At 34.5% G+C, this 72,089-nt stretch overlaps 3 pseudogenes; 1 reads left to right on the top strand and 2 right to left on the bottom strand.

The window, feature by feature from the left end:
* The first annotated feature begins 38,962 nt into the window (after positions 1-38,962).
* LOC122122178 lies at positions 38,963-39,681 on the top strand (annotated as a pseudogene).
* Positions 39,682-40,373: 692 nt separating this feature from the next.
* Positions 40,374-40,470, bottom strand: LOC122122184 (annotated as a pseudogene).
* Positions 40,471-54,331: 13,861 nt separating this feature from the next.
* LOC122122179 lies at positions 54,332-55,498 on the bottom strand (annotated as a pseudogene).
* Positions 55,499-72,089: the final 16,591 nt, after the last annotated feature.

Raw genomic sequence — 72,089 nt, 5'->3', positions numbered from 1 at the left:
TATGTATATACATACATACATATATATATATATATATATATATATATATACATAATGGAATTTTCTTCATCCATCAGAAAGAATAATATTGCACCATTCTTTTTTTTATTGTGAATATAATATACAGAGAGTTTAAAATTACATGGGGAAGATAATGAGTACATTTCTTATAAAGCATAGTAGTTTACTCCTTTGTTTCCCATTCACATCCCTTCCCATCCCCCCCCACTCCATCCTCCCCGGCTTCCCCCACCAAAGTTGTAAAGTTCATGTTCGACATAACGACTTGTGTTTCTCATTGTTGCAATGTGGCCACCTGTACCCCAATTTAAATGACTTTTTTTTAACCTTTCCCCTCCACATATTATACCGACATCAAATACAGTGAAAGCAGGGGTTATATTGTGGGGGAGGGACATACAAAGCAACAAAGAATTAATCATATAAATGCGTTAGAAAAAATCACATAAAAGAAAAAAAAACATTTGAATATATATCTTAGGGATCATTTCCCTAACATCACCTTATCTGACCTTCTCTGCTTAACTCAGACATATACTAGATATTGCAAATAAGGGAAACCGTGGGACCTATGTTTCTTTGGGCTTGGCTTACTTCACTTGATATAATTTTTTCCAAGCCTTTCCATTTCCTAACAAATGGGGCAATATCATTCTTTCTGATGGAGGCACAGAATTCCATTGTGTCTATATACCACATTTTCTTGATCCATTCATCTACTCAGAGGCATCTGGGTTGGTTGCACATCTTAGCTATAGTAAATAATCCTGGAATAAACACAGTTGTGCTGGTAGCTTTAGTGTGGTCTTGTTTGTAAGCATTTGGATAAATGCCCAAAAGTGGGATTGCTGGGTCATAGGGGAGCTGTATGTGGAGTCTTTTGAGGAACCTCTATACTACTTTCCAAAGTGGTTGTACAAGTTTACACTCCCACCAACAATGAAGTAAGGTTCCCTTCTGTCCACATCCCCACTAACATCTGTTGTTATTAGAGTACTTGCTATTTGCCATTCTAAGTGGGGTAGGATGGTATCTTAATGTTGTTTTGATTTGCATTTCTTTTATGGCTAGGGAGATTGAGCATTTCTTCATTTGTCTATTGGCCATCCTTCTTTCCTCTTCAGAGAAGTTTCTCTTTAAGTCTTTAGCCCACTTATTTATTAGCCAGTTGTTTCTTTGAGGATTTGTTGTTGGCGGATTTAATTTTTTGAGTTCCAAGTATATTTTAAATATGAGACCCTTGTCTGTTGTATGGCTAGTGAAGATCTTCTCCCAATCTGTGGGCTCTCTATTGATCTTTCTAGGTATGTCCTTTGCCATGCAGAAGCTCTGCAACTTCATGCAATCCCATTTATCCAACCTGTATTTGATTTATTGTGTTTCTGGGTCTCTATTAAGAAAATTTCGGCCTGAGCCAAGGAGAACTAGGGTTTCTCCTATTCCATTCTGTAGTGTTTTCAGAGTGTCTGTTTTGACTCAAAGGTCTTTGATCCATTTGGAGTTGTTTCTGGTGCAGGGTGATATATAAGGATCTAGCTTTAGTTTTCTACAAGTAGTTAACCAATTTTGCCAGCACCATTTGCTGAAGAGGCATTCTTTCTTCCATTTTATTTTTTTAGCTCCCTTATTGAGGATTACGTGGCTATAGGTCCGTAGGTTCATTTGTGGGTTTTCAATTCTATTCCATTGGTCCTGAGGTCAGTCCTTATGCCAATACCTAGCTGATTTGATTACTATGGCTTTATAGTAGAGTTTGAAATTTGGTATTGATATTCCTCCCGAATTGATTTTTCTGTTGAGGAGCGTTTTTGCTATTCGGGGTCTTTTATTGTTTCATATGAATTTTTGGATTGCCTCTTCTATTTCCTTGAAGAATGACGTTGGAATTTTGAGCGGTATCGCATTCAATTTGGAGATAGCCTTGGGAAGTATTTACATTTTCACGACGTTGATCTTTCCAATCCAGGAGCATGGGATTTTTTTTTGCCACTTTCTAAGTTCTGTTTTGATTTCCTTTGTCAAGTTTTAAAGTTTTCAACATAGAGGTCCTTCACTTCTTTCATTAATTTAATTCCTAGGCATTTTATTTATTGTGGGGCTATTACGAATGCAGTTGCTTTCCTAATTTCAGCCACTTTTCTCATTGTTGGCATACAGAAAAGCCATTGATTTGGGGAGGGTTAATTTTATACCCTGCTACTTTGCCAAAGTTTTGAATCAGCTTGAGGATTTTGGGACTGCAATCTATGGGATTCTTTAAATACAACATCATGTCATCTGCAAAGGGAGAGTTTTACTTCTTCTTTCCATATTTGCATCCCCTTTATGTTTGGATCTTGTCTTATTGCTGTAGCTAGGCATTCTAATACTAGATTGAAGAGAAGTGGAGAGAGTGGACATCCTTGTCTTGTTCCTGAGTTAAGAGGAAATGGTTTAATTTTTCACCATTAAGTATATGGCTGGCTGTAGGTTTGTCATATACAGCCTTTATTGTATTGAGGAATGTTCCATGGATTCCTAATTTTTCCAAAACCTTCATCATAACGGGGTGTTGGATCTTGTCAAATCCTTTTTCTGCATGTATTGAGATAACCATGTGGTTCTTATTCTTGCTCCTGTTGATGTGAAGTATTATATTAATTGATTTGAGTATATTGAATTAGCTTTGCATCCCTGAAATAAATCCTGCTTGATCATGGTGTATGAGTTTTTGGATGAATTTTTGAAGTCAATTGGTCAAAATTTGTTGAGATATTTTGCATCAATTTTCATCAAAGAAAGGGGTCTATACTTCTCTTTCTTTGATGAGTCCCTGCCTGGTTTTGTGTGCACATTTTTGTTGAATATAATGAATATTTGAATTTCCTTTCTAGTCTGTTCCATGACCCACTCGTGATTCAGCAGTGTGTTATTTAGCCTCCATGTGTTCCTGGACTTTCTTTTTTGGCTTTTGCTGTTCAGTTCTAATTTTAGTCCTTTGTGGTCTGAGAGAATGCAAGGTATAACTTCAATGTTTATGAATTTGGACAAGTTTGCTTTGTGGCCTAAAATGTGGTCTATTTTAAAAAATGTTCCATGTGCTGCTGAGAAAAACGGGTATTCTGATGCTGCTGGGTAAAATATTCGGTATGTGTCTGTTAAATCTAGTTGATCTACGCAGTTGTTTAGATCTGCGGTTTCTCTGTTGAGTTTTTGCCGAGTTGATCTAACTAGTGGGGAGAGTGGTGTGTTAAAAATCCCCAACAATTAATGTCTTTGGATCGATGTGGGATTTGAGGGAAAGTATTGTTTCTTGTATAAATTTGGGTGCTCCGTTTTTTAGTGAATTGATATTTAGAATTATAATACCCTCCTGAAAGAAAGATTCCTTAATTAGTATGTAGCGACCTTCTTTTTCTCTTCACACGAATTTTAATTTGAAGTCTATTTTATCTGATATTAGGATTGCAACTCTCACCTGTTTATGGGGGCCGTTTGCTTGGTAGATTTTGTTCCAGCCTTCAACATTGAAAATGCGTTTGTTTTTATGGGCAAGATATGACTTCTGAAGGCAGCAGATAGAAAGATCTTGTTTTATAATCCAAGTAGACAGTCTATGTCGCTTAATTGGAGAGTTAGTGTCCGTTAATGTTGAGAGATAGGACTTAGAGGTATTTGGGAGTTCCTGCTATATAATCCACCTTCTTGCGGCCTGCAGCTCCTGCGTTCCTCCTGTGGTTGTTGGATTCTCAGTTTGGGTGAGGTTTCTTGGCCTTTATTGTGCTCTTGTTGGTTTTCTATGTGAAGGACATCTTTAAGAGTCTTTTGTAAGGCTGGTTTGGTGGAGATATACTGTTTCAATTTCTCTTTGCTATGGACGATTTTTATTTGGCCTTCAGTTTTGAATGAGAGTTTAGCTGGGTACAGTAGTCTTGGTTGATAGTTGTTTGTCTTTAGGGCATGGCATACATCATTCCAGGCTCTTCTTGCTTTGATTGTCTCTGCTGAGAAATCTGAGGAGATTCTAATTGGTTGCCCTTTATAGGTGATTAATCTTTTCTCTTTGACAACTGTAAGAATCTTTTCCTTGGTCTGAATTGATCCTGTCTGGATTATAATGTGACAGTGGGATGTCCTATTCTGGTCTGGTCTATTTGGGGTTCTAAAAGCTTCATGTATCTGAATAGGCCTATCTTTTTGCATGTTTGGGAAGTTCTCTGCTAGGATCCTGTTAAATAAATTTCCTAGACCATTAACTTCTATTTCTAGGTGCTCCTGTACACCCATTATCATCAGATTAGGCCTTCTGATGGTGTCTTCCAAGTGTTGGATAGATCTATCATATTTCTTGGACTTGTCAAGATGGTTGTATGTTCTTTCTCTATAATATCTAGGCTGTCTTCAATCCCTGAGATCCGATCTTCTGCATGGTTTAACTTGCTGTCACGACTTTCCACTTTGTTTTTTTATTTCTTTTCCTTCTAATTGTTCAGCCTTGATGGTTTCAAATTCTTTGTTGAAGCTTTGTTTTAGATCTTGTATGAACGTTTTTACTTCCTTAATTTGGTGTTCAGTGTTTATTTTCAAATCACTTAGTTGATTGTTTATGCTTTCCTTGCACTCCCATTCCTTCTGTTGGGTTTCATTCAGCATTCCCTTTGTGGTTTCCCTGACTTTCTTCAGCTCTTTGTTAGTGGATTCCATGAATGCCTTTAGTGTTCTTTGTGTACTCTTATCCTGTTCTCTCAATTCCTGTATTACTCTTTTCTTATCTTCCTCACGTTCACGCCACTCCTGCAGTTCTTTTTGAGCGTTCTCAGCCTGCTCATGCCATTCCTTCCTTTCTCTTTGAGTGTTCTCAAGCTGCTCACGTAAATCTTGTATCAGTTTTTGAATAACTTCCTCACACTCATGATATTCTAGTATAAACCTTTGGATTGCCTCCTCTCTCTCCCTATCACGCTCATAAAAGTCCTTTGTAGGTTTTCAATATTTTCATTTTTCATGTTTGCCAGCAGTGTTTGTTTAGCTACTTGGAAACTCTCCTCTGGATTATTCATTATCTGTTCTGTCCCCTGATTATCATTAGTGGGAGTTGAGATACCCACTCTTGCCATTTTTCTTGTGTTTTTTCCGGCTTTCTAGCCATTTGCAATGAAAATATCACCAGTTTTGTGCTAGAACACTATATTAAGGCAAGCATCAACCAAAGTCTGTATTTGCACAGTCAATTGTTTGCAGATACAATCTAGTTCAACAGATACATCTATTCAACATCAAACAACTATATCTTAATGGCCTACGAACCACAAGGAAGAATTTGGCAAACCAGAAATTATTAGGTTTAGACAGAGATGTGGGTAAAATTAGGAATAGAGAAATGTGGGAAGGCACCGGGATAGTTCACTTAACTAAGTCCTAATCTCAAAGCAGGAAATAGGTTGGATAGTATGAAAGTATAGAGAGAGTAAAAAAGAAGAAAGAGAAAGGGAAAAAAAGAGACCAGAAAAAAAAGTAGAGTAAAAATTAAAAATTAAACTTAAAAATTAAAAAGAAAATATTCAGAGAAGAGCATGCATATAATGAGAAAAGGGGAGGGATATAAAGAAGATGTGAAAAACTTAAAAATAAAAATATTTAAAATATAATATAGGTATAATGAGGTAGTACTGCTATAAAGGAATTTCAGTCTAAGAGGTTTTAAATTGAGTAATAAATTAATGGATTAAGTGTGTACAAAAGAGGGATAAGTCTATATATCGAATATGGGTATATCTGAGGATGTGCAGAACAGTGATTAAGTCATATAAAGAAGAGCAAAAGAGAAGAAAAGGTGAAAAGAATGAGAAAGAAAGAAAAAAAGATCAGAAGTTCAATAGAGCTAAACAAAAAACAAAAATAATAAAAAAATTTAAAAAAAAAAGAAAAAGAAAGAAAAACGCACACACACATATACCACTAAATGAAAAAGTATAAGAGGAAGAATAAAAAGTTAGTAGAAAATATTTTTTTTCAAAAAAGGTAAAAATTAAAACTTAAAAAATGTTTTAGAAAAATTTTTTTAAAAAGGTACAGAAAAGAAAAAAAAAAGAATAAAATTTATTTGATTTTGAGGGTGGGGGGATGGGTGGGAAAATCCTGTATCTCCCTTGTGTCTGTAACCAGCCTCTTGTTGGAGCCTCTGGTCTGCTTGTGGTGTTTGATTTTCCTGTGGCTTGTTTGGTTTCTTAAGTCAGTTTGTTTGAACAGGCAGAAAAATGCTCTGCTTTACCCAGGATTTTGTGATCTTCCTCCCAGGTTAGTTCATTGGGAGGGAGATCTGCTTTGATTATCACAAAAGAAGGAGATGGCTATTTCCACAAGTTTGGAGATGCTGTGATGAGGCTAGGTTCTGGGTAGAGTTGAGGCCTTTCAGCAAACAGTAGCTTTTCACGGAGGGCTAGCTTGTGGGAAACTCACAGAGCCCAGCCTGCAGCCACTCTCAGGGTTTCTGTTTACTGAATTTCAATTGATTGTTGACATTGCTAAAGGGAGGGGCAGACTCTGGCTCTGTTTGCCCAGTGAAGAAAGCCACTCCTGGGGCTGACACCTGAGCTTGGTGACTTTTCCCAGGGTGGATCTGAGTCTGGCAGGTCAGTTTGGTTCTTGTGACCTGCTAAATGACTCCAGTTTTCTTCCAAGACCTGAGTGGGAGCTAGCTCAGCCATGTTTTGACAGTATCAAAGATGGAGGTCTCTGGTAGTGGGGGAGGGGAAGGGAGCCCTACCTTCCTCTGGTCCCTGAGAAGGAGTGAGGATGTTAGGCTTCTACTCATGCCGAGTCTTGGTTCCTGGGTTTTCTATGGTCTGCGAACTGCAGGATGAAGTTGTCTGCTTCTTGTCGGTTCTTGTTGGTGTTGAGTAGAATCTGCTGTCCTGCCTTGTCTGGCTCCTTCATCCCAGACTCTCTGTGTTGCAGGTATGGCTGCTATGGCCGCCGCCACTGCTTCCACTGCAGCGGCGGCTGCTGGCAAGTGCTCAGATCTGTCTCCTTGCCTGAATTTTCCTTCTCTGGCCTAACTCTCTGTACTGTGATGGCACACTTGGTGTGATTCTCTGGCTTAGGACTGTTCACTGGAACTCTAAAACTGCTTTCTATGCAAGAGCTTGTTTAGCCTGCAGCTTCTCCTCCACCATCTTCCTGGAACTTACTGCATCATTCTTAAGGAAAATGAAAGACTTAGAAATAATCATGTTAAGTGAAATAAACCAGACCCAGAGAAAGAGGTTGCATGATTTTCCTCACTTGTGGTAGATAGAAGGTGCCTACAAATGTAAAAGTAAACACACTGGATGGTATGCAAGGAGATATAAATGAATTATCTTAAGTGTCAGAGTCTATGGAGAGTGAAGATACATAACTCTCTTAAAAACTTAGCCAAAGTGCAACAAAATAAAAGCTAGTATACTGCAATGGAGGACAGTGAGGGGCAATGTGAGAGGCGTAGGAAATTGAAGGTGAAAAGGATAGATTCTAGGCAAGAATCCATTGTATACTTCCTAAAATTGAAATATAAAAAGGAACGGGTAGCGTGAAATGGGGGTGAAGATGTTGAATAGGTAAGACAATTCCAGGTTCATTGTACACATATACTACTTACTTCAATAGGAAGTAATTCCATACATAACATAATATTGAGATACATAAGGACTGGCGTTGATTGGGAGGGGTGGATGAGAATGTTGAAAGGGGTGACAATGATCAAGATGCAATGTATCATAAACTGTTTTGGTGAATGGCAACTCCTTTGTACAACTACATAAAGATAATAAAAATATTTAAAAATTATTTATGATAGTTGAATTCTCAGTTAAAAATATTTTTAACCTGGAGGTTTAGAGAATAAAATTCAAATAATAAAACATTATGAACTTTTTTTATCAGAATTTTTGGAATTTAAATCAAAACTACTTTGCTTTTTGTCACCCATTGGGCTGTTTTAGGAGATTACTTCAAAATAAGTGGCTTAAAAACATCAGGAATTTATACTCTAGAAACATGAACAGTGACTATAAAAATGGTTATGCAAAGCAATTCCTTGTCTCACGGGGGTCCCCTTTTTGGTTCATTATAATCTATTTGCTGGACGTTCATATGGCAGAATAGTTATATTGGGCTTCTTTTATCAGGGTCATTATTTCAGAGTCATCTCTGAAAGGGTGATTCTAATATCCCCAGAAGGGGAGTAGAATTTCAACTTGTCTATCTGGAAGGATTTACATCATCCAATACCCTGGGAACTTTTGTGTAGTGTATCATTTGGATATTATTTCACAGAAGATAACTTAAGGACAAGTTTATATCATGTAAATTATCTGAATGATTCTTTTTGCAATGGGAATAATTATAGTGATGGTAAAGTGAAATGCGATTGTTTAGTGGCTCGTGAATCACGTCACAGGTAACCATATAAACATGGTACAGCATTCCTAAGGCCATTGTGATGTATAAGAACAATCTGTGATGAGTATATGAATAATATGTTATGCTTTCAGAAATATACGTTTGTGCCAACAAATACAGATCTCCTTTGATTTTAATTTTGGTCTGCTATTAGGACTTCCACAGAAGTCCTAATCAGACAGAAGTCCAAAATCAGAGGATACTAGTTTCTCTGATAAAATACATAATAAAATTGTTATAATTAATATTACATGAAGACTGTAATATTAATAACTCTATAAATACTAGTATTCACATTACATAATATATTGACATTCTTTGGTTACATCAATATTTAGAATATTTATAATTAAATGTAAATTGTTTGCAAATAGTTATTTGATGATATATAGAAAATGAGAAAAAGATTTATGTACATATTTACTATAAATGCAAAAAGATTCAAGTGTTATTTTTGATCCTTCATTTGTTGGTTTCATTCATGCATGAAGAACAAGCAGAGAAGTGACAATTGCAACCTTGCATTTACTAAAGCACTAATTACATGAATTTATGCTTGGCTAAATAGTAGATTTTAGAAATTAAATAGTTTTTTTTCTTCCTTCCTTCCTTTGTCCTTCTTTCCTTTCTTCCTTTCCTCTTTTTTCTCCTTCTTTCTCTCCATCCCTATCTCCCTCTCTCTTTCTTCCATCCTTCCTTTCTTTCTACCCTTCTTTCTTTCTTTCTTCCTTTCTGTCTTTTTTCATTCTTCCTTTCTTTTCTTTTGCTCAGAATATTTCTTATGTGTATAGAAAAAATATCAGCTGTTTTACTCCAAGTTGTGATAAGTAATTTTAAATATTCACTGGATTAATATTAATTTTAATAACCTATGTTATATCTTAAGACAAATTGTACTAAAACAACGACACAAAAGTTGCAAGATATGTAACAAATATTACTTTTATGAATTGTTTATTTCTTCAAACAAAAATAAGAATTCAGACATACTATTTTTTGTCTGTGTTGTTCTTGTTATTTGAACTCAAGACCCTATCCCTTAGTTTTTTCACTCAAGGATATTGCTCTAACATTTGAGCCACAACTGTTCTTCTGGCTGTGTATGTGTGTGTGTGTGTGTGTGTTGTGATGTGTGTGTGTGTGTGTGATTAATTGAGATGCAGCTCACAAACATTTTAGCCAAGGCTGACTTTGAACTCAGCTTCCAGAGTAACAAGGATTAAAAGCTTGAGACACCCATATTCAGCACAGATATAATATATCTAAAACTAAAATAAATTTTATATTATTTGAAGTGTAGAGGCTCAAATTAAAAAATTAACATTTAGATAGTTATTTCGTTATTACCCCTGAACCTGCACTGTGAAAAATATTTTTCATTTTTATGAAAAAAATTACACTCAAAGGTTTAAATGACAAAATCTTTGGGATTGAAATACACTATTATTCAAAAGTGAAAAAGAGTTCGTTAATCAAATTTCTCATGTAAGCTAAGAGCAAAGGGCTCTGTCAGGCTGAATGAAGCAATTCTTCATTAAATTAAATATTATCTCCTGCGGTCACATGATTTTCTCTCCTTTTTAACCTAAAACTTTTTGACATAAAAATGTAGATTCATATATTTTTTGAGTATTTAAAAATCGTAGTTACAGGCCATTTATTTCTGAGGTTTGATTACCAATCATTTGAGAATCATTGAATTTCATGTATTTTATGTCAACATTGATTTTTATAAATGGAATGAATCTCAATATGAGAGAACTGAAGCAAGATATTCCATCACTTATCCAATTATTCATATAGACTTGAATATAACTTATTTTTGGATGGCAGGAAATGCATATTACACTTACTCTCTATTAAATAATTAAGAAATAAATGATTGTGATAGTATTTATTTTTCCTTTAACTAGAAAGAAAGAACTTCACTATAGATGACAAAATATTTAATGGAAATGCCTTAAAATTATGAAAAATTTGTCATTATGAGTTTGATGAAATAGTTATTTTTGAGGGTCACAAAATGAAATCTCTTGAAACTCCCTTAAGTGTTAAATAAAATGTACTTGCATTCAAAATATTTCATGCATCCCTCCAGCAATGTTATAACCAAACCACCCCCATGCGTAATAGCTTCTCTTACTAATAATTCAAGTAAATATTTAGAAACAAAAGTTATAGCAATTGTATGGAAATATCTATCCAGCACTCTAGAAATTAATCTGAATTCATAAAGGAAAGTTTTCACTATTGTGCCATAAAGAGGTGGTGAACCTTTTCAAGTGTGCAAAATTGTAGAGATTTGGTCACTGAGAACTTGTGATCAAAGAGGATGGTAAGATCAAATTTCTTTCCTCCTTTTCCTTCTTTTTCTTCTCTGTCTCCTCCTTTTCCTTCTCCTCTTTCTCCCTCTACCACTATTTCTCCTCTTCTTTACTTCCTGGCTTTTATAAATACACATACTTTATCAAATGTTCCTGACATAGGGTACTGTGCCACCACCAACCCAAGCAGTAAGGATAAAATCATGAAGTGAAATGTATAAAATCAGGAGCCAAGATTAATCTTTCCTCCTTTTAAGTTAATCTTATAAAGCATTTTCTCATATTAATAAGAGACTGACACAGCATGCTCTTTTTATTATAAGGGATAAGATTTATTGCAAATAAAAATGTGACCAACATTGCCCTAATGAAATGATTGATTAAATTAATATTATAGTTGGACAAATCTACTTTAAAATATCTAATGTTCTTCAATAAGAGGAAAAAAATACACCTTTATGGTTTGCTATGAAAAGACAGCAGAATTCATTCTATTCCTCAAGGAAATTGACCTATAATTGGGAGTATTATCAAGTTCATAAAAGATGTAAGAAGACTGAAGAACAAATTTCAACTCAAACTTCATGATATAAAATTTACTTTGTCCCTGATACTACCCTTTTATTCTAGCTATATCTGGTTCCCAAAATGATTCACATTTTATTCTAATTATATTTTTAGTTAACTTTAAGTAGTTTTATGGAAATTGCTGTTTGAAAAAGCAATTTATGAACAGTGTTCAGTGAGTACTTTTTTTCTTTTTTCTCTCCAGAGGCTTGAACTCGGTCTGGGCACTGTCCCTGAGCTCCTTTGGGTGAACACTAAAACTCTGTCACTTGAGGCACAACAGCACTTCCAGATTTTTCTGAGATTTAATTGGAAATAAGAATATCACAGACTTTCCTGCCTGGGCTGGCTTCAAACCTCAATTCTCAGCCTCCTGATTATCTAGGATTACAGATATGAGACGCTAATGCCCGGCTTAATAGAACACATCTTTTTTTTTTTTTTTTTGGCAGTCCTGTGACTTGAACGTAGGACCTTGGCAATGTCTTTGAGATTCTTTTCCTCATGCTAGTCCTCTAAAGCCTGTGTCATAGTTCCAATTCCATATTTCTTTATGTAATACTGAAGAATCAAACCCAGGGCTGCACACATGCAAGGCAAGCAGTCTACCACTAAGCCACATTCCATTGCCAATCCAATGCATCTTGATGATCATTATCCCTCATCCTTCTCAATCCTATGTCATCCGTCAAATTACATAACTTTGTAGAATGTTCACTGACTTGCAATGGCATGTATAGTCAATCAGAAGATATATTATAGGTCGTATTTTTTGATAGTCTTATTCATTAGCATACTAAAGTTATATGCATTACAGAATTCTGTGATTTTAAATTCTGAATTATCACTCAGATTCACCCACTACTATTCTAAAATTATTCCTAAGGTTAATGTAAATGCAATCGGTAATTCTTCAATAAAGTACAATGATTCTTTTTTTAGAAACAAGGAAAGGTGGTTTTTAATCAATACACTGTTAAATTTCTTGAATGTACAGAGAATTTAACATAATGTCACTCTTAATAAATGCCAATACCCTTCTTAATCATCCCTCTTTTAACAATTCCATCCACATAGCTTGAGTCTAAACTGAGACCACACATTTAGTTTTTTATTTAAGAGTTGGAGTATAAACATCACCTTCATTTCTAGGACACCCCTACCTTCTCAAAATACTCCAATATTTATTACTAGTCACTTCTTGTCATCATTTCAACCTACCCTCCCCTTACGTAACTATTATTTCATATTCTACCTCTAAAAATGTGCCAATTTTAAAAAGTTCATATAATTAGAAAATGTAGTCTATTGGATCCATATCTGCCATATAATATTAGTGTTTCCAAAGTAAGTCCATGCAATTTTTTCTCATGAATAGAGCATATTGTTTTGTATGCATGTGTATAATTGTATAACGTCCTCAATAGGCATTTCAATATTTCATTATATGTTATTGTAAAAGGTTTTGCTATATGCAGTGCTGCATATATTTAATTGGATCTGGCTTTTTTCAGTTACTATCTTTTTTTCCCAGTCTTTCCATTTCCTCAGGAATGTGGTAATGCCATTGTTTCCAATGGAAGCACAGAATTCCATCAATACAACAGAATTGAAGACCCAGAAATTAAGCCACTCCTATAGGCATATAATCTTTGATAAGGGACCCAGAAACGCAGGATAGAAGAAAGACAGCTTCCACAAAAAATTAGGCTGATAGAATTGGCTGTACAAAGAGAAATGAAACGAGATCCTTATACATCCCCGCTGTACAAGAATCAACTCCAAATGGATGGAAGACCTCAATGTGAGTCCAGATACATTGAGAATGTTACAGGAAGAGTTATTGAGGGGAAACACAAGGGCTCAAAAGCCATGAAGAAAAAAAAGATATTATAGAGCAGATTGATTAGGGAGCAAACATACAGATGAGAGCCTCAGTCAATGCTAAACCCTTACTCCCTTTTCTAACTAGGTTATTTATAGTGGGTTTACATGAATATAAGACTTTTCTGGTGGGGATTAGAAAGAAAACGACTAACGCTAATACATAGATAGTGCGTGAAATGAGTTGTAGCTGGAGAAAGGGAGGGGTTAAGGCATGGGAGTCTAGTTCAAAGCCTTGTCTTTGTGCCATCTAAGTAAGGTATAGCTGCACAAGGGAAGAGGGGGTAGAACAGGAGTAGATATAAACAAATTCACTGATCTGAAGCCTCAAAATAAGCACCTCAGACTGTGTGGACCAAAAGTCTCTAACATGAGGTTTTATTTAAATTAAGAAGCACGATTTTCATTTTTTTGCAGAGTGGGATCATGCATACTCACAGGCAATGTCTGCTATGTCAGGTAATCCAATCTACTCCTTCAGGTTTCGCAATAGCCAGATTTCAACTCAAATCTGTACAATGAGATTGTACAATTGAGACTGTGAAAATTTCCCTCTCATGAAGCAAAATTCTGTCAAATGATTTCTCTCTTCTAGATGTTTACACATTTCACATCATACTTCCTACTATTTTTCTTCATTATAGATGTTCATATTAATTTTGTTGTTGTTGTCTTGTGTATATATGCCATTTTTAGGGTTTGATCTGAATATTCAATGGTCTCCCGTGTATTTTTTGCTCATGGCTGATGACACTCCATTCCTTGAGCCACATCCTCACCTTCTCCTTCTTGCTGGACAATTGGAGATAAGTTTTCACATTTTTGTCTGTTTGGACTGATATAGACCTAATATCTTCAGGTCTTAGCCTCCTGAGTTTCTAACTTTGCTTTACTGTTATTTTAATTAAGTTGTAGAAGAAAGTGGAAGTATATTCGTTTTAAGTGTGCAATTTTTAAATACACCTTGCATCAACGTGATATAATGTAACTGTTATCAATTTTAACTGTTAAATCAATGTATATTACATATTCCCACAGAAATAAAATTAAAATAAGATATATGTGTTTCCGTAAAGAAGTAATGGAACTTTACAATTCGTGTTTTATATAACTTTAATTAGCAGACTTCCATGAATAAACTTAAATATATTAATTTTATACCACAAGAAGCAAAGCGATTATAGTAAAGAATAGATATTTTGGAAGTGGTGATGTGGCTCAAGTGTTAGAGCGCTAGCCTTGAGCTGAAGAGCTGAAGGATAGTGCCAAGGCCCAGAGTTCAAGCCCCATGACCGACAAAAAAAATAGGTATTTCATCACAGCCAGAAGATAAGTTTTTGAGCATTCTCACTAAAAAGAAATGTATGCATGAAGAAATTAATAGATATAATATAGCTTAATCATTACAAAACATAAATAAATGGGATTATCACTCAATACTTCATAAATATGTAAAAAATAATTGGGTCGCAAGGTGCCAGTGGCTTATGCTTGTAACCCTAGCCACTAAGGAGGCTGAGGTGAGAATCATCGTTCAAAGCCAGCCTAGGCAGGAAAGTCTGTGAGACTCTTATCTCCAATGAGCTACCAGAAACCTGGCAGTGGCTCAAGGTCTAGAGCACTAATCTTGAGCTGATGAGCTGAGGGACAGTGTCCAGGCCCAAAATTCAAGCCCCATGACCGACAAAAATTAAAAATAAACAGTTAAAAATAAACAAATATTTTGACATAAATGTTAAAATACATATTCTAAATATTTTAAAATCCTCACTAGATACACTAGTTCATATAAATATAAAGAAGTGTTTATCTGGTTTTAGTTGCCATTGAATCAGTTGTGTAAATCACACATTTCTCACTCAATTCATATGTTTGTATACTTATATGTTATAATGTAATTAACTGATAGGAAATGCTGTTTTAGGAATCTCCCTTGGCTTTCTAACATTAACCCTTCTAACCTAACCCTCCAAACTTGTCAGAGGTTTCATCTCATTGGAGCAAAAAAGTATAAACCATAACCATTGTTTGAAACAACTGTAACATTGTACATGCATTTCACTAATATATGAACCAAAACTTTCAAGTCATCTTAACCATGCCAGTAATAGCAAAATGTCTTCTGAGATTTTCAGTCTCTTAAGAGATGAAAATCTTTAATTATACATCTGTTTTTTTCTGCCTAACATCCTGTATCTTAGGCAGATCTTTTTGTGTAACCCTATGTTCCTGAGTAGAAAACCAATAGAAAGGTAATAATGAAAATAGCCAAGGAAAATACTTGAAAACTATTAAAAAGGAGATCCAGACACTCCTGTTTTCACATATTCAAATGAGAATGTATGTTAAAGTATAATGAATTTGTTATCATTTAAGAAGAAATAAACATTCATTAGCAGTGAAAAAGGAAACAAAATCTCTGTTTGAAGACAGCTGGACCTTGAACAATTCAACATAAGAATAATGGATTTATCTTGTGTTTCTATGTAGTTGCCAAAATTATAGAAAGCAACACCCAAAGACAGGAAAACACCTAAGCCAAAGCAGTAAAATTTTGTCTATAAAGTAATTGTGAGGGTCTGACTCCTTAAAAGTCAGACTTGCAAAGAGGAAAAGTATACTTGTTTAATGTGAACAATAAGACATATAAAAATCTTCAATTAATGTTTTACATACCTTGACTAGGACTTCTTGAGTTGGAGAAGAGGAAAGAAACGAAAAAGTTCAAGATTGTTTGAATATACCCCAAGGTAATTCTTATGTATCAGTTATAGCAATGGAAGTAGCCTTGGGTACTCTTAGTATCATGCTTGTTTACATTTAGAAGCATTATTTATTGCTGGGTTATAAGCTGCAAACCCTTGAGTATTAATAAAGAGTCATTACCTAAGAGAGGAAAGTTGCTGTGTAAACAAACCTAAAATATCAAAGACTTCGCATAGGGGAAACTATTTTCTAGCTGTCTCACAATCTGTAGGTGTAGATTTTGTTTCCCATTGTTTTACGGGACCCATTTTTGTTATCTTCTTTTTCACCATAGAGTGAGCCTATAACATTCTATACCATCCTGGGATTGCTCTATCTTTAGTGGATTCTCTAATTCCCTAATAGAAAATTGAATTTCTCTTCCTGTTTTACCGTATCTTTTATTACTTTAGAAAATGTAACTCAAAATGACATAACTTATCTTTATAATATTCAGAGACATATTTTATTTCTATATTCTTACCCTAACCTTCTATATAACTTGGTATTCATGGATCCATAAATGTGAAAATAAAGATAAGGAGCTTCTTATTTAATATTATTTAGAATTTCAAGACTTCATTAATGCAAGCCACTTAGTAGTATGTGCATCATACATGTGTATAATGCCAGTGGCAACTTTTTCTTATTCTCAGAAACTAGGGCATGTGGTATCCATGTAGCTGCATAAGGAAAACGCTGTATTTGAGCTAGTTTACTAAACCAAATCTCCTGTAACAAATTTCTCCAAGTTAATTGGCTTGAATAATCCATATTTATCATTTTACATTTCTAAAGGACAGAAATCAAAAAGAAGTCTCGTTAGATTAAAAGCGAGCCACCGAGAGAGCTGAAATACTTTTCAGAGGATTCCAGTGGAAAAGGCATTTACTTTCTGTTTTGTTTGCCACAAATTAAGAATCTGGGTTGTTGTCTTTTCCTTTATCTTCTAAAGTACCATCTTTACATCTTTCTGGTGGTTCTTACCTTATCATGTCCTTTTCCAAATACAGCTGGGACTTTTAAGTACAAATGTAAGTATACTTCCTCCATCTGATAATTATTCAAATTTGTGTTCCTTGGGTAATGAAAGGTGATTATTTTACAAACATATATGTATATAGCAAATCTACATTTGATGGATTAGCTAATTGGGGACGATAGATATTTTCGGAAGGTATTTTACTGCCTACCACATTGAGTGTGTAGCATTCTTTCTACTATAACCTGCTATCTTTTCAGTAATTTTGAACAACATATTTCTTCAATGAAATAAAACTAGAATACAATTTAGTCCCTGACAGCAATTAATCCTGATTAAAACATTTGTCATATGCTAGAAATTCTAAATGCCAGAAAGCAGCACCTGAAGCAGTTCTCGCACTATCCCCTCCTTTTTTTTTTTATTGAGAAAATACTGTGCAGAGGAGTTACAATTACATGGGCAAGATAACGAGTACATTTCTTTTTTATTTTCGGGGGAGGGTCCAGTGGTGGAGCCTAAACTCTGGGCCTAGGCGCTGTCCTGCAGTTCTTCAGCTCACAGCTAGTGCTCTACCACTTGAGCCACAGCGCCACTTCCGGCCTTTTTCTTTTTGCTTGTGTGGTGCTGAGAAATCGAACCCAGGGCCTCATGCGTGCAAGACAAACGTTCTACCACTGAGCCACCTTTCCTGCCCTACGAATACATTTTTTATGAAGCATTGTTGCCTACTCTTTGTTCCCCCTTCCCATCCCTTCCCATATACATTCTGATTAATATCTTTTCTTTTCAAGAGCATTTGATTGTTATTATTTTGAAATTATCGGTAGTATTTATTTGACTGCTTTTTTTTAACGAATGTACCCCCAATGCTCATTCTCTTTTTTCTTTTATGTCTAATCTATTTATGAAAGAAACACAGCTATTTAAATGACATGCACTGCTTATTGAAGTTGAATCAATGTGGAGAGGAAAAGAAGAAAGAAGATGTCTTTGTGTGTATGTCACGTTAAAAATGTACCTACAAGCTGTTCATCTTAAAATCATGTATTTTTCATTATGTTTAAATTCTGATAAAATTTAGCCTCTCAACAGTGTTAATGCACTCTTATTTCATGCTTCCCAAAAGCAAACAAGAAATGACTATTTAGTAATATTTTTTAATTTTAAAATTATTATTTAGTATAAAAACTACATTTAAAAAAAATAACCATTCAAGTGGTTTATTTGATATTTAGAGTCATGTTCAGACTCAATGTTGGAAACCAGAAGGGAAAAATATCATGTTTATACTCTTCCTTGAGTCATTCTGATTTATTTTATCTATATCTGAAAGAATGAAATTCTTGCTATCCACAATGTGTCATTCTTTCCATATTAATAGGAGAATTTGGAAAAAGGATGCGAATTCACACTAGAAAAAGGATAAGAAGAAAAGAGACAAATCTAGATATTTTGTTTTTCCTCATCTCAATCACAAGGTCTGCGGATATTAGATACAGTGCTCTACAGTGATTAAACGCATCTATAGAAAAAGATAACCCCACCAGTGATCTCATGGAGAATGCTTATTTATAAAAAATAAAATAGCTTCAAACAGGAAATGTTACCTATTTGTTTAGTTCTTGTTTGGAATTTGTTAAATTCTCGTGTGCTATAGTCAAGTATCATAAAGGTATACAAGAATGGTAAGAAACTATCATCTTAATATCATATTCTATTATTAGCTTAATTCTTGCTGTGTTATATGTATGTTTCTGTATTTGAGTTTTGCTTCAGTATCACAAGCTATATTCTTCCAGTGTATAAGTTGAAAGAAGGCTCCCTCTGGAAATATGCTATCATTATAGCTAAAGGAAAACAAATCAGCTGGTAGAACAGACAATGGGAGCTGAGGGACAGCACCCCGGATCAGAGTGTAAGCCCCACGACCATCAAAAAATGTGCAAATATGAATTTAAGTTTACCCAAAAGGAACAATGAAAGCAATAGTAATCATCTCAAGCAGAAAAAATAATTCCAAAAGGACTCAGTGCATCTACTTTTGCCGAGTTATTTAACTTATGGCTTCTTCGCTGGACATATTCTTATTTTAAGAATTGCCAAATATTAGCCTTATAATAAACTTCACCTAATATTTCTTGGTTCAAAAGAGAAGTCCATACAGTTGATGACACTTGGCTTTCTTATTATATTAGTTCAAAGCCAACCAGGCAAGAAAGTCTGTCAAACTCTTACCTGTAATTAAACACCAAAAAATCAGAAGTGTAGTTTTGGATGAAACAGTAGAATACTAGCTTGGGGGCAAGTGGGCAGGAAAGACAACTGTTCAGGGACCTGCCTCTGAGCAAAAACTAAACAAACAAACAAAATAACCCACATATTTCTTTGGGACCATCCTTAAAGGACTGGTTTGAGAAGGAAGAGGCTGCTTTTGCTGATCATACTCACTGGATCCTGCCTTTTTCAATCCTTATTGCTATGGAGAACTCAGGACCAGACTAAAGGAATTGATAACTGATTCCTGCAACAAGAGAATTATTTCAGGAGTGAAATATTCATGAATAAGACATTTTAAAACCTCCATGTCTTTGTTCCTTTCCAGTGGAACACTTTTTAAAACAGTTATTTACATTTTTTCTATGCTGGCCTTCAAATGGCATTTTGTTTCCTTTAGTGATACTCTCAACTAGAAGCTCACAGACAAGTTTTTCTTGAGAAAATACTGTACAGAGGGGTTACAATTACATTTGCAAGATAATGAGTACATTTCTTATCGAGCATTGTAGCCTACTCCTTTGTTTCCCCTTCCCGTCCCTTCCCACCCTCCCCCCTTCCCCACCAAATCTTCCTTCCCCCTTTTCCCCCCACCAAAGTTGTAAAGTTTATTGTTCGACATAACGACTTGGTTTTATGTCAGTATAGAACACACTCGAACAAGTCAGGTACAGAGTTTCCTTCAAGCCTTGGATTCTTTGCTTGTACACTAAAAAGGCCAGCACAAATTAACTTGAACTTTGTCATTTCTCTATGTTCAATTCCTCTCTTGGGATTAGTTTCCACTTGCAGTAACAGTTCCTTCTAGTAACAAGCTATGGTTTCTTGAGGTAAAATAAATGTTTTTTGGCGTCATTGAAATAGCAAAAAGACATCTTTGGACGTGAGGTAACATGCGTTTCAGAGACAGCTTAGTAAAGAGAAAATATGGAATTTATGCATGTACATATGTTCATTTAAGATGATGTTATGTAAAACGAACCCTAAGATATGGACACAACCTGCTTTTTCTTTCTCTCTATTTTTTTTTAATATATCTAACCTGTATTATGTGCTATTTTGTTTCCCTACTATTTTCTTCATCCACGGTATCACCCCTGTTTTCACTGTATTTGATTTCGGTGGCCTGCAAACTTGCCTATATATTTTTCTAATGTGGGGAGTAGAAGGGAAATAAAATGCTGAAACAAGGATACAGTGTGACCCATTGTAACAATGAAATGTACAAGACACTATGTAGAGAACGAACTTTACAACTTGTGGAGCAGAGCACTTAGGAAATTTGAATTTGATGTATTCCAAGATAATGATTTTTTCATATTTTTATTGGGAATTGAGGAGGTAGGGAGAAAAGAGTTGGCAGGGGAAAAAACAAGAGGTCGTAACAATGCTCGATAGATAATGTATTCATTAATATACTTATGTAACTCTAACCCATTTGTACACCATTTTTACAATAAAATATGAAAAAATCATTATCTTGGAGTACATCAAGTTCAAATTTCCTAATTGCTCCTTAAATTAAGACCAATTTTAAGTGTGAAGAAAGTTCTCAGAAATATTGTTTTTGTGAGTGTGTGTGTTTTGCATTATTTACCAAGTTTACATAAGTTAACAGTAGAAAAACAATAGGAATAATAGGAGAAAGAAAAGTTCTGTGTTTAAGTATAATGGTTCAATACATTATAGAAGACTCTGAAAATAAGACAACTTTGAAACTATAAATCCAAGGCCAGCATATAGATCTATGGGAGTGATATAGAGAAAGCATTACTACTAAGTGGAACATAAGGGATGAGTCTACTCTCTTCCATCTACCAGCTCTAAATCATAGTAGCTAATCATGAAAATTTGTAAAAAGTAGAATGGAAGAATAATTCTGGTTCCAAAGCAAGTCAGATATAAGAGCATGGAAAACAAAACCTCAAATATGTATTTTAATGTTTTTGTTTCTTTCATGCATGTGTTTCTAATGCATTTATAAGATTATTTCTTTGTTGCTTTGTGTGTCCCTCCCCCACAGTGTAACCCCTGTTTTCACTATATTTGATGTCAGTATAACATGTGGAGGAGACGGGGACAAACAAGTCGTTTAAGGATTCAGGTGGACCTGTTGCAACAATGAGAAGTACAAAATGTCATGTCAAAACTAGCTTTACAATGTCGGTGGGGGGGGGGGGAGGGGGGGGTATGATTGGTTGGGAGGGAGGGGGGAGGCTGGGAAGGGAGGTGAAGGGTAAACAAAGGAGGAGGATGCAATGCTTGGTAAGAAATGTATGCATTATCCTGCCCATGTAATTGTAACCCCTCTGTACTGTATGTTCTCAAATAAAATAAAATAAAATTTAAAAAAAAAAAAAAAAAAAAAAAAAAAAAAAAAAAAGAGCATGGACTTAACTGGAAAAGAGGCCATGTTGAAAGAGTGGGAATTATACTAGAAATGAACTGATGGCTAAGATCACAAATCTTTTTCTTTTTTTTTTTTTGATGTAGTGGGGCTTGATCTCTGGGCCTGGGCACTGTCCCTCCTGTCTTCTGCTCAAGGTTAGCACTCTATCACTTATGCTACAGAGGCACTTCCATTTTTCTGGTGGTTAATTGTGAATAAGTGCCTCAGAAACTTTCTTACTCATGTTGAATTTGAACTGCAATTCCCAGATCTCAGCCTCCTGAGTCGCTAGGATTATAGGCTTGAGCCACCAGCACCCACCCGGCTTAAGATCACATTTCTAACAGAATAGACTCAGGATATGCAAAATGTATGTTCATCTACCTTTATATGAATTCTTGAGTTAAAAATCTGGGCTACAGTTTAGTCTTTACACTTACAAAAATGTTTCTAGTTTATAAGTTGATACTCATGGAAAAATAAAGCCTAAGAATGGAAAGGAGTCTGGGAAGTTCAGTGTGCATCCAGTGTGGGCAGAACGGTCTTTGAGACACTATCTATCATTAAGCAGCCAAAAGCTGAATTGGAATAGCTCAAGTGATGGATACTATTTATGAGCCAGATTGCTGAATAAGAGCTTGAGGTTTTTGTATACATACATACAACCATGCACATACACACAGAGGAACTGAAGTGTGCAAACACACATATGAAACAACTCTCAGAATGTATACAAAAGTTAGAAAATAGTAGAAAATGTGTCCTGAGTAAGACTAAAAACAAGTAATAATTTTTAATATTAGAAAGTCCTAACGTGAACTTTTTTCAAAAAAGCTTGAGAATATTACATAGATAGGTACCAGATAGTAAGAAAGTCAAGTAATCATTATTAAAGTGATCCATCCATGGAGGAATGAATCAGAGACCCCTACAAGTGTATCTGAAAATGTTCATATCCTGTGTCAAATATTAGAACATCTTTGAAAATAGTACATAAACAGTAGGAGCCATCAGTTTAGTGGAAAATATTATCAGAGAAGTTCAGAATTGTTAGTCTGTATCTAGATTAAATAAACCAAACAACTTTGGCAGGACAATGTTATACAAGCCTAGAATTCTAGCACTCAGACTAAGACAGGATATTAGAGAGTGGAATTATATAGAGATACCTTCCCGGAACCAGGTAGTATAATTTCGTCTCAAAACAAACCAAAAAATTTACAACCTGTTGTCTTGTGCGCATTGCCATTGCATTGGTTTGCCCTTTGTCCATTATCGCACAGTTTTATTGTTCCTCATCCCTTGACAAATTAAGATAAATGTATATAAAATACACAGGATACTGAAATCAAATACAGTAGGGGAAAACAGAAAAGAAAAAAAAAAAGAAATCACATAGAACATTAAAAACAACAACCACAAAGAAAAACCTCTCTTTCCATATCTAGGAGTTTATTTTGCTCAGCATCATTTTATATGGTCATATATACATAGCTATTGAGGAATTCTCCTCATCTGCTATGACTATCCTATGTATTTCCTAGTTATTATAAATGAGGGAAACCACGGAATTTGTTTTTTTGTGTCTTGCTAATTTTACTTAGTAGGATTTTTCAAAGTCTTTCCTTTTCTTTATGAATTGGAAGCATAGAATTCCACCATTTGTGTGTGTGTGTGTGTGTGTGTGTGTGTGTGTGTGTGTGTGTGTGTATACATATATATGCATATATATCATTTTGTCTATTCTTCCATCTACTGAGTGGAATATTGGTTAAACATGATTGCATGTAAGTATCACTTATGGTCATTCAAAATGACAGATGCCACTTCACCCGATATTCTAAAATCATGATTTCTAAGTAAGATAGGATTTTATCATCGTACAAATGTCGAGATATCTGGATGATTCTAATGTATATCTTGCACTGAATTAGGCAGGAAGATATCCATTATCATATAGGATAAAATGGTAGTGACAAAATATTCACTTGAGAAAGATATTGGAGGCTGCCAGAAGTATGATGTAGTTCAGATAATTTTGAAGAATTTAAATATGCAAGCTCAAGTATGTCTCTTTATATAAAACTTATGTAAGTGGAAGTACAAAAGAAGGGGAGAAGAAAATAACTGACAGCAGATCATTGTCCCCAGTTAAAGTATAAAAAGACATAATATATAACTTCCAAGTAAATGAGAGACCAATATAATACCGCTCACTTAATGTAGGTACATGCAGAATGTTTACTTGGCTTTTTCTCCAAAATATATGAAGACTTATAAACTTCAGCATTTCCTTTTGGCACATTCTACTTTGGGCCTCTGTCTTTTTTGCACATTCTTTTTGAGTTCATAGTTGCTCTATTTCCATTTCATCTGTACAAACTGCTAACAACATTGTTCAACTACCACTTCTTATTTGCACATGTCCAGTCTATGTATGAAGGTACTTTTGCCATGTTAAGCAATAGGGTAGTACACACTCTCTGTGGAGTAAAGTTCCAGAGTATAACCCTATGCCCACATTAGAGGATGTAGAATTTAAAGCATTTTGAGACAAATAGTGATGTTGGAATTGCAAGACTCCTTAGGGACATTTTCTTAGAGCTCATTAGTTTACAGAGGAGAAATATAAATATCCACAAAATTTGGAGCTGATTAGTAAGTATCCGAATTAACACTAGATCCTAGATATTGTGTTATTACAAGTCACCACTGTATTATTGTTACATCAGAATCCTTCCCTACTTGCAAATATGTATGTGAAAATGAAAGAAAGTTATTAAAGAAAAATGTCTTATCTTTTTAGGCATTTAATCCTAGTACTGAGGGTAATGACTGAGAACTTCCATTCAATAAAATCTTGATGTTTATAAGAGCACTTCCTACATATAAGAATTTATGAAAGGTTGACTGAAAGGGTTATTTCAGCATGGAGATATCCCTAACAAGAACTAGACTTAAATAGAGTATATGGCAGTTATGATGTGTCAATGCTTATTGAGGCATTTCTATTATAAAGAAGAATCAATTCGCGGAGTCTTCAGTAACATCAGTAAAGCTGTATGTTCAATCTAATACTTGGTGTTACTTGTACTACATATATAATGAATAGGCTGATAAGATACCAAAACTTATTTAAAGATATTTCAATAAAATCCCAAACTGATGTGGATAAAATGGTTGCTCATTTTAACTATAGGACAAATTAGTTTTGTCTGTTCTGTAGCTCAACCTATAATCTCCTGGCTAAACAAAGTCTTCAAAATATTCACAGAATACCTCTAAGGAAAGTTCATGACAGTTATATCTATATAATTCTCCTCAGGTCAAGATAAAAGCATTTGTTTCCAACATTTAAAATCAACAGGATCTGTTGAATTCATGGATCGAGAATTTTATGGCTTCACATTCATTTCTCAAAATTTTATCAATATGAGTTTCATGTCTACCAGTTCACTAAAGCACTGTTCTTATTGAACTTGTCTATGTCCTTTTAGTTTTCATATCTAAATAGCATATTTCCTTCAATATCTCTGTAACGTTTTGACCTTTTCTTCCTGCAAATTCTTTCCTTTGTTTACTTCTGTAAATCTATTTTTTGTTACTTTCTTGTTTCCTTATCTCTTTCTTCCTATCTTGTTGACACTGGTTCTCACATTGCTCACACTTGTGTCATAAATTTCCTTTTCCTCTTCCCTTTAATAATGTCTCCCTAATTATTATTTTGCATACTCATGGTCGTGTATATTTTGGTGATGCCTAAACAGACCTATCTCTGCATCTGTTTAATATAAACTTTAGAACTATCAGAGTTTTTTTCACCTAAATCCTCCATTACCACCTGTAGTCCTTATCACCAAGAATATCACTAACACAGTTGTCTGGCCAGAGATGTAGAACACTTTAGATTTCTTTTACCCTTCTACTACCACCCATTAGATTAGATGAATGGTGAAGATTTTCTCAGTTTCTGTCACTAATATGATTTCTATATATTGCTATTTATGCCCTGAAACAGCCTGTTTCATGTACTCATCACTGGTCACCTTGTCCTAAAACAACCATGTACAAAAAGTATGCTTTTTTCATCATAGTCTTTTCATATTGATCCTCTTCATCACTAAATTACTCTCCTTGTAAGCACACAGAGTGAAGAGCTCAGACACAAACTCTTTTTTTTTCTGTCGGTCGTGGGCCTTGAACTCTGGGCCTGAGCACTGTTCCCCAGTTCTTCTGCTCAAGTCAAGCTCTCTACCACTTGAGCTACAGCGCCACTTCCTTTCTCACACAAATTCTAGTGTCATTATTTACTCACTATATTGACTGTTGACCTTATATTTCTCATCTGTAAATGGATGTAATCTACCAGAAATATTGAAGAATATATTTGTTGACTTCTAGAGCAAGAAAAAAGAAAAGTAGAGTCCTTACATTTTCCACCTTAGCTTACAAATAAGGAAAGAATCAAATTCAGTTTGTTGGTATAAATTCACAAATTGTTTTCGGAGACATAAAAATTAATTTATCTCCTTTCTCTAAGGCATGTGTCCTTTTAAGGCAACTATAGATATGTAAGTGGTATTATGTAAATTCTATCATGTGTTTACAGCAGTATTGAAGAACATACTCTTAACATATCATTGGAAAACTTTGGTTCTTGAATAGTATCAATATGAAAATGTTATTTGAACTAATCACACTAAGGTGAAAATTACATCTTAGTCCATCAAAATGTGGAAATAAATAATTTTATTTATAAGTAAACAATACCACCAGGAAAAGTGAGTATACATTAGAAAGACTACATGAGAACCTTAAGGTTTACTATCTCTACCAGTTTATGTGATTGTATTTCTTGATACTGAAACTGTCCTCTTGTGATTCTTATTGTATGTAACTATATTACATACAGTTACCCTGTATTCAATGTGGGAAATCTAGTTTCAAAGATGTCTAAAGTTTTTCCTTTTCAATCACAACATTGTCATTATCAGGGTACCCTGTATTCATCATCATCTTCATCAGAATTATTATTAGCATCATTAGTGTTAGTTATTGAAAGTTTGATATATGTTTATGGTTTTGCTATTATTTGTCTTTTGATTGATAATTTTAATGTTACCACTGGGCGTGTATCCATATTAAAATTTTGAACAAATAAACAAAAAACTATACCATATCAGGTATATTGACTATGTTCTAAAATTTTGAACAAACAAAATATACCATATCAGGTAGCTTGACTATGTTCTTGCAACAAATTTTTGAATAGAATTTTGAAGCATTGCAATTTCCTAACCCGTACAAATTAACTTCCCCTCTCCCTGTCATTACACACAAATATTTTTTGAACAGAATTTTTTCAAGAAATATACTGTACATGTTACTAAAATATCATGTGTATCTCTAAAATTCCCTTGAAGTTCTATTGAAATTTTAATTACTTTTTTCTAGGAAACTTTTAGAAAAATAAACTGAATACCTCTAAAATTAAAAAGGTCAAAAATAGTAGCATAATATTTTAGAGGTTGTCTGCCTGCATATATATATACAGCAAATCAAGTGCCAGTGACTGACACCTATAATTCTAGCTATTCTGGGTGTTAAGATCTTTGAATTGTATTCAAAACTAGCCCAGGCATAAAAGTACTTGTTAGAGTCTTATCTCCAATTAACCACTAAAAACAGGAATTAGCTCTATGCCTCAAGTGGTAGAGTGCTCTCCTTGAGCATAAAAGGCTTACGGACTATTTCCAGTCCTTGCAAACAACAACAACAACACAATGTATCCCATTAACTTCACAAAAGCATCTTTTAACTGCTGTGAACATTTCTTAGGAACATGAATACATGCCCCTGGAAAATGTTAAGTAAAAAGCATAGAATATTTATGTCTATGTTAAAGACATGACTATTTAGATTGTCTAAAATATTGAAGTAATCATTAGGAATTAAGAATAATGATAGGTAGGTAATATATTGAGAGTGGCTTTTATTCTATTTTATGATAGTAATAAAATGATATTTGTAATGATTACATAAAATTACTCTGGCTTGGTATTTGAATTATAACAAGTGATACACATTTTTAAATGATTTCCAAAAGAAAGATCATTTTCTTTAATGGTATCAATTATTTTGTAATTTCAAAACAATTAATAAAATTATTCCAGGTGATTCACTCCAACACTAAATTTGTTTTCTTATTCTAGTTTTATGATGTTTATAGAAATTAAAATTCCAAAAATTCCATGGAAGTTGGCATTCAGGAACACCTTCATATATACTAATATTGGAGTCCCTTAAGTAGAATTGTTTTATTTCATTTGTTATTTTCACAAATAAATCAAGATTATTTTGTATTTTGTTTCTTTTCATTGCTATTGGCTGTTATCTTGAGAATACATTTTTTTTTTCCTAGCAACGTAGAGAAAAGCAATTGGATTGAGCAAGAAACGTATGGCTTTCATAAATTCAGATGCACAGATTTGTTTCTTCCGTCATTTGTTAATGTTTCTTCTAGAAAAGGTTATCAATTACTTATAAGTGAAACATTATTCCTAGGTACTCCAGGTATCACATACACTTTTTGATTGAATTATCTCTGTATAAACTCAAAATGAACACTAATCACATCTTTGTTCTAAAAGCTGTCATTGACAAAGAGTTTTTAGCCAACATCGAAAACATCTTTTTTGATATTCTGCATTTTGTGTGAAGAATTTTTAACAATACCTTTTTTTTCTTGCTAACATGTAATTCACATGCAATATATTATCTCCTTTTTATTTTTTATTTTATTTTATTTTTTATCTTTGTTGCTGTTCTTTTATTTTTATTGTGAGAATATCATACAGAGGAGTTACAATTACATGGGTAAGATAATGAGTACATTTCTTATCAAGCATTGTTGCCTCCTTGTTGTTTCCCCTTTCCATTTCCTTCCCATATCTCCTTTTATTGTATATATTTTAGTGCTTTGGAAATGAATTGTACCTTCATAGGTTTTCCAAGCTTAAATTTAACAAACTTGTATTTCTTCAAATAGAAATTCTGTAAAATTTAGAACAGACATTAAAGTAGATATAAATTCACTTACAGGAATTTATCCAGTGTGTCTTTTTAAAATTTATTTTTGGGGTTTTATTTCCAGGGTCTCACACGTACTATTCAATTGCACTGTCAATGAACTACATTTCCTGTCCAACCAAGTATTTTACTTCTACATACCTAGAAGTGTAATGTCTAGATCATATACAATTCTCTTTGACCTTTTGAAGACTTGAAAAGTTGCTTGTTGAAATGATTGCAGTATTATACAAATTGATCCGCTATGTGGGGGATATAAATTTCTCCACAAATTCATTACTATATTTTGTGTGGTATTTTTATATTATGGTAATACTAGTGAATTTTCTTTTTCTTTTTTCTTATATATTAAAGAGGAACTTAATGCTCCTCCTATTGACTATTAATTTACATATGTTCTTTAAAGAAATATCCTATTCAGGAAAACGTTTATATAGAATTAGAAGATACAAAAATAGTTAAGACTCAGTATCATTGTAGTATTAACATTGTAGCATTAACAAATATGTGCCCTCTCTCTGTTGGATATGTTTTCACTTCTGTTATAGTCTCCTTTGAATTATGAAAGGTTATCAGTTGATATTATCCTGTTTAGTCTTGCTTTTTTTTAGCCACTAATGCTTTCAATGTCAAATTTTTAGAAAGCTTTACTGATGCAATGTCATAAATGTTTACATTTATTTTTATAGGTTTTCACATCTCACATTTTTGATAATCATTTTTTATTTTAAATTTTGTATTAGGATTGAGATATTAGACTAAGATCATTTTTTAAATCTAGAGAGGCAATAGTGCCAGTACATCCAATTTTTATTTTTATTTCATAAGCTTATGACATCCTTTTCAAATTCTATTGACAATATTGACAAATCTATTGACAATACAATTTTTTGACAATTCTGTTACATTCTTCTATGTGTCTGTTCTTATAGAATAGCTATGTTGTCTTCACTACTATGCATGGTAATAAGATTAAAATCTAGAATGAGGGCACAAGCTACACCATTTTACGAGATTGGTCTGACTGACCTGTATTCCTTGAATTTACACACGAATTTAGTGAGCAGGTGAACCAATATTCTATAGCGACATCTATATTTTTTTTTAAATTTAATTTAATTTAATTTTTTTGTGAACATACGGTACAGAGGGGTTAGAATTACATGGGCAAGATAATGCGTATATTTCTTATCAAGCATTGCAGCCTCCTCCTTTGTTTACTCTTCACATCCCTTCCCAGCCTCCCCCCCCAATCTTTCCCCTTACCCCCCCCCCGCCCCCCGCACCAACATTGTAAAGCTCGTTTTGGACATGACAACTTGTACTTCTCATTGTTGCAACAGGTCCACCTGTATCGTAAACGACTTGTTTTTCCCCATCTCCACCACAAGTTATACTGACATAAAATATAGTGAAGGCAGGGGTTATACTGTGGGGGAGGGACATACAAAGCAACAAAGAGATAATGTTATAAATGCGTTAGAAACAAATGTGTGAAATAAAAAAGCATTAAAATACATATCTAAGGGTTCATTTTCCTAACATCACATTATCTGACCTTTTCCAGTTGACTCATACATATAATAGATATTGCAAATAAGGGAAACCATGGGACTTATGTTTCTTTGGGCCTGGCTAACTTCACTTAATATAATTTTTTCCAAGCTTTTCCATTTCCTAACAAATGGGGCAATGTCATTCTTTCTGATGGAGGCATAGAATTCCATTGAGTATATATACCACATTTTCTTGATCCATTCATCTACTGAGAGGCATCTGGGTTGGTTCCATATCTTAGCTATGGTAAATAATGCTACAATAAAAATAGCTGTGCTGGTAGCTTTAGTGTGGTCTTGTTTGTAAACATTTGGGTAAATGCCCAAAAGTGGGATGGCTGGGTCATAGGGGAGCTCTATGTGAAGTCTTTTCAGGAACCTCCATACTGCTTTCCAAAGTGGTTGAACAAGTTTACATTCCCAACAACAATGAAGTATGGTTCCCTTCTGTCCACCTCCCCTCTAGCATCTGTTGTTGTTAGAGTTCTTGATTATACATTCTAACTGGGGTGAGGTGGTATCTCAATGTTGTTTTGATTTGCATTTCTTTTATGGCTAGGGAGGTTGAGCATTTCTTCATGTGTCTATTGGCAATCCTTTTTCTTCTTCAGAGAAGTTTCTCTTCAAGTCTTTAGCCCACTTATTTATTGGGCAGTTGTTTCTTTGAGGATTTGTTGTTGGGTGGTTTAATTTTTTGAGTTCCAAGAATATTTTAGATATGAGACCCTTGTCTGTTGTATGGCTAATGAAGATTTTCTCTCAATCCGTGGGCTTTCTATTGATCTTGCTAGCTATGATCTTTGCCATGCTGAAACTCTGCAACTTCATGCAATCCCATTTGTGCAAACTTTCTTTGATTTGTTGTGCTTCCAGGTCTCTTATCAGAAAATTTCGGCCTGAGCCAAGGAGACCTAGGGTTTCTCCTATTCCATCCTGTAATGTTTTCAGAGTGTCTGCTTTGACTTCGAGGTCTTTGATCCATTTGGAGTTGATTCTGGTGCAGGGTGATATATAAGGATCTAGCTTTAGTTTTCTACAAGCAGTTAACCAATTTTGCCAGCACCATTTACTGAAGAGGCTGTCTTTCTTCCATTCTATTGTTTTAGCTCCCTTATCGAAGATTAGATGACTATATGTCTGTGGGTTCATTTCTGGATTTTCAATTCTATTCCATTGGTCCTGAGGTATGTTCTTATGCCAGTACCAAGCTTTTTTGATTACTATGGTTTTATAGTAGAGTTTGAAATTTGGTATTGATATTCCTCCAGCAGTGTTCTTTCCGTTGAGGAGCGTTTTTGCTATTCGGGGTCTTTTATTGTTCCATATGAATTTTTGGATTGCCTCTTCTATTTCCTTGAAGAATGAGCTTGGAATTTTGATAGGTATTGCATTGAATTTGTAGATAGCCTTGGGAAGTATTGCCATTTTCACGATGTTAATCTTTCCAATCCAGGAGCATGGGAGGTTTTGCCATTTTCTAAGTTCTGTTTTGATTTCCTTTTTCAAGATTTTAAAGTTTTCTCTTCTTTGGTTAAGTTAATTCCTAGGTATTTTATTTTTTGTGGGGCTATTACAAATGGAGTTGCTTTCCTAATTTCAGCCACACTTTTCTCATTGTTGGCATACAGAAAAGCCATTGATTTTTGAGGGTTAATTTTCTATATATTTGATAGTCAGTCATATTTTGCACATTTTGAAAACACAATACGCCAAATATATATAAGTAAAAATCGATGGAGGGGATTACAATGTTCCTTCCATAAGAAATGTACTCATTATCATACTTATTTCATTGTAACTCCTCTGCACATTACTTTTACAATAAAATTAAATTGAAATTAAAAATAAACGAAATAAATAACAATTAAGAATTCATTGAAGCCATTGGTAAAAAACTTTGTAAATAACTAGACTATGTACCCAAAGAATATAATTTGATGATACTATTTAAATGCTTCAACTTCAGAAAAGAAGAAAAAAAAATTAAAAACTGTTACAAAGTAAAGTAATAAATCAGAATATATTACTAATTATAATAATCATAAGGTGAATTAACAGTAGTATTCAAATATGTAAGAAATGGGGTAATTTGCCATTCATTTACACTTAATAAGAGAGAAAGAATTTTCTAGGTGTTTTTAAAAATATCTTAAATTTAGTGAAGAATCTATTCTGTCACATCATATGAAAATCAGATAAAGATATCATTAGAGCAAAGAACAGATTGTATTAAGTTTTTGGATGTTAATATATATACTTATTTTGGTTGTGGGAAATTGTGGGGATTTCAACTTGGGGTATTGTTCTTGCTAGGCTGGCATCATATCAGTGGTTAATTTTAGTATAGGGGTTCCCTTTTGAAAAGAACATGCACCTAATCTGTCCTTTTAGCCTTCCCATCATCAATGACATCAGAGTTCACACCAACTTGTCTAGCTTCATACCTTGGCTGGCCTGGATTCTTCAGTCCTTCCAATCTTAGCCTCCAGATAGTGCAAGATGGTGGAACTGATCCAATGAACCCAGCTATAGATTGAGAAGAAGCCCACTAAACTTTTGGCGTTGGTTCTGTTCTCAAGCCTCCTACATAGTTAAGAGTAGAGATTGGAGCCCCTGGTGCCAAGCAGTAGCAGTTTTTTTTAAAGCAATTAGATATCTATATGAGATAGGCTTGTGAATACCTCAGGGAAAAAATAAAACTGCAGTGAAGCATAGAGGACAGGGAGAATTTTAACTAGCTATTCAGAGGCTAAATAACCTTAGCTGGCTACTTGGGAGGATGAGACCTGAAGACTACTCTTCAAAGCCAGCCCAATCTTGAAAATACATGCGATTACATCCAAAAAACCAGAAGTAGAGCAATGGTTCAAGTGGTAGACAACTAGCCTTGGGAATAGAAACTTAGAGATAGGGCCCAGGCACTATCAACCCTCAGGTGTGACGGTTTTTTTTTTCTTTCTTGAGATTGTTTCTAACATATTTATAAGATGATTTTTTGTTGCTTTGTATGTCTCTCCCCCTGCTTTCATTGTATTTGATGTTCATATAACTTGTGGAGGGGAAAAACAAACCGTTCAATAGGGATACAGGTGGGCCCAATGCAACAATGAGATGTACAAGCCATAATGTTGCAAAACGAACTTTACAACTTTGGCTGGGCAGGGCGGAGGTGAGGAAGAGATGGGAATGGATGGGAAGAGGAAACAAAGGAGGAGGCTACAATGCTTGATAAAAATTTACTCATTACCTTGCCCATGTAATTGTAACCCCTCTGTATGGTATTTTCACAATAAAAAATTAAAATAAATAAATAAAAATGTATTGAAAAATATGGGCTCAGTGTGGTTTTAGCTTACTGAGAAATGTAAGGTGCAGTGCATTTTTGAGGAATTACAGAAAGTTGTGATGGAGATGGAGGGAGCGATATGATTATTCTGGAAAACTGGCTAGAGGATTGCTGCCAGAAAGATAGTGATGAATTGTTCCAAAATGTTACAGTAAAATCACTTTCAAATCCATGTTCACTGCTGCACTATTCACCATAGCCAAGTTATGGAAATAGCCCAGATGCCTTTTGGTGGAGGGATGGTTGGAGAAAGTGTGGCACATATACAAAATTGGATTGCACCCATCCATTATGAAGACTGTTACATTATTTGCAAAAAAGGGATAGATATAAAAATACGTTAAGTAAACTAAGTCAGATCCAAACACACAAAACCCATGTTCTGTCCGTATTTGGAAGCTAGAACTTTATGCAATTTTACACAACAGTATTAACCAAAGCATGCTATTTGCAGAGGAGTAGTTAAAAGGTGTAATTTCTTATAAAATTTAACTTTTAATCCAACAAAATGAATACCAGGAAATTATCACTTGGATTATGTGAGGGGAAGTCAAAGGGAAGCAATAAAGAGCGTTATGGAAGAAGAGAGTAAGGGCATATTATTCAATGTAGATAGTATGAAATTAGAACAAAATTAAAGTGGGGTGAGGTTTGGAAGGGTGTGGGAAAGTTATGTAAAGATTATACTTAAAAACTGATTTGTTGAATGGAAATTCCTTTGTACAACTACTTAAGATAATAAAATTAAAATGAAAAACAATAGAGACATCTGATTTTAAACTGTGTTCTCTTAAACAATGAGTCAATATAATAGTTTCCTCCTCAGAAATGTTCTTTGAGCTATTTCCCTCCTAATGACAGAAACGTGACCAATTCAATTAATATCATTACATCACATTGCATATCATAAAGAGACACAATATAAAAATTAAAATAAAAACGTTAGAATTCATCACATGATAAAAAATACAGGTAGAATGTATCAAATACTATTGATTGCTTTCCCACGTACTTTACCTATGGTATCTAATTTGATCCTCACAATAATCCCATAATGAGGAACTACTTCCATTGGTATTTCTCAGATGATGATTTTGAAGTCTTCAGAGCTGGAATTACTAGTACAACATTGCACGCATGGTAAAGTGTTAGCCTGTGGCCCATCTCCCACTGTATCAAATAACTTCATTCTATTTTATGACTACAATACCAGCACTTAGTCTACTAATTCTAGGAAAATTTCCCAGAATTATTGTGTAAACTCTAAGAATATTTCATTTTTTCTTCGTTAGAAAATAGGTATCAGTAATATGAAAACTCCAAGTTCATAATCACTTTATTCTTCCCTGCTGAAAGGAATTGCTAAACTATAACTTTCTTTATTTCTAGCTCAAAATAGTAGAAATAATATTTTATCCCATGACTCAACACTGCACTGCCTGGGGACCCCATCTCTATTTAACACAGCCTCACTGAAAGAATGACGTGCCCAATTCTTGATGGAAACAGACTGCAGTTCTTATGGACCAATCATTTCCACATTGTAGCTCACCTAAGTTGTTTACCACTATAAGTATTTTGATTGCATTTTATACCCAACATTTTGCGAGAAATGTTACTTTATGTACTTAATGTACTTTAAAATTCTATTAAAGCAAGACTGATATAAAAAATCAACATTGGCCCCAGATAAATATTTTACCGTTCATATACCCAAAAATGAAGTCCGACCTATTATTAACATTAGCAACCAGAGGTTAAAAATCATAGACACCAAGACCTAAGCATGAATTAAAGACTCCGCAACTTGTGAATGCAATTGTTTTAAAAAGACATCCATACAACTGCATTTTTTAAAATTTCTTATGATACTGAATAATTAGTTATAAAGTTTTAACGCTTGAAAATAACACATTTTCTGGGGGGTAAAGTACAGAACACAAGATTAATCCTAATCATTTTTAAAAATCTTTATTTATACTACAAATCAATCATAGCTACAAAGATTCTAAAATTAACTGAATTACAGATACAAAGGAAATAATTTAACTGCATCATCTACATTCAAAGGACTGTTTCAGTAGAGAACAAAGTTATAATAATAATTAGCTTACCAAATTCATTACAGTCTTTTATTCTATTACATTTAGTTTCATAAAAACTGGATTTTCTTTTTTTTGGGGGGGGTCTGGTCGTTTATCCCTCCCCCACAGTATACCCCCTGCTTTCACTGTATTTGATGTCGGTATAATTTGTGGAGGGGAAGGGGAAAAACAAATCGTTTAAATAGGGATACAAGTGGACCCATTTCAGCAATGAGATGTACAAGTCGTTATGTCGAAAACGAACTTTACAACTTTGGTATGGGGGGGGGGCAGGGAGGATTGGGTGGGGAACCGGGAGAGGATGGGAAGGGATGGGAAGGGGAAACAAAGGAGGAGGCTACGATGCTTGATAAGAAATGTACTCATTATCTTGTCCATGTAATTGTAACCCTTCTGTACAGTATTTTCACAATAAAAAAACTGGATTTTCTTAAAATGATGCATTAAAAAGCCTATATACCAACTTACATTTTCAGATCATAACAATATATATTTCAGAAATGTGTTTATCTCTATAGTAAATGAAATGAAATAATAGTAAAATATTCAAAGTCTTTTTAGAAATTACAAGATTTCCTCTGGGATGTTATTTATATTGGAAAAGATATGCCAAAAGCCTTATTTGTTAAAGTTGCAATAGTTACTCCCACAAAAGAGCCATTAGTGAAGATAACTTTGCATGTACAAAACATATTTGTCTTATAGGTAAAAGTATTGCACTTGGATTTATTAGGAAAAATTTACATAAACACTTTTAAGGAAAGAGAAGATCATTTTCAGTTGTGACTACTGTCTGTATTAGCATTTTGAGTTTCATGTTACCCTGGACTTGATTGAAATATTTTTAAAGAGAATTATTTGAGATCCCTACAGTATCAAAACTGCCACCCAATATTGATAAAATTTCACTTGAAAGAAAATTATTTATTACTATTAGTAAAATTTCTATAGTGTCATTATGAATTTTATATAAACCAGTGACTATAAATTAAGTGAAATTAAAATATTTTTCAAGTTCAAAAAAAGAAGTAAAACGACTTCAAATACATTCACAACCTGGAGATGACACATGCTTTTTGTTTGTTTGTTTGTTTGTTTTTGAAAGGAATATCTAACAAGCATATACACAAGGCTGATTGTGAGTCATTAAGATGAGATATTCAAACATAATAAATATGGGCTTGATTATCTCTTAGTGACAATAGATATGATCTTATTAAGTAAGTTATTTTCAACAGAAATCAACCTTGAATTTCACAGAAATAACTAGAGAATAATATCTGTTTGGTCAAGTCAGTCAAACTCACTCCATGAGTACATCTTAAAAGTGTAACCAATTTAAGAGGTCAAATACATACTTTGCACTGACAGTCATCTTACAACAATAATTTACTACCTAATTATGTCTATATCTTCTTATTTAACATCTAATAAGAGCTGAAAGCAGTCTTTTTTATCTAACTTAACGTTGTAAATGCTTTGATTATGATGATATTTTTATTTGACAAATATTGTGTACAGAAGAGTGGTGCCACTGAAATGATATGACAGAATACTGATAAATAAAAACATTGGAACATAGTTATCTTTCTTCAGCTTCACCCTTTCCACATTGGCAAGCAACAATGGAACAGCATATGCACACATATACACATACCACGTGTGTACACATGTACACTCACAAATTCATGCATGCTAAATTCAGGTTTTATTGTACAAAAAGTTCAAATAAAATATCACTGATTAGTACAAATGATAATTTGCCTTATTACAAAATAAACAATCCAGTAACCATGGGTGTTACATTTTACCTGCCTCTCCACATGTGAATACTTAATTTATTTTTAATTAATTAATTCACTAATTAATTAATTCATTTGTTTGGTGCTAATACTAGCACTTGAACTCAGGGCCTGCTTCTATCATTGAATTTCTTTTTTTTTTGTTTTAGTTTTCTCAAGGCTAGCATTGTACTGCTTGTAACACAGCTCCATTTCTAGTTTTTGCTGGTTACTTTTAAATCAGAATCTAATGGGTTTTTTTTTTTTTTTTGCTTGGTCTGGTTTCAAACCACAATCCTCAGATTTCCTCTTTCTGATACAGGTAGTATTAAATATATGGACCACTGGTGTGGCTTCTACTTTTTCCTCTATAGTTATCTAATGCACATACTTAGTTAGCAATTTAAAACAGAGTATAGAAGCAAGATGTTCAGAGATATTGTCCAGTCAGTAATAAAAGTTTGGAATTTAAATTTTTCTTAAGACCATACACAACAAAATACCATGATATAGTATAAAAGAACTCACTATTGAACATATGAGATTTAAGAGCTTTCTATTTATTGTTACCCAACATTAGAAAAAATTTATAATGCTGTAGTAAAATAGAAGTCCTTTGTATGACTACTTAAATTCTTTGTTTGTTTAAAGACTCTTGTTTTCATCTAAAACTATAGGCCTATCTAATATCTTCATGTGACTTTGATGATTGAAGTTGCTTAATGAGAAGTTGAAATGTATTCGTAGTCCTTTGCTATCAATTAAATCTCACCTTTTCTTCTTGGAGTATATAATGATCAAAACAATAGTTCAGAATCAGCACGCAATAGTTAAGATTCACGCTTCCAGTGCAAGTGGATCACCAGTAAAGAAACCTCAATACCATTTTCCACAAAGTTTTGTCACAGATACAATTGGCCTGCCTTTTCTAGCTGCTTTCCTAGCCTAGACCTATTCCTTCATTAGACATAAAAGTGTGATTCAAATGATCTATTATTAGAATTATCAAGGATTTAGAATCTTGCCTGTAATTTGGTCAAAGCTATGTGTCTTTGTGTAGGCTACTAAAAATGTATTGACTAACTTCAAGTAAATTCTATTTACATCTTTTTTTAAATAAAATTGTTCGCTCTATAACTTGATCAGAGGCATGGATTTTGTGGCTAGCTAGGTCATTGCACATCTCTCTGTCTCTTCCTCTCTCTCTTTCATGGTTCTCATAGATAATATGATTGCTCCATAATTATCCTAATTTAATTTTCTTTAACATTTTTGGTTTCATCATTTCACTTTCTGCTCTGCCATTTCTCAAACCATTTAAATAGAAGACATTATTTCATATTTTATCATTCCTAGAATAAGTTGCACATGAAGACACCACTGGTCCTCATTTTCAGTTTGTACCTTTGAATACAAAGGAACATCTTTCCTCTGCTCTCTCTACTGTCCAGTTAGAATAATTTAGACTATTAAAAATGGAAAAAGAGAAAATAAATCATGGTTAAAATAAAACAGATGCAGAAAATTCACCGGATTTTTCTGACCAGTTCAACCAACTTGAACTATTGTAAAAACATGGACACCTCATTCTCACTGGTACTCAACGTGTCTGGTTTGACAATTCTGATGAAGACGAGGAACAAGATGAAAAAGTGAGGAATGGTATCAATTGCATGAAAAAATTGGAGAAGGATCCAAGCAAATTTCTTCTTTGGGCTGCTGAAAATAATCTGCTTACTACAGAGCAGAGAATACTTTCCAAAAAGGCCACTCATGTGAATACTAGGGATGACGATGAGCATACCCCTCTTCATCGGGAAGTCTACAATGTACATTTACACATTGTCCGTGAGTTGGTGCCACAAGCGGCAGATATTCCTACAGTAAGTGTGGATGGCTGGACACCCATGCACAGTGCTTATAAGTGGAATAATACCAGAGAGTCTTCTTTATGACTTCATCATGATGCAGATAAGAATGCCCAAGCAAATGGCCTCTTGATTCCTTTGCATTTGCTGCTGGGAATAGAGATACCAAAGATACTCTGGATCTCCTTCTGTTGAACCATTATATAAAACCAGGTCTGAAGAACAACTTGGAAGAAACGGCATTTGATATTGTCAAAAGACTAAGTATGTATCACTACCTTTTTCAAGTTGTGGAAGGCTATACAAATTGTTCTCCTAAGTCGTAATGGTTTGCTTAAGTTTGTGAAATATAAAAAATGCCAGCTCATCCTTTGTGTCCATACAAAATATTTTCACAATACAAAGTAATAACAATAACTTACTGTAAAAATTCATGGGTTCCATGGTATTCTTCCACGGGAATTGCCTGATTTTGATGCCAAAATATATTCAAGAGTTGTTTGTATACATCTATAATGATTTCTACAGAGTTTGTGATTTTTTTTTAATCAGAAATATTTTTAACTTATCTATTGAAATAAGTACTACAGAAACTAAAGATATTTCTGGTGCTTGTCTGAAAAAAGTATATTTTAAAATATTCTATATTCTATATATTCTATATAATATTCTATAATATTCTATATTCTATATAATACTTTGAATTCTACATCATTTTATAATATATAGGTACATTAATAACTGTGTCCTTTCAGATTGCATTCAATATTGAAACAGTTTAAAATTCCTTTTTTTTCCTAGGTCCTTATAGTATTTTATTTCTTTGAGATAAAATGAAAATGTTGTCTAATTTTAAATGTTTTGTAAAGGTTATGCTATGTGAAGACCTTTCTAAGGTGAAGATTTAATACAGTGATGTCAAACTAACATTAAATTCTATGATTTACATGTATTGTTACTTGTAGTTTTGTAATCAACCTTTTACTTACTGTTTTTCATTTCTTGCATCTGAAGAATAAAACATATGGAATATTTCACAAATTTTCATATCATCCTCTTGCAAGTGCCATGTTAATCTCTGTATTGTAATTTGGGTATATATGCTGCTGAAGCATGTAGTATCCTCTAAATTTAAGTAGTTAATTATGCAACCTTTATACAGGCTTATATCATTGGGTGCATATTTGTAACAAGAAATATTATTGTTCCTAACAATGCTATTGAACTTATTTCCCTAAAATTCTACGTATAGTGGAAAAAATCATATGGTTTGGTCGATTGCTCACATTTGCAATTTTTTGTCAATGACTATTTTAATTCTTTTTCATTTTAGATTTGATCATACTTTGAAGCACTTCTAGCTAGGTTCAAAGGTGATGGCTTTTTCAAGTACTTATTTATACAACTGAGTTAGATTTGTGGAGCTAATGGATTCAAAGTAATCCTTGCTTAAGAGCTACTTCTAAAGTTCTTAAGCTTAAATTATCCCAAATGAGGTCTTACTGGCACAAATGTGTATCTACCCTTTACCCTTCTTCCATTTAGGAACAGACCAACCATTACATCTTACCCTGACAGCATAGATTGTCTTACTGGAACAAAACTAATATTAGTTACAAAGAATCATAGAGAGATGAACACTTCAGACAGAAATGTTCAGACTAGAAGGTATTTTATCAAAATATAATTGTTTATTATACCTACCATTTCAAAAGTAGCTAACGCAAAGAAGGTGGAAAATTTGTCCCTTTGCATGATTACCTAATGTCCTGGCTTGTCAACCTTCCAACGAGGGAGGAACTTACATGACTGCCTTTCTATCACCAAATATTTTCATATTTGCAGGAGAAGTCCATATGTTTCTCCTTGTTATTAGGCCTTAAATTGGTAATGTTTTAATCACAGTGCTTCTTCTTGCCTCTAGGCTATAAATCTACAAATGAAAAAGCTATAGGTCTAACTCTACCAAACACTGAGGTAGAGATAATGGAATAATACTTTAAAACAGAGTTGCTTTTGACACCATAACCACATTAGAACAATGCAAAAAATGTGCCCTTTTTTATTATATTATATATAGTTATATATTTTATATTTGTATGTGCTGATTAGAATATAAAAAGTGTCAATGCAATGTCTTTAGTATAAACTTGTACTACCTTCTGTGTTCTTGGTTTTCTGAATTCACATGTAAAAAATACAATGTTGTTTTCCTCTAATCTATTAGGGATTTACTCTGCTGCCTTTTTTTTGTTTTAACTCCGTGGTCCCAAACTGTTTTTTCCCATATATCTGAAGCATTCCTACTCATTATACCCAAAGTTTGCTGATATGATCTCTAAAAGATATTATACTTCTGCAGGTCCCTTTCGTCTTCGGATCCCTGGTCCCAGTTACATGCATCATCAGATAACAGGGGCAAGTCTTCTCATCTAGGCCCATGCAACATGCCAAAAGAAAGTAATTGAACAGCCATCTCGATTTCTCATTTTTTATAATATTTCAGGGCCCTAATTCCTTGAGATGCAGGAATTAGCAGTAAGCAATTGTGAAATGCAAGGCAACTTAAAATGAGAACACAAAATCGGAGAGAAAGTACTGTAATTCAAACTTTCAATTTACAGATGACCAGCCCATGTGAGTGAATGAGATAACAAAGTGTCACAAGAGTATTTTTAATAACCCTCTCCTAATGATTAATGAAAGACTTCAGTCCAGTATAAGTGGTTAAAAAAATAGTTCCTAGAAGGATAGATCCATAATTGGTCTACTGAGGCCAGGAAAACTTTATTTAGAGGTCAAATGTAATTCATAAAAACATTAATTGAGAAGATTCTCAGTGCTTCAAAACACTAGTACTTCAGTAAAAATTGCTTCTGTGGTATAAAAATGTTGTCATTCTCAAACCAATGATAACCTACATTTAATCTCCTAAAAGTGGATTGCTTTTCAAATAAACTTTTTAAAATCACATTCGCAAAATAACATTTGACATGTAGATGATACTTAGTGACATTACAAGGTTTTCAAGTGTAGAGAGCAGGTTACAATAGAGTTGATTTATTTACTCAGCACTACTAACAAACAGGTTCAACCATTCATTAAATTGTAGAAATCGTATCACAAACCATTTGTGTTGTTCAGTAGGTGCTTCACAGAAATGTGTTAAATAGATCAGTATCCCATATTTCAAACCCAAACTTTAGCTAATAAATTCCATCACTTAATAAGGTACATTTTAAAAAGTCACAGATAGTTGCGTTTTTTATTTTTTCCCTATATGTCTAACATATAAAAATATGACTTAATATATTGAATATGGGAACTCATCAGGGATGTGACAAACACAAAATCTGTCTTCTATTTTTATTTATTCCTCTATAGTAGTAAATTGTAGTTTTCTTCTTTTTCCAAAACTTATGGGTAGTAGAAATTTTATCTCAGGTGAAAGAAAATAATCACAAATATTGTACAAAGCCATTTATAAAAATTTGTAGTTAGGAATACATTCTAAGCCATTCTTAAACTTTCTTGTTAACTAAAGATGAATCTTCCAAATGGATGAAAATTAAATCATGTTTAGGTGCTTTACATCTCCTGTCTTCAAATTGTTATTGCAGATGAATGAGTTATTTAAATATAAGCTGACACCAGTTCAAGTATATACAGGATTGAAACTCGGTGTTTTGTATATAAACCTTTCAGAGTATTAACAGACAGTTTCACACAATGATTATCAGGAAGTTGAAACCAGAGAGGAATAATAGTAAAGACATAGAATGAATGAAAAATGGAGCAAGGGACAAGTAAAATTAGAATACTCAATGTACACATATGATAAAGGAAGTGGTAAATCTGAAATAAATCTTGGAGAAGGAGTTGGTTGAGAATGATAGAAGAAGTGACTCTGATCCAGGAGCAATGAACAATTAAGTGGACATATTTAATTGTAACACACTTGCACAATCTTTTGAAATTCATTTAAAAAACACAACAAAAACAAAAACACACAAAAATCACAACCAAACAGCAATCTCTAGAGAGTATGAATATGACATCTCAAATTTTAAGCAGTTAATGAAAAGCAGTCTTGGGAAAAGCAAACTAAGCTGTCCAAAAAGGGCTGTTAGGGGTAGGGGAGAATTTTGAACAGATTTAAATAGACTGTCTAAGGATATAAATCACTGACAACTGCTGCAAATATAATCTTTCTTCTGTGAGTTCTCTTTGTCTTAAATGGATTCTCCAGTCCCGAGACACATTTGATAGCTTGTGAAAATAGAAAGGAAAAAACAAGATCAAGAACCCATTATTCCAATGGAGAGAAAACAATCCTCAATGTTTCCTCTCATTTCTCTTTATGCTCTTTCTTCATAATTTTAATTCAATTGATTTTGAATTACATTTTTCCTTCTTTGTTATGGCAAAGTAATTGGTCAAAATAATTCACTAAATATCATTGGCCATTTTTTCTGTCATGCTATTTACATGTCCAAGCAAGTCTATTAAACTTCCCCCTTGCATTTGGGTGCCACAAAAACCCAACATCTATGTTAATGAGGACAAATTCTAATGTAAAACTTTGTCTCCAAAAAAAACCAGTCCAAGAAGCTGTGATTACAAATATTTGGCTATACATTTTTTTCTTTTACCTTGAAAGTCTTCTTGTGTCTAAAGTGCCTACAAAAATAAATACTCCACCGCTTTTTGGTTCAATCATTTCTACCCTCAAAGACATATTTTGTAACAAGATGCTTAGAGGAAACCAAAGAATACTCCACTTTTTATCTTCTCTCTTAAACCTCTCCTTAGATACCATATCAGGAACAGTGAAGTTATTCTTTGCAAAATTAATTCAATAGACTCTATTTCTCTTGGTTTTGCATTTGCTCAACAAGATGTATGGAGGAGAATAGAGTTAAATCACCCATACCTTGATGACAATCTGTTACAAACGACAATGCTTCTATGTCCTCCCCTTAGCTCTTGCGTGATTTCCAATTAATCACAGCTTCTTGACTTCAAGTGTAGTGAAGCTGAAGTACTATAAGTCCTCCCCCACGGCTCCATCTTCATGGTTTCTCAATTAAATCTCTTTCAAGTTGCCTCATTTGGATGTGGAATTTATTTTCATGTTTTCATTCAATCTGTTCTACATCGTAGTGGGCCAAATAGGCTCTGTAAAATCACTTTAGGTAGCAAAAATATTAAGACAATGTATATCAAAAATTTTGGCCTCCCTTCACTGCTAAAGCCAATACGCTTAGCTGGGGCTTCTAAGAGGAGTTTTCTTACCTTTTCCATTTGCTCAACTCTTTTCTGATCCCAAACTTTTTGGCTTATGTAATAAGAGAAGTGTTCACTATCTCATGTTAATAAGGATATTATTTTTGTGAGATACTTAGAAATGTGAAATCATTGGTTTGAATTATTCAGTCCGATGTTTTTCTCTGTTTCAGTGCTTCATGTGCAAAGACATTGTGGAAAGTATTACAAACAGAAAAGTGTAAATCCAATACCTTCTTTCATTTGTGGAGGGCACTTTCTCTCTAAATTTTTTGACCCAAAATATCTTTTTCAGAGAATTACAGTTTGGTAATTAAAGGTAAATTCACAAGTTTTGATGTCTTACTTTTTTAAGAACTTTGAATTTAAAGTCCACTACAACATTATTTCACACAGTGAGAGTATATTTCCTAGGTAAGGACATTCTCAAGGGAACCCACAGGATTTACAGTAAGTTTTCTGCGATTTGTTGGTTGGTTGATTGGTTTGTTTAATGAGCCATCTTCACCCACATTGCTCTTTCCACTAAGTCTCCTTGGATTTCTTTGCATGAAAGCCTATTTTCCCAGGCAATTTTAAGTTTTCTTTATAGTCTAAGTTGTTAAATATTTTGAACAATTGAAACTTACCTGTCATAATTGTAAAACCTTTTTGAAATTCCTTTATCAGAATCGTGAATTCACCAATCCTAATTCCACCTTTACCATCAAAAACAGTTAACATGTTGTTTTCATGATATAGTGTCCATGCAGCTATTCTTTTTCAGTGGCTTTTTTATGCATATATTTGACCATATCAGCTGATGCTGAGCAAAATGAACTCCAAGATATGGAAAAACAGATTTTTATTTGCAGTTGTTGTTTTTAATGTAGTATGTGATTTCTATTTTGGGGGGGTTTCCCCCTATGGTTTATCCCCTGTTGTACTTGATTTTGGTACCCTGTATTTTGTGTATACATTTACCTTAATTAGGGATGGGAAGAGGGAAAACAAAATGGTGAGACAAAGGACAAAGGGGAAACCAATGCAATAGCAATGCTCACATGACAATATATGGGAAATGTACATAAGAACTTGTGAGAAGTATTGAGGTGAAAGAAAACTGAGCAAAATGAGGGAGGGGTCACAAGTTTGAAAAGTTATGTATTAACTACCTTACAATTACTGTAACCCCACTGTACATCACTTTGATGATCAAATTGAAAAAATAAGCTGCATAAAATATAATTTCACTATATGGTTATAGTAAATATTATTCTTTAAGTGGTAACTTTTAAAAAATCAATACTATTTGGCATTTTATTTGAATTACACCTTCTTCATCAGAGGCTCATCAACTTGAATATTGTCAAACTAGACAATATTTTCACAATATACTTGCCAATATTTTGAAAAAAGAATAAATTTAGTCCTTTCTCATACTAAAACTGAAAACAGTTTAATTCTATGGAAAACTATACTGTTTATTTCTGATCAATTGAAATTTTTAATTGTGAAAATACCATACAGAGGGGTTACACTTACTTGGGAAAAATATTGAGTACATTTCTTATCAAACATTATTTCCTTCTCCTTTGTTTCCCCTTCCCATCCCTTTCCTTGTCCCACCCCATAACCCCCACCCAAAAGTTGTAAAGTTCATTTTTTGACATAACGACTTGTATATCTCATTGTTGCAATTGGTCCACCTGTATCTTTATGCAAATGATATGTTATTTCTTTTCCCCTCCAAAAATTATACCAACACCAAATACAGTGAAAACAGCGGTTATTCCGTGGTGAAGGGACATACAAAGCAACAAAGAAATCAACTTATAAATATGTTCGAAACAATCATAAGAAAAACCATTTGAATCTTTATCTTGGGGTTCATTTCTCCTAACATCAACTTTTCTGAACATTTCTGCTTGTATCAGACATATATTAGTTATTGCAAATAAGGGAAACCATGGGACCTATGTTTCTCTGGGCCTGGCTAACTACACTTAACATATTTTTTTCCAAATCTTTCCATTTCCTCATAAATTGGGCAATATCTTTCTTTCTGATGGAGGCAGAGAATTCCATTGTGTATATATAACACATTTTCTTTGTATTTTTTTGGGTCCCATCTTGGGGCCTGAACTCTGGGCCTGGGTGCTGTCCCTCAACTCTTCAGCTCAAGGCTAGCCCGATACCACTTGAGCCATATTACCACTTCCGGCTTTTTTTTTCTACTTATGTGGTGCTGAGGAATCGAACCCAAGGCCTCATGCATGCAAGGCAAGCGCCCTACCACTGAGCCACCCTCTCAGCCCCTATATACAACATTTTCTTGATACATTCATCTACTGAGGGGTATCTGGGTTGGTTTCATATCTTAGTTATGGTAAATAGTGCTGCAATAAGCAAAGTTGTTCTGGTAGCTTTAGTATAATTTTGTTTGTGATCATTTGGGTAAATTCCCAAAAGTGCGATTGCTGGGTCATAGGGGAGCTTTATGTGGAGTCTTTTGAGGAAACTCCATCCTACTTTCCAAAGTGGTTGAACAATTTTACACTCTCACCAACAATGCAGTACGGTTCCCTTCTGTCCACATCCCTTCCAGCACCTGTTGTTACTAGAGTTTTTGATTACAGCCATTCTAACTGGGGTGAGGTGGTATCTCAATATAGTTTTGATTTACATTTCTTTTATTGCTAGAGAGGCTGAGTATTTCTTCATGTGTCTATTGGCCATCCTTCTTTCCTCTTTGGAGAAATATCTCTTTAAGTCTTTAGCCACTAATTTATTGGGAAGTTCTTTTTTTGTTGTTTTTTTTTTTGGGGGGGGGTGTCCTGCAGTGGGGCCTGAACTCTGAGCCTGGGCGCTGTTCCTCAGCTCTTCAGTTCAAGGCTAGAGCTCTACCACTTGAGCCACAGCACCACTTCCAGCTCTTTTCTTTTTGCTTATGTGGTGCTGAAGAATCGAACCCAGAGCCTCAGGCATGCAAGGCAAGCGCTCTACCACTGAGCCACCTTCCCAGGCCCTGTGACGTTGATTTTTTTAGGGTTATTTTAGGGGGGATTTAATTTTTTGAGTTCCAGGTAGTGAAGATCTTCTCCTACAGATTGGGAAACCCATAACTTTAGAAAGTAAATATGTTGTTAAGAGGACAGAATATATGTGTTTTTCAAAATTCCTATAACTACTAACTACTCATTTTCAAATTCGAAACGTTCCGTACCTGAGAGATTCAAAACAGTAACTGTTTGCATGTTATGCAATTCTGCAATTTACGTAGTTACCAATGGAGTATTACAGATTGAGGAGTCAACAGAAAAATAGCCACATTCCATTAGAGGATAAAACTACAAAACATCTGTAATAATTAATTCTTCAAGAATAAGCAATTTTTTTTAACAGAGTAGTCTCTTATTTCTATGACCGTCAATCCCAAGATTTATACCATAAAGTCATCCTAGCCCAACAGTTTCCAACTTGTAAGGTGCACCTTAAAATTCCCTTAATTCACATCATGAATAGCTTATGTCTATTTGGAAAAATTCTATGCCTCTGTTAATGTGATGCCCTTCTTGTTCTAGGAAAAAATATCACAATAAACTGGGATGCAACATTTCTCCACCAGTAATATTCTTGAGATCAGAACACTTGCAAATATTATTTATACTTACACTTTTTTAATTATCATAGATATTCAGGATGCTAAGATCGGAAGATTACATTTCATGTTTACGTTACCCAGACAGGAAGTTTCCTTTGATTCTTATCTCTAATAATATTCTCAGAGAAAGCCAGATACAAGTGGCACTGAGGTTGAAGTGGTAGGGCATGAGCCTTGAGTAAAAAACAGGCTCAGAGACAGTGCCCAGGCCCAGAGTTCAAGCGCTAGGACAAACCAATAAAACAAAAACCAAATAAAAACAATCCCCAATCCTAGCATTTTTTCTGATTTACACAGAGGCACACAATTAAGGAAATTGCTTCCTGTGTTATGAATAGATAGAAGAACCAAGATATCACTCAATTTCTCTCTTCATCCCATGTTTCACTAAATCCTCAAATAATTGTTTTTTCTAAATTTATAAATTGATATCATCCATTTGTTGGCAACTCTGTCTAGATTATTCACATTGCCATTTTATATATGAACTGATGGAATTATCTGATTACTAAGTTCTAATTGCAACTCTCTTGAAAGAATATTCTAGGCAAATAGAATGCCAGAATCATTTGTGAATTTGTCAATTCAAACCTCTATGTAAGAAGAATTTTGTAGTATCCTATAGAATTTGAAATTACAAACAAACCAAAATATTATTTTAAATCTAAATTCTAATTTAACAAGGTCTACAAAGTCCTATATTAGACAAACTTTGCTATTCCTCCAGGCTTAAGCTTTTGTAATCTTTCATCATTTCTTTGGCATCTAATAGAATGATGCTTACTTACTTTCTCAAATTCTTGGATGGGAATCATGAGCCATTTTGCATCTAGTTATATTCTGTAATGAAGACAGTATTTTAAACACAACTGAGGAGTATGCATGAGTTGCATTTAAATAGTAAACTTGACTTCTCTAAACATAATGACAAAATTAGCCCAAATTTCCAACTGTGTATTCCTTTCTTGTTTGGTTTGTTTTATTGAGACAAAATTATACTACCTGTTTCAGGGAAGGTATCACTACGTAATTCTAGTCTCTAATCTCCTGTCTATATCTGAGTGCTAGAATTCCAGGTTTGTATAACATTACCCTGCCATAATTTGTTGGTTTATTTAATGTAGATACAGACTAGCAAATCTGAACTTCTCCAATGATCTTATCCAATAGACTGACTGCTTAGACTGTGTATGTACTATTTGCAAAAATGTTCTAACATTTGACACAAGATATGAACATTTTCAGATGTACCTGCAGGGGTCTCTGATTCATTCCTCCATGGATTTGATCCCTTTAATAATAATTACTAGATTCTCTTACAATTTCTCGTCCCTAACTATGTAAATTCTCAAGCTTTTTTGAAGAAAGTTCACTTTAGGACTTGCTAACATTAAAAGTTATTACTTGATTCTAGTCTTACTCAGGACATAGTTTCTATTGTTTTCTAACTTTTCTACACATTCTGAGAGTTGTTTAGTTTGTGTAGGTGCACATATAATTGACTGTGTGTATGTGTATGTTTGTATGTATGTATGCAAAAGACTCAAGCTCTTATTCAGCACTCTTGCTCATGACTGGTATTCCATCACTTGAGCTATTCTTCCAATCCAGCTTTTGGCTGATTAATTATAGGTAGTGTCTCAAAGACTGTTCAGTCCAGGCTGGATGCAAACTGAACTTCCTAGACTCCTTTATATTCTTAGGTTTTATTTTTCCAGAAGTTTAAACTAGAAATATTTTTGTGAGTATGAAGTCTAAGCTGTAGCCCAGATTTTTAACTTTAGAATTAATATAAAGTTAGATGAACATACACATTACATGTCCTGAATGCACATTGTTAGAAATGTGATCTTAAGCCAGGTGCCGGTGGCTCATTCCTATAATTTTAGCTACTCAGGTTGCTGTGATCTGAGGATTGCAGTTCAAATCCAGCTTGAGTAAGAAGGTTTCTGAGGCAATTATCTCCAATTAATCACCAGAAAACTGCAAGTAGTGCTATGACTCACCTGGTAGAGTGGTATCATTTAGCTGAAGTGCAGAGGGACAGTGCCCAAGCCCAGAGTTGAAGCACCCACCCCTGACCATAATGGCTAAAATCAAGAACTCTAATAACAACAGATGCTAGAGGGGATGTGGACAGAAGGGAACCATACTGCATTGTTGGTGAGAGTGTAAACATGTTCAACTTTGGAAATTATTATGGAGGTTCCTCAAAAGACTCCACATAAAGCTCCCCTCTGACCCAGGAATCCCACTTTTGGGCATTTACCCAAATGATCACAAACAAGATTATACTAAAGCTACCAGAACAACTTTGCTTATTGCAGCATTATTTACCATAGCTAAGATATGAAACCAACCCAGATACCCCTCAGTAGATGAATGTATCAAGAAAATGTTGTATATAGGGGCTGAGAAAGTGGCTCAGTGGAAGGGCGCTTGCCTTGCATGCATGAGGCCCTGGGTTAGATTCCCCAGCACCACATAAGCAGAGAAAAAAGCCAGAAGTGCTGCTATGGCTCAAGTGGTATCGTGCTAGCATTGAGCTGAAATGCTGAGGGACAGCACGACGGGACTCAAAAAAATAAAAAGAAAATGTGTTATATATACACAATGGAATTCTATGCCTCCATCAGAAAGAATGAGATTGCCCAATTTATGAGAAAATGGAAAGATTTGGAAAAAATCATATTAAATGTAGTTAGCCAGGCCCAGAGAAACAGGTCCCATGGTTTCCCTTATTTGCAATAACTAATATATGTCTGATACAAGCAGAAATGTTCAGAAATGTTGATGTTAGGAGAAATGAACCCCAAGATAAGGATTCAAATGGTTTTTCTTATGATTGTTTCGAACATATTTATTAGTTGATTTCTTTGTTGCTTTGTATGTCCCTTCACCACGGAATAACCCCTGTTTTCACTGTATTTGGTGTTGGTATAATTTTTGGAGGGGAAAGGAAATAACATATCGTTTAAATTAGGATACAGGTGGACCAATTGCAACAATGAGATATACAAGTCGTTATGTCAAAAAATGAACTTTACAACTTTTGGGTGGGGGTTTGAGGGTGGGACAAGGGAAGGGATGGGAAGGGGAAACAAAGGAGAAGGAAATAATGCTTGATAAGAAATGTACTCAATATCTTTTCCATGTAATTGTAACCCCTCTGTACGGTATTTTCACAATTAAAAAAAATCCATTTATCAGAAAAAACAGTATGGGTTTCCACAGAATTAAACTGTTTTCAGTACTTTAAGGATGGTATCAAAGAAATATATGCGGTTTTTTTTTTTTGCATGGTTGCTTGTTTGTTTAGTTTGTGCTGATTCTGGGGCTTGAACTCAGAGGCTGGACATGTCCCTGAACAATACTGTCTTCCCTGCCCAACTGCCCCCAAAACCAGTACTCTACTTCCTGAGCTAATTCTCCACTTCTGGCTCTTTTGATGTTTAATTACAGACAAGAATTTGACAGATTCTCTTGCCTTGGTTGGATTTGAACTGAGATAGTACGAAAGCCAAGTGACATCAACTGTATCAAGATTTCTGTTTTGAACCATGAAAATCTAGATGAAGTTTATTATAAAGCTAATATTAATTGCCTCTGGCTTTTTTGTGCCATGACTTACCGAAAAGATTTCCAAATCTTACTTAGACTACCTTTCTCATTTTGAATACAAGTGACGACAAAAAGCCTGGATGTTTGAATTTACAGGAATAAACTTCACCTGATGTCTAAGCACATTCCTGGCAATAATTGTCGTGACCTATTAGCTAAACTTTTTTTTCCAACACATTATTCTATTATAGGTAAAGTAGATGAATTATGGGCTCTTGTCAGGTATCATTATGGAAAGAGTAATTATATATTCTAAATATGGGTTCTTTATATTGCAATTACTATCTAAATGACTTTTTTTGACAGTCCTGGGGCTTGAACTCAGGGCCAGAGAAATGTTCCTGAGCTATTTTTTTCTTTGCTCAAGTCTAGCACTCTAATACTTGAGCCACAGCACCACTTCCAGTGTTTCTTTTTCTGTTAATTTGGTGTTGAGGAATTGAACCAAGGGTGTCAGGCATGCTAGGCAATCAATGTAACGAAGCCATATTTCCAGAGCCCTAAATGACTTTAAGATGTCATTACTTTTTCATTCCATTACTATGTATTATAATTTGAGGCAGGTGGTAGAAAAGAAATGGAAAAACATACTAAGTCCAGTAAGGCTTACCTTCCTATCACATCACTAAGGAAGTACAGTGTTAAGATCTGTGGGACTCTTAGGGCTGTTCCATGTGATATTAACATTCATCTCTGACATCCATAACATTCTGCTTCCACTTTCAAGGTCAAGAGCCAAATATCTAAGCCTTTTTATTGATTGGGTGTGTTTTCTAGGAATGAAGAAGGAGGATGTGGAAGGTGAAGGTGGAAAAATATGTATATTGGCTTCTGTCCACAATTTTGGATTTTTAAAAAGTGCTACTGATGAACTAACATTGATATCTAATTGATTATGCTATCTGCATCAGATACAGATAAATGAAGGCATTTATTCCGGTGGATAGTCACATATATTAACAAAATCTATTTCTGAAAAAAACGAGATACTAGGTAGGAAAGAATAAAGAATTGTCTATAAAATGGTTTCTTTTCCTAGCAGAACAAAATTTGGTATTGAAATGATTACTCCAGCTTTCTCTGAGATTTTATGCTCTCTCAGTATCAAAATTTTCTCTAATTCCTGTAACATCCAAGCATAAAAGACATCATTTGAAGATCTCAGTAGTTTCAGAAACAAAGGTACATAGTAGCTTCCTTCCTTCAGAGACATGTGATGGCAAGTATGATTGATCATATTATAGTTCTCTTCATTTTTATCTTTATCTCAAGTGATGCATATCTTGGCATATTACACTATGTCCTGCATCAGCTCCCTGTAGGTGACATTTACCTCTACTCTGCAATGTCAAGATGGGTCATGTGACTTACTTCAGCTTACAAAAATGAGCAAGAAGGGGTGAAAGACTATTTCTAGGAGAAGAATTCTATCTCATTGTTTGTGTCTAACAGCTGACTTGTTTTCCCTTAGCTATAAAATAGCATGTCTCCAGAGGAAGTCTTCTTTCAACTTAAATACTGGAAGAATATAGCATGTGAAATTGAGGCAAAACTCAAATACAGCCACATACATATAACACAGCAAGAACTAAGCTAATATTAGAATATGACATTAAGATATGTGTTTCTTCCCATCCTTGTATACCGATAGTTGAATATAGCAGACCAGAATTTAACAAATATTAAACAAGAACTAAAAAATAGATAACGTTTCCTGTATGAGGCTATTACACTTTTTTATAAATAAGCATTCACCATTTGATCACTTGTGGGATTTTTTTTTCTACTCTAGAGCACTGTATCTAATATCCCCAATGTTTATCCAGACCTTGTGATTGAGATGAGGAAGAATAAAATATCTAGATTTCTCTTTTCCTCTTCTCCTTTTTCTAGTGTGAATTCTCATCTTTCTCCAAATTCTCCAATTAATAAAGGAAGAATGACACATTGCAAATATCAAGCTAAAGTCTTCAAAGCAAGAATTTCATTCTTTCAGAAATAGATGAAGTAAATCAGAGTGTCTCGAGGAAGAATAAAATCATGATTATTTTTCCCTGTCTAGCTTCCATCATAGTGTCTGAACGTGACTCTAAATATCTAATAAACCACTTGCCTTGGCTAATTTTTTAAAAAGTTTTTTTAAATAAATAGTAACTTTTTAAAGTTTTTAAAAATAATTTTTAAAGAAATACTAATTTGTTGTGTGCTTATGGCAGGCATGAAATAAGACTGCATTAACATTGCTTGTTGAGAGGCTAAATTTTGTCAGAATCTAAGCATAATTACAAATATATTATTTTAAGATAACTAGTTATAGGTACATTTTTTACATGAAAGGACAATATTTATTTAAACAGAGCTCAATGGGGGACCATGGTATCATCAGAGTGCATCCAGAGGCAAAAGGGAGGAGGGGCCAAATGAGATCAATGGCACTCTCACACCTTTACTATTTGATCTACAATGCCAGTCACCACGTAGAAGGCCATCTTGTGGAAATCCAAGGAGGTAACAGTGTTGATGCGCATTGTCTTGTCATCAGCACAACTCAAAATAAATTTCCCCCCAGAATGGAACAGAACTCCACGTATCCAGTTATCATGACCCACAAGAGTCATAAGTCACATGCCAATGCTGACATCCCACATCTTAATAGTTTTGTCTCTGGATCCAGATCCCAAGAATGGCCCGGGATTGCCACTTTTTTTAGTCTCAGATCCTGTTGCTTCAGAGATGGAAGAATATGAACTTTCTGGAGCCCAGGAAATGCATTTCACCACATGCTCATGTTCTCAGAGCTCTGCTTTGCACTCCTTTGTTGCTAAGACCCACACACGACCAGTCTGGTCATTGGAACAGCTGTCTATCAGAGTGCCATGCTGATTTGGCCGTACCATACCTACCCATTCTCTGTGTCCTGTAAATGTCTTCACACAGTAGCCAGTTTGCACTTCCCACATTTTTATAGTTTTATCTAGTTAAGCAGACACTATATGATCTCCATTAAGCATGATGGCTACTGAAGAGACATTGTGGTCTCGGCCAAGCATGGTTCTGGTGCATTCAAAGCCTTGAAAATCCCATAGTTTAATGGTCATATCTGCAGAACAGGAAGCCAGTAGCTTGCCACTGTGGTCAAAGGAAATATCCTTTAAAGAATCTGTATGTCCCTTAAGAGTTCGTTCAGAATCTCTAGTCTCATAATCCCACACCATAATTGTACCATCCTCTGAAGCAGAGACCATGACACTGAACACAGGATGGAAAATGACTCGAGTGACTGGACTCCTGTGACAACTCAATGTATATTTTTCTGGTGGATGGGGAATCCATTCTTTTGGATCTTGTTTCTGACGTAAATTCGTCTTTTGCTTCATTTAGATTTGATTTTAATTCCATAACCTTCTTTTGTAATATAATAACAGATGTCCATTTTTTTCCAAAAGTCCAACACTCTTTTCATCTAATTCTTCATTCATATCTAATTCAGCTTCCTTTTTAAAAACCGAATAAGCTTCTTCATAGCCATTTGAAACAAGATAATCTGCTATAGCTCTATTTAGTTCATCTCATTGTCTCTGGGACAGCACCATTTTGGCTTTAATGTGAAGCTTATTTGAGATAGTGGGATGTCCCTCCTACAGGAAATCAAGAAGCTTTGTAATCCTTGAACTTATAATTAAATATGCCACTAAGTGGCTTCCACACAGAGGAAAGTATTCTTTTTCTTTTTTTGTTTGTAGTAAACTTTTATTGAAATAATATTTGTAAATTAAATTTGACAAACTTTAATGTGTATTAATATCAAACCTCATTTCTTTACACATAATTCACATTAAGACATTGAAAATGCATTTAGCAAAATTTTTCATTTAAAGTGACTTATCTGTGTCATATTTTTTTAGTTGTCTGTTTATTTTATTTTTTTAATTTTTAATTTTTTGTGAAGGGTAAACAAAGGAGGAGGCTGCAATGCTTGATAAGAAATGTACTCATTATCTTGCCCAAGTAATTGTAACACCTCTGTACAGTATGTTCACAAAAAATGAAAGTATTCTTTTTCAAGTGAATCCAGTAATCAGGAAATAGTTAACAAGTAATGTTCATTCCACCTTAGTACTGCTTGACTTCTAGTTCTATAGGTACATTTTTAACATAGCATACACACAGAGACATCTTTTTTCTTCTTTTCCTCTCCACACTGATTCTTCAATAAGTAGTTCAGGTCATTCAAATAGCTGTGTTTCTTTCAGAAATATATTAGACACAAAAACGTTACAAAAAGAAAACCAGGATTGGGTGGTGCATACTTTAAAAATAGCAGTCAAATAAATATTAACCATAATTCCAAAATAATAGCAGCCAAATGCTCTTGAAAAGAGAAGGTTTGAAGCAAAATGTGTAAAAAGTGATAATGCCAGAACTGCTTCAGGAGCTGCTCTCTGGGATTTAGGGGTTTTAGTACATAAAAATATTTAAATCAGGATTAATTGCTTTCAGGGACTAATTTTTTTTCTAGTTATATTTCACTGAAGAAATATGTTGTTCAAATTTAATGAAAGAATAACAGGTTATAGTAGAAAGATTGCTACAAACTCGTTGTAGGCAGCAAAATACCTTCCCAACATATCTATCATCCCCAAATATCTAATCCCTCAAATATAGATTTGCAGTATATGTGTGTGTGTATATATATATATATATATGTTTGTAAAAAAAATGACCTTTTATTACCCAAGGAACACAAATTTGAATAATTATCAGATAGGGAAGTATACTCAAATGGGTATTTAACAGTTCCAGCTGTAGTTGGAAAGGGACATGACTAGGTAAGAACAATCAGAAAGATGTAAAAATGCTAAATTAGAAGATAAAGGACAAGACAACATCACAGATTCTGAAGTTCCTTGAAAGCAGAACAGGAAGTAAAAGTCTTTTCCACTAGAATCATCTGAAAATATTTCAGCTCTGTTGGTGGCTCTATTTAAATCTAGTGAGACATCTTTTAGATTTCTGTCCTTGAGAACTGTAAAATGATAAATATGGATTATACAGGCCACGTAACTTGTAGAAATTTGTTACAGCAGATTTTGTATAGTAAACTAAATGAATTACAGACTTTTCCTGATGCAACTACAGGGACACCACATATCATGGTTTCGGAAAATAAGAAAAAGTTGCCACCGGCTTTGTACACATGTATGATGTACATAAAACAGCACTGCCTATCACTTATCAATTAATTATACTTCTGGCATATAAGCATATAAACATATAAATATGAATTATGTGAGAAATGTGTCATTTACTCAATTGATTTAATGACAACTAAAATGAGAAAACATGCCTCTATATTTATATAAGCTAGTATATCAGGTAAGGATTTAAAAAAATTAGAATATATATTTTAACATTTATGTCAAAATATTTGTTTATTCGTCTGTTTATCTTTAATTTTTATCACTCATGAGGGCTTGAAATCTGGGCCTGGAAGCTCTCCCTCAGCTCTTCAGCTCAAAGCTAGTGCTCTACCACTTGATCCACTGCCAATTTTCTGGTGGCTCATTGGGGAGTCTCACTGACTTTCCTGCCTAGGCTGACTTGAACCATGATTCTCAGCTCTCAGACTCCTTAGTAGCAAGGATTACAAGAAGGAACCACTGGCACTAGCTACATAATTATTTTTTACACATTTATGAAATATTGAGTTGTAATCCCATACATTTATATGTTGTGTAATGATCAAGCTATATCATATCCCTTAGTTTCTGTATGTAACATTTCTTTTTAGTGAGACTACTCAAAACCTTATCTTTGGCGGTGATGAAATACCTATTCTTAACTATAATCACTTTGCTTCTTGTGCTAGGACAATTAATATATTTATTTTATTCATGGAAGTCTGCTAATTAAAATTATATAAAACATGCATTTTAAAGTCGAAGAAATTCATGGTTCCATTACTTGTTTTAGGAAAATAATTGTGCCTTTTGTTTTCAATTATATTTCTTTGAGAATGTGTAATATTCATTAATTTAACAGTTAAAATTGATAACAGTTACTTTATATCAAGTTGATTCAAACGTATTTGAAAAATGCACACATAACCCAAATATACTTCCACTTTCTTCTACCACATAATTAAAATAACAGTAAAGCAAAGCTTGGTGTTAGATGTTCATGTGTAAAGTCTTAGAAACTCAGGACTCTAAGGCCTGAATATTTTGATTCAATGTCAGTTTAAACAGACAAAAATGTGAAAAGTTATCTACAATTATCCAGCAAGAAGGAGAAGGTGATGTGGCTCAAGGAATAGAATGTCATCAGCCATGAGTAAAAAATTCAAGGGAGACCACTAAACATTGAGTTCAAGCCTTACAAATGGCATATATACACAACACAACAATAGAAATGTATTATGTACATCAATAATGAGGACAAAATAGTAGAAAAAATCATGAGAAATGTTGTGTAAGCATCTGGAAGACAGAAATCATTAGAACTTTGATTTAGGAGAGGGAAAATCATAGTCTCATTTGTAATCTCATTGTAGTCATTGTGTTGAAACCTGGCTACTGGGTAACTCGTGAAAAAGTAGATTAGATTACCTGTCCTAGCAGACATTGCCTGTGACTATGCACCATCCCACTCGGCAAAAATCTAAAATCGTGCTTGTTAATTTAAAAAGAACCTCATGTTAGAGGTTGTTTGGTTCACATAGACAAGGATCCTAATTTTGAAGCTTCAGACCAGAGCTTTTGTTAATAATCCCTCCTGCTTTAACCCCCCGACCTTCCCTTGTGCAAGTATACCTTACTTAGCTGGTACCAAGCCAAAGCATTGAACTAGACCCACCCCCCCCCGCCTTAATCCCTACTTTCCTCCAGGTGTAACTCATTTCACATTCTATCTATGTCTTAGCTTTAGCTGTTTACTTTCTAATCCCCACCAGAAAACACTTATATTCATGTCACGCCACTATAAATGACCTAGTTAGAAAAGGGAGTAAGGATTTACCATTGGCTGAGGCTCTCATCTGTAGTTTTTCTCCCTAATAAATCTGTGCTATATTATGTCTTTATTCTCCGTGGCTTTTGAGTCTGATAAATGATTGATTTGGTTTGACCTAATCTCATTTACCCAGACTTATATTGATTCGTTTTGGTTTGTGATTTTTGGAAGTTTGACCTGTGCCAAGGAGCCCTCATCTTTCTCCTAGCCCTTCCTGTAACATTCTCAAGGTATTTGGTCTTACATTAAGGTCTTCCATCCATTTGGAATCGATTCTAATGTAGGGAGATATATAAAGATCTAACTTCCGTTTTCTGTGTACAGCCAATTCTACCAGCACAAATTTTGAAGAGGCTGTCTTTCTTCCATCCTGTGTTTCTGGGTCCCTTATCAAAGATTTTGTGCCTATAGGAGTGGCTTCATTTCCGGATCCTCAATTCTGTTGTATTGATGGAATTCTGTGCTTCCATTGGAAAGAATGGCTTTTCCCCATTCCTGCGGAAATAGAAAGACTGGAAAAAATGATATTAAGTGAAATAAGCCACATACAATTAAATATATGTTGCATGGGTTTCCTCATTTCTAATAACTAGAATATGTCCATAAATGTACAATTTAATCCAATAATTGTAAAAGACAACTAATTACATTTGGACATGATTAACTAACAGTACTCTAAGCATTCACATGGCAAGACCAAGGGAAGCTATTCTTTGGAGAAGATCACAATGGCTCAATATCTATGTGCATATGACCATATAAAATATTGCTTATTGCCATGAACTCTAAGAATCAATCATACATGAGAAATACATATCTCTGTATATAATTTTAATAGATGTCATGAAAATAATGCACTTCCCTGTAATCTCAAAAGCAAAATTCTATGTTTAGAAGATAATATTGGGGAAAGTTTTCACCTCATAAACTAAAATATGTAGTGGGAATAGTGGGAGAGAAAAGATGAAAATTATAGTAGCTACATATTGAAGAATTCATCAACAATTTTCAAAACTATACAAGAAAGCTGGGGGTGCAGCTCAGTTGTAGGAATAGACATATATATAAAGACATATATATAAAATGGGTTGAATCTCCCAGAAGGCCTTATAATAAGTTAATAAATAGTAATAATAAAATAATTACTTGAAATAAATGCTTTCATATTGGAGAGGACTGAATCCTAAAAAAAAAAAAAAAAAAAAAAAAAAAAAATAGCCTCAATCCTCGTATCCAAAGACATAAAACTACAAGAATGAAGAAGAAACAGATTTCTTTTTCTATTCTTTCGGTACCTCTTCTGTTTTCTTCTTTTTTTTCCTTTGGCACTATTCATGCTTGAAGTTGCTAAGGTTCTGACCACTTAAATTATTTTTCAGATGAGGTCTTAGTTTTTGACCAAGCATCCTTTGAGAAATGATCTCTTACCTATGGCTTCCACAAATGTGAGATAACAGGGAAATTACACTATATCTAGCTTTCTTTGTTTTTGTAGTTTCTCACATTTTTTTTCAGAACTGGCTCTGATATCAGTCTTCTAAATATCTGCCTTCTAATTAGCAAGGTATTTTTCATCTCAAGCTTGGACCCACACTATTTTTCAATGTAAACATTCAATATTGGCTTCTATATATCATTAAATATTATTGGGGTTATGATAGCCATTTATGTTGTTATAGAAAAACACAGAGAAATCCCTTGAATACTTTTTTCCAGATTATTAAATATTTATAGTATGACAGACAAGTAGGACATTAATATTTCACAGGTACCATATGCAGACTTCAGTTGTTTTAATTATTTTGTGCACATTAAATCCAATATAATTTTATAAAATGTGGCATATAAAACAAAAAGAGTGATGTAAATGTAAAGCAAAGGAAGATGTCTTGACAATTTTGGACATGAAGCATTCTTAAATTTGGCATTAAAATAATAGGCAAGGAAAATGATATATTAGAACTCAATAAAAGTGTAAAAAAATTGGTCGGTGAAAGCTCAAATACAAGTAGGGAATAGAAGTTGGGAGCAGGTGGCTCATCTATCTCATCCTAGCTACTTGGGAAGCTGTGATTTGAGTATTGCTGTTTGAAGCCAGCACCCACAATATAAAGTCCCTGAGATTCTTATCTCTGATTAATCAGCAAAAAGCCAGAAGTGAGGCATGACTGAAATGGTAAATTGTTAACAAATTACAACAAATCTCAGGGAACCTTAGTTCAAGCCCCACGACTATGCATGCATGTTAAAAATTAATAGTAGTAATCCTAATAGTGATGATGATGATGATGATGATGATAATGATGATGAAGTGTACCCATAGTCAAGGATATAATATTTACAAATCCTATACCTGAAGAATACCTCAAATCTAGATTCTACATAAAATTCTCAAAACCTAATATTTAAAAGAACATCAATTAGAAACCTGCAAAATACATCTTGTGAAAAATAAGCACAAGAAAAACATCATCAGCCATCAAATAAATACATATTAAATCTTAAATGACATCATAAAACATGTATGAGAATTACTTCACATAATACAATAATGACCATACTAAATGCTATCAGGAAATAGAGAAAATGGATGCTGGCAGAAATGTCAAATCGGAAAGCCACTTCTGAAAACATTTTTACAGTTTCCTAGAATATGAAATAAGCAAATGCCCACTGTATAGCACAGTAATTGTGCTCTTCAGGCTTTGTCTCATAGAAATAAAATGTAACATTCACTCAAAGGCCAAAACACAGAGGATTATAGTAGCATTATTTCCTCTAGTCAAAGAAATGAACATCAATTCAAGCTTTCTTTTAGTGAATGGGAAACGAATTGTGCTACATTCTCTAATAACAGAACCAAAAGGCAACTCGAGTGAATACAATACAATATTAAGGCATACAATAACTGGGAATAATTTACCATAGATTTGAAGGCAATCCTAAAAGTTTATTTATTGCATGATCTAGAAGTCAGAGAAAAAATATATTGGTTGCCAGGATGAAACAAGTTTGGGATGGGAGAAAGAGAAGTAGTAGGTTTAATTATAAAAGGGAAATATGGGTCAGAATTATTTTTGGTAAATAAGCGTATCTGTAAATATTGTACATTCATATAGATTTGATAAAATTATATTGGACTTATGTGCACAAAACAATTAAAATAACTGGTCTGCATAAGGTACTTTTGACATATTAATGTCCTACTTGTGATGTCATACTAGAAATACTTTAATAAATTGGAAAAAGTATTCAAGGGATTTATCTGTGTTTTTATAACAGCATAAAGATCCATACTAATCTCATATCTAGAAAACAGAAGTCAATACTGAATGTTTACATTGACAAATATTGTGGGTCCAAGCTTGAGATGAAATATACCTTGTTAATTAGAAGGCGGCGATTTAGAAGACTGATATCAGGGCCAGTTCTGAAAAATAAAAATCCATGAGAAACTACAAAAACAAAGAAAGCTAGATAGAGTGTAATTTCCCTGTTTTCTCACATTTATGGAAGCCATAGGTAAGCGATCATTGCTCAAAGGTGGCTTGGCCTGAAAAATAAGCTAAAGTGGTTAGAGCCTTAGCAACAAAAATAATTCTGTCTCGTGCTTCACTTTTATAATTAAACCCACTACTTCTCTTTGTCCCAACCTGTTAAAACAGGAGTGATTGTAAACAAAAGCACTGGTCTGAAGCCTCAATATAAGGACCCAGTCTGTGTGGACCAAACAGTCTCTAACATGAGGTTTTATTTAAATAAACAAGCATGATTTTAGATTTTGCAGAGTGGGATGATGCATAGTCACAGGCAATATCTGATTTGTCAGATAATCCAATCTACTCTTTCACAAATTACCCAATAGCCAGGTTTCAACACAAATGACTACAATGAGATTGTACAAATAAGACTGAGACTTTTCCCTCTCATGAATCAAAATTCTGTCAAATGATTTCTGTATTCCACCTGTTTACATATTTCTCACAATCTTTTCTATTACTTTGTCTTCATTATTGATGTCCATATTACCTTTTGTTGTTGTCTTATGTGTATATGACATTTTTAGGGATGGAACTCAATGTTTAATGGTCTTCCTTGAAGTTTTTGCTCATGGCTGATGACATTCTGTTCATGAGCAACATTCTCACCTTCTGGTTCTGGCTGGATAATTGGAGATAAGTTTTCACATTTTTGTCTGTTTGGGCTGACATTGAACTGAAGTATTCAGGTCTTAGCCTCCTGAGTTTCTAGGATTCAACACATGAGTGGCTAACACCAATCTTTGCTTTACTGTTATTTTAATTATGTGATAGAGGAAAGTGGAAGTATATTTGTGTTACGTGTGCAATTTTCAAATGCAAGTTTGAATCAACTTGATATAATGTAATTGTTATTAAATTTTAACAGTTAAATCAATAACTATTACACATTCCCACAGAAATATAATTGAAAATAAAAGGCATAATTTTTTTCTTTTTGCATTTTTTTTATAGGACCAGTCATGGGGCCTGAACTCTGGGCTTGGGCACTGTCCCTCAGCTCTTCAACTCAAGGCTAGCGATCTACAATTGAGCTACAGTGCCACTTCCAGCTTTTTTCTTTTTGCTTATGTGGTGCTGAGGAATCAAACCCATGCCCTTAGGCATGCAAGGCAAGCGCTCTACCACTGAGCCACCTTCCCAGCCCTCATAATTGTTTTCTTAAAACAAGTAATAGAACCATGAATTTCTTTCACTTTACAAATCATGTTTTATAAAACTTTAATTAGCAGACTTCTATGACTAAAAATAAATCTATTAATTGTATACCACAAGAAGCAAGGCGATTATAGTTAAGAATAGATATTTCATCACAGCCAGAAGATATGTTTTTGAGCGTTCTCACTAAAAAGAAATGTTACATGCAGAAATTAATAGATATGATGTAGCTTGATCATTACACAACATATAAATTAAGGGGATAACCACTTAATACTTCATGAATATGTAAAAAATAATTATGTAGGTAGGCGCCAGTGGCTCATGCTTTTAACCCTAGCTACTAAGGAGTCTGAGAGCTGAGAATCATGGTTCAAACCCAGCCTAAGCAGGAAAGTCTCTGATAACCTTATCTCCAATGAGCCAAAAGAAAACTGGCAGTGGCTCAAGTGGTAGAACACTAATCTTGAGCTGAAGAGCTGAGGGACAGTTCCAGGTCCAGATTTCAAGCCCCAAAACTGACAATAATTAAAAATAAACAGTTACAGATAAACAATATTTTGACATAAATGTTAAAATACATATTCTAAAAATTTTCAAATCCTCACTAGATATACTAGTTTATATAAATTCATAGAAGTGTTTTCTGGTTTTAGTTGTTATTGAATCAATTGTGTGAATCACACATTTCTCATTCAATTCATATTTGTAGGTTTATATACATATATGACACAAATGTAGTAAGTGATACGTGATAGGCAGTGCTGTTTTAGGAATCCCCCTTGGCATTCTAACATTAACACTTCTCCCCAAAAATCGATATGCCCTCCAACCTTATAAGAGGATTCATCACATTGGAGCAGAAAAGTATAAGCCATAATCATCGTTTGGAACAACGGTAACATTTTACATGTATTACACTTAGTTTAACAACCGAAACATTCAAGGCATCTTAACCATGTCAATAATAGCAAAATGTCTTCTGAGCTTTTCAGTCTCTTAAAAGATGAAAATCTTTAATTATACACCTATTTTTTTTCTACCTAACATCCTATATCTTGGGAAGATTTTTTTGTGTAACCATGTGTTCCTGATTAGAAGACCGGAACAGAGGAAATACTGAAAATAGTGAAGGAAAATACTTGAAAACAATTTAAAAAGCAATCACAGACATTCTTTTTTTCACCAGTTTCAATGAAAATATACGTTAAAATATGACGTTTTTGTTATCATTTAAAGAACAATAACTAAACTTTAATTAGCAGTGAAGAAGGGAACAGAGTAACCTCCATACTGATTTCCAAAGTGGTTGAGCAAGTTTACACTCCCACCATCAATGAAGTAAGGTTCCCTTCTGTCCACATCCCCTACAGCATCTTTTGTTGTGAGAGTACTTGATTTTTGCCATTCTAAATGGAGTGAGGTGGTATCTCAATGTTGGTTTGATTTGCTTTTCCTTTATGGCTAGGGATGTTGAGCATTTCTTCATGTGTCTATTGGCCATACTTCTTTCTTCTTCAGAGAAGTTTCTCTTCAAGTCTTTAGCCCACTTATTTATTGGGCAGTTGTTTCTTTAAGAATTTGTTGTTGAGGGATTTAATTTTTTGAGTTCCAAGAATATTTTAGATATGAGATCTTGTCCATTGTATGGCTAGTGAAGATCTTCTCCCAGTCCGTTGGCTTTCTATTGATCTTTCTAGCTATGTCCATTGCCATGCAGAAGCTCTACAATTTCATGAAATCCCATTTGTCCAACCTTTCTTTGATTTGTTGTGTTTCTAGGTCTCTATTCAGAAAATTTCAGCCTGAGCCAAGGAGACCTAGGGTTTCTCCTATTCCATCCTGTAATGTTTTCAGAGTGTCTGCTTTGACTTCGAGGTCTTTGATTCATTTGGAGTTGATTCTGGTGCAGGGTGATATATAAGCATCTAGCTTTAGTTTTCTACAAGTAGTTAACCAATATTGCCAGCACCATTTACTGAAGAGGCTGTCTGTCTTCCATTCTATTTTGTTAGGTCCCTTAACAAAGATTAGATGGCTATAGGTCTGTAGGTTCATTTCTGGGTTTTCAATTCTATTCCATTGGTCTTGAGGTCTGTTCTTATGCCAATACCAAGCTGTATTGATTACTATAGCTTTATAGTAGAGTTTGAAATTTGGTATTGATATTCCTCCATCAGTGTTCTTTCCGTTGAGGAGCGTTTTTGTTCTTCGGTGTCTTTTATTGTCCCATATGAATTTTTGGATTGCCTCTTCTATTTCCTTGAAGAATGAGGTTGGAATTTTGATAGGTTTTGCGTTGAATTTGTAGATAGCCTTGGGAAGTATTGCCATTTTCACGATGTTAATCTTTCCAATCGAGGAGCAGGGAGACTTTGCCATTTTTTTAGTTCTGTGTTGATTTCCTTTTTCAAGATTTTAAAGTTTTCATCATAGAAGTCCTTCACATCTTTGGTTAAGTTAATTCCTAGGTATTTCATTTTTTGTGGGGCTATTACAAATCGAATTGCTTTCCTAATTTCAGCCACATTATTCTCATTGTTGGCATAGAGAAAAGCCATTGATTTTGGGGGGTTAATTTTATACCCTGCTACTTTGCTAAAGTTTTTAATCAGCTTGGGTAATTTGGGAGTGGAGTCTATAGGATTCTTTAAATACAAGATCATGTCGTCTGCAAAGAGCGCGAGTTTTATTTCTTCTTTCCCTATTTGGATCCCCTTTATGTCTGCATCTTGTCTTATTGCTGTAGCTAGGCATTCTAATACGAGATTGAAGAGAAGTGGAGACAGTGGACATCCTTGCCTGGTTCCTGAGTTAAGAGGAAATGGCTTTAGTTTTTCACCATTAAGTATAATGCTGGCTATAGGTTTGTCATATACAGCCTTTATTGTATTGAGGAATGTTCCATGGATTCCTTAATTTTCCAAAACTTTCATCATAAAGGGGTGTTGGATTTTGTCGAATGCTTTTTCTGCATCTATTGAGATAACCATGTGGTTCTTATTCTTGCTCCTGTTGATGTGATGAATAATATTAATTGATTTGCCTATAATGAACCAGCTTTGCATCCTTGAAATGAATTCTGTTTGATCGTGTTGTATGATTTTTTGGATGAATTGTTGAAGTCGATTGGCCAAAATTTTTTTGAGAAGTTTTGCATCAATTTTCATCAAAGAAATGTGTCTATAGTTCTCTTTCTTTTATGAGTCCCTGCCTGGTTTTGGGATGAGGGTTATGCTGGCTTCATAGAATGTGTTCGGTAGTGAACTTTCTCTTTCAATTTCATTGAAGAATTGGAGGAGTATTGGTGTGAGCTCTGCTTTGAAGGCCTTGTAAAATTCTGCTGTAAAGCCATCTGTTCCTGGACTTTTCTTAGCTGGGAGGTCTCTTATTGCTGTTGCTATTTCAGTGCTTGATATGGGCCTGTTAAGATGGTTTAACTCCTCTTGGTTTAGTTTTGTCATGTCACTATTTGCTAGGAAAAGGTCCATTTCTGTCAAGTTCTCAAACTTATTAGAATAAAGTTTTGAGAAGTATTCCCTTATAATGTTCTGAATCTTGGTTGTTTCCGTGGTGATGTTTCCATTCTCAACTCTGAGTTTATTTATTTGTTTGTGTTCTCTTCTTTTTCTGATAAGATTTGCTAAGGGTCTGTCAATTTTGTTAATTTTTCGAAGAACCAACTCTTTGTTTTGTTGATTCTTTCTATAGTTTTTTTGGATTCTAATTCATTTAATTCTGATTTAATTTTAATTATTTCTTTCCATCTACTGTATTGGGGTTTATCTTGCTGCTCTTTTTCAAGGAGGTTTAGATGTGTCATTAAATTGTTGGTTTCAGATCTCTCCAATTTGTTGATGTAGGAGCTCAGAGCTATAAATTGCCTCTGAGTACTGCCTTTGCTGTGTCCCAGAGGAGCTGGTAATTTGTGTGTTCATTTTTGTTGAATAGCATGAACATTTGAATTTCCTTTCTAATCTCTTCCATGACCCTCTCATGATTCAGCAGTGTGTTATTCAGCCTCCATGTGATACCGGACATTCTTTGGTTGCTTTTGATATTGAGTTCTAATTTTATTCCCTTGTGGTCAGAGAGAATCCAAGGTATAACTTCAATGTTTCTGAATTTAGACAAGTTTGTTTTGTGGCCTAAAATGTGGTCTATTTTAGAAAATTTTCCATGTGCTGCTGAGAAAATCGTGTATTCTGATGCTGCTGGGTGAAATGTTCGGTAGATATCTGTTAAATCTAGTTGTTCTATGCAGCTGTTTAGATCTGCGGTTTCTCTGTTGAGTTTTTGCCGAGTTGATCTATCTAGTGGGGAGAGTGGTGTGTTAAAATCCCCAACAATTAATGTCTTTGGATCTATATGGGATTTGAGGGAAAGTTGTGTTTCTTGGATAAATTTGGGTCCTCCGTTTTTTGGCGAATAGATATTTAGAATTGGAATATCCTCCCGATGGAGAGATCCCTTAATTAGTATGTAGTGACCTTCTTTATCTCTTCTCACGAATTTTAATTTGAAGTCTGTTTTATCTGATATTAGGATTGCAACTCCCGACTCTTTATGGGGAACATTTGCTTGGTAGATATTGTTCCAGCCTTTAACATTGAAAATGTGTTTGTTTTTACAGGCAACATGGGACTCCTGAACGCAGCAGATAGAAGGGTCTAGGCATACAGTCTAGACAGTCTATGTTGTTTAATTGGAGCGTTAAGTCCATTAATGTTAAGAGATAGGACTGAGTGGTATTTGGGAGTTCCTGCCATATTATCCACCTTCTTGGGGGCTGCGAAAACTGGGTTCTTCCTATGGTTCTTGGATTCTCAGTTCGGGTGCAGTTTCTTGGCCTTATTGTGGTCTTGTTGGTTTTCTATGTGTAAGACATCTTTAAGAATCTTTTGTAGGACTGGTTTGGTGGAGATGTATTGTTTCATTTTTTCTTTGCTATGGAAGGTTTTTATTTGGCCTTCAGTTATGAAGGAGAGTTTAGCTGGGTGCAGTATTCTTGGTTGATAGTTGTTTATTTTTAGGTCATGGCATACATCATTCCAGGCTCTTCTTCCTTTGATTTTTTCTGCTGAGAAATCTGAGGTGATTCTAATTTCTTTCCCTTTATAGGTCATTAATCTTTTCTCCTTGACAGCTTTAAGGATCTTTACCTTGGTCTGAGTTGATCCTGTGTGGATTATAATGTGACTGTGGGATGTCCTATTCTGGTCTGGTCTATTTGGGGTTCTAAAACCTTCTTGTATCTGAATAGGCCTATCTTTTTGTATGTTTGGGAAATTCTCTGCTAGGATCCTGTTAAACAAATTTCCTAGACCATTAACTTCTGATTCTAGGTGCTCCTCTACGCCCATTACCCTTAGATTAGGCCTTCTGATGGTGTCTTCCAAGTGTTTGATAGATCTATCATATTTCTTGGACTTGTCTTGCATGGTTGTATGTTCTTTCTCTATAATATCTAGGCTGTCTTCAATCCCTGAGATTCTATCTTCTACATGGTCTAACCTGCTGTCAAGACTTTCTACTTTTTTTTTTTTATCTCTTTTCCTTCTAATTGGTCAGCTTTGATGGCTTCAAAATCTTTGTTGAAGCTTTGTTTTAGATTTTGTATGAATTTCTTTACTTCCTTAATTTGGTGTTCATTGATTATTCTCAAATCACTTATTCTCAAATCACTTATTCTGAAATCTATTTAGGGAAGAACGTGAAAATATTGAGAGAAGGGGATGGATATAAAGGAGATGTGAAAAACTTAAAAATAATAATGCTTAAAATATTATATAGGTATAAAGAGGTAGTACTGCTATTAAGGAATTTAAGTCTCAGAGGTTTTGAATTGAATAATAAATTTGAGGATTAAGTGTGTACACAATGAGGGATAGGGTCTAATAGTCAATTATGGGTTTATCTGAGGATTTGCAGGACAATAGTTAAGTCACATAAAGAAGAATGAAAGAGAGGAAAAGGGGAAAAGGATGAGAAAAGAAGAAAAAAAGATCATAAGTTCAGTAAAGCTAAACAGAAAACAAAAAGATGATTAAAAAAGAAAAAAAAGAGAAAGAAAACAAAAAAAAGAAAGAAAAACACACACTCACGTATCCCTAAAATAAAAATTATAAGAGAAAAAAAATTACTGGAAAACAATTTTTTTTCATAAAAGGCAAAAATTAAAAATTAAAAAAAAAGTTTTAGAAAAAAAAATTTTCTTTATATGTAAGTTACCAAAAAAAGAAGAGAAGAAGAAGAAGAAGAAGAAGAAGAAGAAGAAAGAAGAAGAAGAAGAAGAAGAAGAAGAAGAGAGAAGAAGAAGAAGAAGAAGAAGAAGAAGAAGAAGAAGAAGAAGAAGAAGAAGAAGAAGAAGAAGAAGAAGAAGAAGAAGAAGAAGAAGAAGAAGAAGAAAGAAGAGAAGAAGAAGGAAGAAGAAGAAGAAGAAGAAGAAGAAGAAGAAGAAGAAGAAGAAGAAGGAGAAGGAGGAGGAGGAGGAGGAGGAGAGGAGGAGGAGGAGGAGGAGGAGGAGGAGGAGGAGGAGGAGGAGGAGGAGGAGGAGGAGGTAGGAGGAGGAGGAGGAGAAGAAGAAGAAGAAGAAGAAGAAGAAGAAGAAGAAGAAGAAGAAGAAGAAGAAGAAGAAGAAGAAGAAGAAGAAGAAGAAAGTTCTTCGATTTTTTTGGGAGGGGTGGGTAAAACCCTGTATCTCCCTTGTGTCCGTAACCAGCCTCTTGTTGGAGTCTCTGGTCTGTTTGTGGTCCTGTGGCTTGGTTGGTTCTTAAGTCAGTTTGTTCAAACAGGCAGAAAAATGCTATGCTTTACCCAGGATTTTGTGACCCTCTTCCCAGGCTAGTTCAATGGGAGGCAGATCTGCTTTGAGAATCACAAAAGAGGTTGAGGCAGGGATGAGGCTAGTTTCTGGGTAGAGTTGAGGCCTTTCAACAAACAGTAGCTTTTCCTGGAGGCTATTTTGTGAGAAACTCACAGAGCCCAGCCTGGAGCCATTCTCAGGGTTTCTGTTTACTGATTTTCAATTGATTGTGGAGGCTGCTAGAGGGAGGGGCAGCCTGTGGCTCTGATTACCCAATGAAGAAAGCCACTCCTAGGGCTTGGCACCGGAGCTGGGTGACTTTTCCCTGGGTGGAGCTGAGTCTGGCAGGTCAGGCAGCCGTTAAGTTCTTGTGACCTGCTAAATGACTCGTTTTATTCCAAGGCTTGAGTTGGAGCTAGCAGCTCGGTTGAGCTTTGTTGGTATCCAAGATGGAGATCTCCGGTACTGGGGGGGGGGGAGGGCTGGCTTTCCCTCCTCTGCTCCCTGAAAAGGAGTGGGGATGTCGGGCTTCTACTCATGCCGAGTCTTGGTTCCTGGGTCATCTCTGGTCTGCGAACTGCAGGATGAAGATTTCTGCTCCTTGTCGGTTCTTGCCCGCTGCTTCTGGCTCCTTCGTCCCGGACTCTCTTGGCTCAGGTATGGCCACGGCCGTGGCCGGCACCTCTGCCGCCCACTGCGGCAGCTGCTGGCAAGAGCTCAGATGTGTCTCCTTGCCTGGATTTTCCCTCTCTGGCCTGACTCTCTGTCCTGTGATGGCACACTTGGTGTGATTCTCTGGCTTAGGAATGTTCACTGGAACTCTAAAACTGCTTTCTATGTGAGAGCTTGTTTACACTCCAGCTTCTCCTCCACCATCTTCGTGGAACTCCGTAGCTTATTTTTATATTTAATTTTTTTCTCAATTTAATATATAGAAGGGGTTGCAGTAAATGTAAGGTAGTGAATATCAAACAAGTCAAACTTCTTATGCCCTCCCTCATATTTCTCACACTTTTCCTTTACCCCAATACCCCTCACAAGTTGTAAATTTCCTACATGTTGTCTTGTGAGTATTGCTATTGCATTGGTTTTCCCTTTGTCCTTTGTCTCGCCATTTTGTTCTTCCTCTTCCCTTGCCAAATTAAGATAAATGTGTATATAATACACAGGATACTGAAATCAAATACAGCAGGGGATAAACCATAGGGGAAAACACAAAATAAAAAAAGAAATCACATAGTACATTAAGAACAACAACCACAAAGAAAACCTCTGTTTCCATATCTAGGAGTTCATTTTGCTCAGCATCCTCTTATGTGGTCATCTATACATAGCTATTGAGCAATTCTGCTCATCTGCTAGGACTAACCTAGACATTACTTACTTATTACACATGAGGGAAACCATGTAATCTGTTTCATTGTGTCTTGCTTATTTTCTGAGTAGCATTTTTCCAAGTCTTTCCATTTCCTTATGAATTAGAAGCATAGAATTCTACCATGTGTTTGTTTAATTGATTAGTTCATCTTTTGAGTAGCATATTCGTTTAAAACATGATTGCATGTAAGTACCATTAGGGTCATTAAAAATGACAGTTTTCTAAGTAAGATTGTATGTTGGTACAAGGGTTGAGATATCTGGATAAGTCTAATGTATTTCTTGAACTGAGTT

This window comes from Dipodomys spectabilis, unplaced genomic scaffold (assembly GCF_019054845.1).
Source record: "Dipodomys spectabilis isolate Male_0828 unplaced genomic scaffold, ASM1905484v1 ptg000206l, whole genome shotgun sequence".
NCBI classification, from domain to species: domain Eukaryota; kingdom Metazoa; phylum Chordata; class Mammalia; order Rodentia; family Heteromyidae; genus Dipodomys; species Dipodomys spectabilis.
This window is presented reverse-complemented; position numbering and strand designations above follow the sequence as displayed.